Genomic DNA, 69,908 nt, shown 5'->3' with positions numbered 1-69,908 from the left:
AATCAATATCCCACAATCAATTCATAAATCCAGTTGGTGAGAATTACAAATATATAACTTACAGTAATTCATATAAGTTCACTTACTTAGAAAATTCATATCATAAAGTCTCCAAAATAATAGTAAAAAAGATGTAATTTAGGACATTTCTCAACAAAGTCAATGGAAATAAAAAAAAAAAAACTAATTCTTGAATACCAAACAAATGATAATCTTGATAAAGACAAGTAAAACCCAACACAATCTTCCCAATTTTTTAATATCCAATTTGATGTAGCTTCATATCCTCCTAGGTAGCATCTCTCCGCATATTTAAAACTATGCTAACCCTCCATGCATTAGCATCTTCTTGTTGTTGTTCTTGGGTTTGAACAATAGGTTCAAAAGTAACATCTTCATTAACTGGTAATTCTGCAGATGACGATGATGAAGATTCATCTGTTGGTTCAATTGGAAATTCATCTGACCAACACTTTTTGCGAAGAAAGTTATGTAGTGCTACACATACCAACACAAGCTCTGCTTGTGTCTTAAATAAATGATGGCTTCTTAAAATTGTGAACCGCTATTTAAAAATACCAAATATCCTCTCAATCACATTTCACCAGGATGCATGGCAAAGATATAGAACAATTCATTTTCACTTTGAGGGTCATTACCACGACCTGCAAAATCTTGGAGATGATATCGCAAACCTCGAAATGGAGCTAAAAATTGGCGCTGATTAGGAAATCCACAATCCACCAAGAAATATTTACCTAATTATTTATACAATACATAGAAAATTAGTATGAAAAGTACCAAAAAAAAATATATATTTATCATTTAAAAAATAAGTACTTACCTTGGGGCACTTTAAGTCCGTTCCTCCTTGATAAAGCATCACTTAGTAGCTTTGAATCATTTAAAAAATAAGTACTTATCTTGGGGCACTTACAAGCTGCTAATACATTTTGTGATATCTTTCCATGAAGATTACGATAGTTGCTTACATCTCGTCCCCTCACCATTGTCAGAATATGTGTACCATCAATAGCTTTGATGCAATCCTAAAATTATTCATATGTAAATATAACCATATTTTGAAAATTACATATTATAATAATGAAAATTATAATTACAATATTAATATGATTAGATAATCATCACATACCTTGAGAAAAGGGGTAAAATTTTGTGCTTTCCCTTATTTTAGGGGGCACTACAGGTCCTGGTTTAGCCATAATCAGATGCTATTGAATTCAAGATTGCAGGATCATCATTCAATGCTTGATGTATATACTCATATCCAATGCTAATAATTCGTTGTTGAGTTAGTGGATGTTCAATTTGTTCACCATGCATCATAATTAGAAACTGATTTAGCACATGTATTACTGCATAAATTGCCATAACTAAAATATTATAGGCTTCATAAAATTCTTCATCCAATTCTTCATCCAACTCATAAGACAAGTTTCATGTGAAATTACTATATCGCCTATAATGTTCGGAATTGAGAACTATTGACATCTTCATTCAATATGAACAAACAGGACTTGCACCACGATTGCCGTTGCATTACAGAATCAACTGTAAAAACAATATTTTGAGCACTTTATGACCATGAACTGTAGTCTCTGGCATGGTAGCCTAAAGATTTTCCCATTGACACTTGGGATTGACACATATCCCTGAATAGTACAAAGAAAGCTCTGTGTCTGTGATGGTACTTTATGTTCGGCAAAACACGGTCCAAAATAGACAAAAAGCATTGTTGTGAGGAATTAGTTTAAGCTCAAAAGCATTAGATTTACGAAGCAAGTAAAATCCAATCAAATTGTAAATAAACCAAAAGCATACAACTACAAGCATTCAATTAATTTAATCAAATTACAACCAAAATAGTTCAACCAAATTATAACTAAAATAATTCAATCAAAATATAACCAAAATAGCACAAACAAAAATATAGTTACAAAATCCAAGATGATCAAAATACATTATTTTGAAGAGTATCCAAAATGAGCGCTCTTCAGGTGACATATATAGTGCTCGTTAATCTCCTTACACTCAAAAAATCAATAGTTGCACAACTTGTATGTATTTGCAGGCCTAGGCTTTGCCATTTTGTACAGAAGTAATCCCAACAATCCTAAACCGTGTAGAAAACTATCACATAAAGCGTCTCAGTCCTAGTTTAATTTGAAATCTCAATCCGAAATCCATAGTATATCAATATCCAAAATGTTTGCTTTTATCCGTTTGGAAATCAAAGAGGTCAAACCCCACCAATAGTGTTTTTCTTTTAATTGTGAGGTTGAAATTCGAATTTGGAATATTGTGAACATAAGCATCACTAAGCTAATTGCTAGTTGTTAAGACTTTAAACTTTTCCTTCCTTTTGAGTCAAATTGATATTGTTAATTACATGTTGTGATTTCTTTTTAATAGGATTTTGTCTCATGGAATAGCCTCTTTATTTTAGACCAACGTAGGAAACTAGCATTTGTGAAAATTTTAATTGAAAAATTTGCATAAATACTACCTAAACTTTTAGACATGTACGACAATTATAATGGTTGAACAACTAATGAATTGCATGTATCCAAAAGATTGCATTACTTGGTACTTGGTTCTCTATATCCTTGTATAAAAACAGGAGGCACTGAATTTCTATCCTTGTATAAATGATGATTATCCAAAAGTTTGCATTGATCTGTTTTGCGTAAAAAAGCCAATAGTATTAATCGTTAATTAAATATAAATATTCAATTGATATACATGATTGTAACTAAGCAAATTGGTAATTAAGTAGTGTACAATATTTTCCTGATAAGTTAAAAAAAAAAAAAGGTAGTACAATCCTCTCCAAACACTAATACATACAAAAACCTAACAAGACCTACATCCGATTAGAGTTAGAGAGGAATTAGTTGCAACTATTGCGATCCACCGGACATCTCGAAAATCAGGGAACACAGTCATGCTCAGGACTTTTGAAAGTTGGATGGTTGGACAGGTCAGTTCTTGGGTTAGGTTGGATCTCCGGTATGTTTTTACTATGGGATCGGGAGTGTTTTCGTGAGCTTCAATTAAGCAAAATACTGTTGCTTTGTCTACAGGAGAGGCAGAATATATAAGTGTTGCAGAGGCTACTTCTCAAGCAAAGTGGCTGAGATTTGTACTTGAAGATTTTGGAGAAGAACAGATTGAAGGAACACAGATAATGTGTGATAACACATCAGCAATTGCTATGGCAAAGAACCTGTTTTCCACAGTCAAGGCACATTAACAGTTTCATTTCATTAGAAGCAATTCAAGCCAAGGAGATAGAACTTGTCTATGAGCTGAGAGCAAATTGATATTCGACTAAAGCTTTGCCTAAGGGCAGGTTGCATGTAAAGGAATTACTTGGTGTTAAGTCGGCTAAAGGATTAGAAGGGAATGTTGGTGTGTAATCCTTCAGCCGAGTTTTTGGAGCTAAAGGAATTGTGTCTGCTCTGTTTTTTTATTTCCTTTAGTTGTTTATTTTTCTTCAGCTTTATTGTGCACCCTTGGATCACAGTCCAAGTGTTTTAATCTCTAGCATAGGATTAAGTGACATGTGTAAGCATCTAATAGGATGCTAGAACTTGAGCTTATTGTAAATATGGTACAGGGAAGAATATCTCTTTTTTTTCTTCTCTCTGCCTATCGATTTATACCCAAACAGTAAATCTGATATGAAATACGAAGCATTATTCATTTCGCGAGCAGCGTTCTCTCATTTTCTTCATGCTTTTTTCCCTTCTTTGCTCCCAAAATATCCAAAACATGAAATGCTGAAACTAAGAATTCTAACATGGTATCGCGAGCCAGGTTCGATTGCTGTGCTGGGAGTGAATCTGTGGTTGAATCGGAAGGGTTTTGTTTGAGCTAGAACTTGAGCTCATCTGAAGATCGCGATTTCTCAAATCAATGTCTAATATGGCGGATCAGTACCTACGAGGCTCGAACTCCAATTTTCAATGGCGAAATTATGAGTTATAGATATCAGAATAAAACTATTACAAATCTCATGGTTTATGGGATGCAGTGGGAATGGGTTAAGTGACCTAGATCGAAGAAGGAGAAAGAGGGAGGTGTAGACCTTGGAAGTCTATGGTGGTTGGACTACGATGAAGGATGCTCGTGCACTTGGATTGATCCAAAGTCTTTATTTCAGATCGACTATTCCAGGATCGTGAATGAGGAAACTTGAAGGGGCTTGGATATTACATTTGGAATTGAGGAGATAGCAGTACGAAATGTCAAATTGCAAGGGCTGCGTAGGGAATTTGAATATACCCGCATGAAGGATAGTGAATCTTTATCTGTATATCTGGTTAGGTTGTTTGATATAGTAAATCATATGAAGAGTTATGGTGAGGAACTATCTAGAGAGAGTGTCGAAACTATTGTTTAGTTTACCTAAATCTTATGATTCTATCTGCTCTGTAATTGAACACTCTAAGGACCTTGAAACACTTGAGGTTCAAGAGGTTGTTGCTTCACTGAAGAGCTTTGAGCTCAGATTGGATAGACACACTGAGAATTCTACAGAAAAGGCCTTCACTAGTCTGAATGTTGGTAGGAAAAACCTTGACCCTAGTCTGAATGTTGGTAGGAAAAACCTTGAAAATGGAATTGCTTCTGCAGATCAAATATCTCAGAAAAATTGGAAATCCAACGATGGAAACAAAATGGCCTGCAAACATTGTGACAGATTTCATTATGGAAAATGTTGGTATGAAGGAAAACCTAAATGCCATGGTTGTAGGCTTTGGACATATGATCGAGAGATGCTATGGACACAGAATGTGCAGAGTGAATTACCGTCGGGAGGAAGATTGTGGCACTTTGTTTTATGTGTGTAATCTGTAGTGATGTGAAGGTAAATCACTCTTGGTATATTGTGATGGTTGTAACCACATGACAGGAGATGAGGACTTTGGTCAATATTCAAAGGAATTGAGCTCTAAGGTGAAGATGGGAGCGGAGAAGTGGTCGATTCTTTGGAAAGGGACTTTGTGATAAAAACTAAGTTAGGCAAGAAGCACATTCATGAAGTAATGCTTACACTGCCTTGAAGAATTTGCTTAGTGTTGGGCAAATGATGGAACATGGCTATCACCTTGTGTTTGGAGGAAATGTGGTGAGTGTTTATGACAATCAGTCACTAGAAAATCTGATTATAAGGTCACGGATGACAAATAACAGATGCTTTCCATTGACAATGATGCCTGCGAGTGAGTTGGTCCTAAAAGCAAGTGTCACACATTGCTTGCAGACATGGCATAAAAGGCTGGGGCATTTAAATGAAAGAAGTATAATTGCTTGAGAACCAAGGGATGGTTCATGGCTTACCTCACTTGGAGCAGAAGTCAGTTGTATGTGATGGTTGTATGCTTGGAAAACAGCATAGGGATTCTTTCCCTTTGGAATCCACTTGGAGAGCTTCAAACCCTTTGGAATTGGTTCACACAGACATCCGTGGACCAATGAAAACAGAATCATTATCTGGAAACAGGTACTTTCTACTGATTACAGATGATTTTACTAGAATGTCATGGGTGTACTTCATCGGAAATAAGTCAAGTGCATTGGAATGTTTTAGAAAATTCAAAGCTATGAGTGAGCTGCAAAGTGGGTATAAGATAAAAGGCTTGAGAAGTGACAGGGGTGGAGAGTTTCTATCTGGAGAATTCAACAAGTTTTGTGAGGAATCTAGTATTCAAAGGCGGCTAACTATGGCATATTCTCCACGACAAAATGGAGTGGCCGAGAGGAAGAACAGGACAGTAGTGGAATGGCCAAGTCCATGTTGCATGAGAAAGGTGTTCCCTATGAGTTTTGGGCAGAAGCTGTAAATACAGCAGTCTATCTGCTGAATAGATGTCCTACCAAGGCTCTTAACAAGATAACACCATTTGAAGCTTATCTGAAAACAGTGCACATTTAAAAATATTTGGATCTCCTTGTCATGTGCTTATTCCTTCAGCATTGAGGCATAAGCTTGAAGAAAACAGTCACAAGTGTATTTTGTAGGCTATGGTCTGTGAAAGGGATATAGGCTGTTTGATCCAAGTACTAGGAAGATAATTGTCAGGAGATGTGCAATTTGATGAAAATGGCTTATGGAGTGGGAAAATACAAATGAAGAAGAAATGGTAGTCCTTTGCCTCTGAGAATCAAAATTTGTAGACAAGTCAAAGCTTGGATACATCACTTGCAAATGGATGAAGAAGTCACATTACAAGCTGAACCAAGTCAAAGCTTGGATACACAAACTCAAATAGTTGAAGATACCACTCTGCAAGATGAAGGCATAGGTGAAAGTTCTCATTTCTTTGATCACACACCAAAGAAATGGAGAAGTGTAAGTGAAATCATGGCTAAGTGTAATGTGTGTATTGTGGAACCTGAAAATTATGAAGATGCAGCTCAAGATGAGTCATGGAGAAAGGCAATGGAAGCTGAACTGGAAATGATAGAAAAAAATGACACTTGGAAACTTGTCGAGAGACCATTTGCTAAACCTGTGATTGGTGTTAAGTGGGTCTACAAGACTAAACTGAATCTGGATGTCTTGTGCAGAAAAACAAGGCTCGTTTAGTGGCTAAAGGCTACTCACAAAAGCCGGTATTGATTACAATGAGACTTTTGCCCACTGGCAGGGCTAGACACCATTAGGACTTTGATTGCTCTTCTGCACATAAGAATGGAGCTTGTATCAACTAGATGTGAAATCTGCATTTCTTAATGGAGTTTTAAAGAGGAAGTATATGTGGAGCAACCACAAGGATTTGTAAAGAAGGATGAGAAACAAAGGTATACAAGTTACACAAAGCTTTGTATGGTTTGAAGCAAGCACCAAGAGCTTGGTATGTGAGATTGATGCCTATTTCAACAAGGTAGGTTTCAAGAAAAGTCAAGTGAGGCAACTTTATATGTTAAGGCGAGAAGGTTGGATGTTCTTATTGTTTCTCTATATGTTGATGACATAGTGTACAGGTAGCACTCTCAAATGATTGAAGAATTTAGGAGATATGATGGAACACTATGAGATAATGATTTGGGAGTATTACACCATTTTCTTGGAATGGGGTGATTGATCTAAACAAAGTTTTCTTGCATCGGAAAAGTATGGGCCAGAAGTGGTTGAAAAATTTGGTTTGAAAGATTGCAAAATAGTGGCTACACCACTTGCAATGAATGAGAGTTAAGTAGAATGATGGAAGTGAGGCTGAGATGAAGGAGAATATAGGCAGTTGTGGGATTTGCTCTACTTGGCTGCAACTAGGCGACATAATGTTCATAGCTAGCCTCTTGGCAAGATTCATGCACAATCCACCAAAAACACATAGGAAGCTGCTAAAAGGGTATTGAGATACATTCAGGAACAATAGACTTTGGAATTGTATTTGAAAGGAAAAAACTACTCTTATTGGCTATTGTGATAGTGACTGGGCAGGAAGTGAAGATGACATGAGGAGTACCTCAGGGTATGCTTTTACTATGGGATCGGGAGTGTTTTCATGGGCTTCAATTAAGCAAAATACTGTTGCTTTGTCTCATTGAGGCAGAATATATAAGTGTTGCAGAGGCTACTTCTCAAGCAAAGTGGCTGAGATTTGTACTTGAAGATTTTGGAGAAGAACAGATTGAAGGAACACAGATAATGTGTGATAACACATCAGCAATTGCTATGGCAAAGAACCTGTTTTCCACGAGTCAAGGCACATTATGAAAAGTTTCATTTCATTCGAGAAGCAATTCAAGCCAAGGAGATAGAACTTGTCTGCTCAGGCGAGAGCAAATTGCAGATATTACGACTAAAGCTTTGCCTAAGGACAGGTTTGCATACTTAGGAATTACTTGGTGTTAAGTCGCTAAAGGATTAGAAGGAATGTTGGTGTGTAATCCTTGGTGGTTTTTGGAACTAAAGGAATTGTGTACACTCTGTTTTTATTTCCTTTAGTTGTTTATTTTCTTGACTTTATTGTACCCTTGGATCACAGTCCAAGTGTTTTAATCTCTAGCATAGGATTAAGTGACATGTGTAAGCATCTAATAGGATGCTAGAACTTGAGCTTATTGTAAATATGGTACAGGGAAGAATATCTCTTTTTTTTCTTCTCTCTGCCTATCGATTTATACCCAAACAGTAAATCTGATATGAAATACACAGAAGCATTATTCATTTTCTGCAGAGCAACGTTCTCTCATTTTCTTCTGTGCTTTTTTCCCTTCTTTGCTCCCAAAATATCCAAAACATGAAATGCTGAAACTAAGAATTCTAACACTTGTTCCTGCAATCACATCGAAATAGTTGGCGATTCTTGCATCTTCACTATCCAGTTTCTGCAACATGATCAAACATTTTGGATAATTTAGCACTTGATGATATATTGACATAGAATTATTACAGACATTTTAAGTGAGCATATGCACAGGACCCAAAGATTGATATTCTACAGCCTCGGGTTGAATATCAATCTTTAAATGATGAGTTTCCATAGGTTGGGCCACAAGGTATACTATTAGTTACATCCATGAGACTTGAGAGTTTGATATGCGCTATGTGTGTGTGTGTGTGAGAGAGAGAGAGAGAGAGTCTGAATTCTAGAAGAGGGTTTAGAGAAATATATATATAGCTAGAGTTCTTTGGTGAGGTTTCCTTTGACTGAAGTGTTGGAAAACGGGTGCTAAATTGCTATAAAATAAACAAAATAAATACTGCACATAAAACAGATTTTTTACAAAAGGAGAAATGAATTAGAAGAACCTTAATTGAGTCGAGGCAAGTGTTGGACACTCGACCTTAAGGCAATTGCTACTGGTGCTTATGGTTCACTAGCGTTAGCCTCCCGAGGATACAGCGACTCCCTCCTTGTGAAGAAGCAACGCAATTCACAGGAACTTTGAACAAATTATGCAGGAACCTCTCTTTATGAAAACTCTAACGCTTTCTATATGTGAAAGTCTATGTGTAGATAATTAAACTGAATGAATCAAACTGCAGGAGGATTGCTCTATTTATAGATGATGAAATACCCTTTCTAAAAAAGGTATCTCAATCTGAAAAGGCAAACAATGCATCCCTTGGTCTGAAGAGTTGTCACCCCAAACAATGCATCCCTTAGTTTGAAGAGTTGCTACTCCCCATGTGAAGATGTCTTTAACCCAAGGGTCATGTCTTTAACCCAATGAATTTTATTAATTTCCATTCAAATAGGAAAATCAATATTAGTTAATATTAAATTTTCCAACAAGAAGTTCAGGAGGATTTATAGACTCCTACATTTATTTTCCAAGAATCAACCAACAAGTCAATGGATATAAATGTGATTCAAATTTTTGAATCAGTTCTATAGTTTCTTGGATATAGTTGGACAACAAGGAAAATGTTCATTTCTAAATAAACATTAGCATCTTGCTACAGGATATGGTTAACTCCATGAGACTCCTAATTGTAGAATTGTAGGTGAGACTCCATGAGATTTGCAGGTAAAAATGTGAAGCCATATTGGAGGGTAATAAACATGATGCTGGTTAGGCCAATCCCTTAAATCAAATCTCTGTTAAACATGCAGCCAATACTTTAGCTTATTATAAATTTCTTTTTCTTTTTTTTTCTTTTTTTTTGGTGCTGCTACATACAATGAAGGCACATCATGATATAAGATTCCTTGTCAAAGGATTAAATCTTTACGCGTTGTGATTTGATTCATGGGAGATACTTTGTTTAAGTCACTTTTCAACGTTTACACATTGTTTAGGTTGACATATTTGTTTCCACAAGGAACAAACATGTGACGGCTTAGAATCACAAATAAAATGAAAACAGAGCTTGAAATTATTCTGCCATATGGAATGCTAAAATATGAATATGGTTTGAATGTATTAGGTTGAGTTTTATTCTTCTCCATAAGGAGGTATATATAGGAGTTTATATGAGGGTCTTACAAGGAATTAGATACAATAAAGAATTAGGAAAGTATCTCCTAATTGTACAATGATTTATCACTTATATAAAAAAATAGAAAAGTAAATCTCCTCGATTAATTAGGAGACTCATGTCAACACTCCTCAAGTTGGTGCATATATGTCACCAATGCCCAACTTGGTAAGTGAGTCATGAAATACTCTTCCACAAACAGCTTTGGTTAAGATATCTGCCAATTGATCTTCTGATTTTACGAATGGTAGGCGGATGATCTTTTTCTCAATTTTTTCTTTGATAAAATTTCTATCCACCTCAACATGTTTGGTTCGATCATATTGAACTGAATTATGGGCAATATAGATAGCTGACTTGTTGTCACAATGCAACTCAATTGGCTTTTCTGGCTTGAAGCCCAATTCTGTCAAGAGTCTTCTGATCCACAATAATTCACAAACTCCGTGAGCCATTCCTCAATACTCTGCTTCTGCACTAGACCAAGAAACCACATTTTGCTTTTTACTCCGCCAAGTGACTAAGTTACCTCCCACGAATGTAAAGTAACCTGAAGTAGAGCGTCTATCTGTAATAAAACCAGCCCAATCAACATCTGTGTATCCAACAACTTCAAGATCTCCATTTTTGGAGAACATTAATCCTTTCCCAGGAGCTGACTTTAAGTATCTTAAGATCCGATCAACTGCATTCCTATGAGAAACACTGGGTGAATGCATAAACTGACTAACCACACTCACAGCATATGAAATATTTGGTCTTGTCTGTGCCAGGTATATCAACCTTCCAACAAGGTGTTGATATTATTCCTTATTGGTTGATTCTTGGTCCATGTCTTCACACAACTTGTGATTCATCTCAATGGGTGTGTTAGTAGGCTTACATCCAAGCATTCATGTTTCAGTGAGTAGATCCATTACATACTTCCTTTGAGACAGAAATATACCAATTTTTGATCTTGCTACTTCGATTTTGAGAAAGTACTTCAGATCACCTAAATCCTTCATCTCAAATTCTTGAGACAAATACTTTTGTAACTTCAGTTGCTCTTCTGCATCGTTTCCAATTACGATTATGTCCTACATAAACAATTAATGGAGTAAGTTTTCCTTCTTCACGCTTCAATAATAGAGTGTGATCTGAATAACTCTGTGTATATCCAAAATTCTTCATAGATTTAGTGAATATGCCAAACCATGCCCTGGGAGATTGCTTTAACCCATATAATGACTTTCTGAGTTTGCAAACTTGATTTTTCTTGTCATGAGCTAAATTACATCCTGGGGGTAAGTCCATATATACTTCTTCTTCCAAGTCTCTATGTAAGAATGCATTTTTGACATCAAACTCATGGAGTGGCCAATCGAGATTTGCTGCTAGAGACAATAGGACTATAATAGTGTTAATCTTGGCTACTGGGGCAAAGGTCTCTTCGTAGTCTATCCCATATCTTTGTGTGTACCCCTTCGCCACCAATCTAGCTTTATATCTTTCAACGGATCCATCTGCTTTAAGTTTCACAGTATAAATCCACCTGCATCCTACTATCTTCTTTCCATGGGGTAAGGGCACGACACTACTAAAGTGAAAAAGACGACCAGAAAAAAACGACGGTTTAACGAAAAACCGTCGTTGTGTTTGAAAAGGCGACGGTTTTATAAAACCGCCGTGTAAGAATAACTTAAACACCTAAAAAATGGAGAATCCAATGGTTGTTTTTAAAACACGACACACCTATTTTAAAAAGCGAGGTCTTATTGAAAAGGTTTTCTCTGAAATAAACTCGGCCAACAAACAATGGCGAGAAGGTATGAATCCACCGGCGTAGAAAGTAAAGGCGCGGTTTAAAAGCAACCGCCATCTTTTCTCCGAAATAACCATGACCAAGTTTTCGTATCCGGCGTCGCAAAATTTCAAAAGAATCCATGGTGGTATATTACAAAATACCGTCGTCTTAAATACATGTACAACGACGTAAAATATAATTTTATTGACTTATTTCATGTTCCATACTACGCGGTATCTTTAACTCTAACCACGTTGGTTTGTTCAATTAAGGAGGTGTAATAATATTTACTACGTCGTAAAGTTAAAATTACCGTTGTATTTATACACTTTATACGTCTACCCTTATACCTAAACGGTCGTCCTAATTACATTATTTTTTACTATTCATTTCTTGGATTTTGGTATCCTACGATGGGAGACCAACTTAATGACAAGAATTGTAAATAACCAAGACGGTTTATATGGAAAACCGCCGACAGAATAGTTTTTTCTGAGATCCAAAATATACGTCGTGAAGTTAAAATTTCCGTCGTATTTATTAACTTTATACGTTCAACCTTATATCTAAACCGTCGTCTTAATTGTAAATTTTAAAAAAAAATTTAATTTATTTGAATTTTGTCCTCCTACATCTGTGGATCAACATAATGTCAAGAATTGAGAATAACCACCACGGTTTATATAAAAAACAGCAGACATAATTAGATTTGAGATCCCAAGAGTTATGAAATCTTACTAGATGGAACTCTGTTCCTCATCATAATCGGACCACAGAAAGACAATATTTTAGAGGTTGATGATGTATGTGTCTTCGTGTCTTTGAGACACACAAAGGCAGCCACAGATTTGCATTTAGAAAGGCAATTTTTTGGAAGTTGATGATGTGTGTGCATTTGTGTATCTACACAAATGCACACACACATCAACATCCAAGCAATTGCCTCTAAAATTTGATAAAGCCGCCACAGATTTGCATTCAGAGAGACAATATTTTAGAGATTGATGATGTATGTGTATTTGTGTCTCAAATGAGACACAAATGCACACACATCAACATCCAAAAATTTGCCTCTAAAATTTGACCACGTACGACAACAACAGATTTGCATTCAGAGAAATTTTTTTGAATGTTGGTGATGTATGTATGTTTGTGAATCAGATACACAAACATACACACACACCAACATCCAAACAATTACCTCCTAAGAGGTGAGACATAGGGCAAGAAGAAATTGAAACCCTAATTGAAAACTGAAACTAAAAGAAATCGTGGAAACAAACTCAATTTATACAAAAAATTTCATATCCACGTCAGTTACATTTAAAATACCGCCGTTTCATAAAGAATCAACGTCGGTTCTGTAAAAAAGTAGGACGTATTAAAGTAAAAACAACGTCGGTTATTAAAATTAAGTCAGCGGTGTTTGAAAACCACGTCGGTTTAATATAAAAAAACGACATGGTAACTTATAATATTACTTATTTAAAAGTAAACTTTTGACGTGTAGCGCCCAACTAATCACGTCGTTTTCGGAATACAAAAAGTCAAAAGGCTTTTTTACTAACCACGTCGGTTGATGTTATTTTAATGTCATGGTAAGTACATACTAGGGCGGTTTTTATGATTACTGTCGTTGTCGTTATCTTTGGGACACTATATAAACTTTTTGGTCACCTGACCTAAACTTTTATGTTCTCTCTAAAATTTTCAGTTTTCTCTCAGTTTCCCTCTCATTTCTGAAAAGCTGCGTTTTGATTCTCAAAACAAAACAAAAATAAGGTTAGCAACAAATATTTACCTCCATTGAAGCCAAAATTTCAAAACCTTCGATAGATTAACATAGTTCCACCATCAACAAAATTAACACAGTCGAAACCTGCATAACAAAATTAACACAGTTCCGCCATCAACAAATCGTTATTCAAATAAGATACAAGAACATAAATAAAAATCAGAAGATGAGATAGGATGAGGTTGACAGAGATAGGATGAGGTCGACAGAGACAGGACATGAGATGGAGAGAGAGAGAGAGAGAGAGAGAGAGAGATGACGGTGAGGGTGAGGTCGGGAGTTTCGTTCATTGGTTTTTATGCCCAACCCTAATGAGACCTGTGCGCTAGCCAACTGCGCCACCACCCCGATGTTGATAATTACCTTGACCTTTTATTGATTAGTAAAGACACACTATTAGTATATTAATGTAGGCAGTGTACACAGTAATAAAATAATAACTTTTCATAGGGTCTCTGATATTTTACATTATCTTAGAGAAAATGGGAAAGACAATATCCAGATACTAAAACATGGGATTTGTACCCAAAAAGAACATAGGATGGGATGGTGTTACTAACATATACATCTTGGTTGTAAACTTTAAAATCCATCTTTTACCATGTCAATGAAGCTTTTTCATATGAATTTGGATACTCTACTTGCCTTGACAATCCTTAGTTTCTAACCTCAGTCTGTCTATTACAACTCCAACTGTTCTTCAATCTTATTGGAGACCAAGGAGATTGCCAAGACAATGAGAGCATCACCATCCTTTTCATATTTGAGTTGTGTTTACGGAGGAAGGTGCAATTAGCCAACTCCAGCTTCTGCTTTGGGCAGCTTCTCTATTAATTTATCTCAGATTTGAGAACCATGCAGTTATAGTTCCCCATGCAACTGATTTTCTCTTCCCTTTTTTTGTTCCGCGGCGTCACTACGAAAGATGGACACATTTCATTTCTTTATTGGGAAAATGAAGACTATAGTAGATCAAGGATACGTACTTGTTAGTTGCTGGATTGCTCTAGGTAGTGAAGCATCCCATAATGAACATGACCAGCCCATGCCTGAATGCTGTGGATTGGTCATCCGGCAACATCTGCAACAAAATAGCTGCTAATGGAATAGCTGAACAGGAGCTTATCTGCGAAAAAACTATCCTCCCAGCATCGGGCGTTTATAAGATAATCCCCCAATTTTCCTCCAAAGAGACTTCCAAGTTAGCAAGCAATTATAAAAAAAAATTGTCCAAATTAGATAACACTCTATTGAATTATAATCTGGCAAGTCAAATGAATTTACTACCTGCATTTTACTATACAACTTTACAAGTTTGTTCTGCAATATTATAGAGCTTATTTACTTTTGTTCACCCGTTTAGATTTAATTCCTTTGATGATAGGGTAAAATTCCTCATTGACTTGAAAACCATTTGTGGTCAACAAGTCAACTTTCTTTGGTGTGCGAGCATGCCACTGTTAGTTGTCAAGACCCAAACAGACTTATAAAAAATAGATAACTTGCACCCCAAGTGAAGAAATCACCATTAATAATAAATCCTTAATCATAAATTTATTCCTCGTAATTGGTTCACAAAGGTCTGGGTCTCTAAACCCATCTGGGCTGACTTCTTACTTTAATAAAACAAAGCCCAAACTCCTGTTTTTGACATGGGCTAATAGTCAATTGGGCTGGCGCGTGGAATTTAGACCCAAACAACTTTAAACGTTTTTAGTCATATTATCATAGATCAAAAGCTATGAGCTTCATGTTAATCAATACACCTATACGAACCACTTTCGTCTAAGTGTGCAATCATCCCCAAACGTAGAAACCCATTTCACTTTTTTTCCAGATGAAGATAAAAATCAATTCATTCCTCAATAATTGAGGTTACAATAATGAATATGGTGACAAGTAATTTTTTGCCGTGGTTCCGAAAATATATTTAACTCGATGAAAATATTTTAAACTGAATATTAAACAGAAAAACGCAAGTTCTTCATGTGTCGAAATTCCTAACAAAGGGTACATGCATGCATCCTGCCTTTGTGAAAAAGTATCAATTGACCATGCATCCTGCCTTTGTTAAAATGAATCAAAAGGGATCGATCTTCAACCACTAGCGAGGATGTGGTTAAGTAAAAGTCTCATATTCCATTACTATGACAGAGTTACTCTTGGATCGATCTGACCTTGTTGCCCCTGAATTATATTCAGATCGTAATGACATGTCCAATCCAATGCTTCTATGCAAATAAAATGCAGGTTGGGAGGGCACTGGGAGAGTGAAGGAGTAGCTATTCATCATGAGAATAACAGAAGCCATGGTTGGCCTATCAGCTACATTTTCTTGCACACATAATAATCCAATGTGGATGCATCTCATTATTTCATTTCTTGAACAGTCTTCAATGTGGGATCTATTAGATTTGAAGTGTCCCTTCCCTCCAACTTCTCGGGCTGCAATGATTGTAGATTTGATCAGAGATAAGTTTTCTTTCTTTGATTCGTTGCACTAAATTGTATTGAGATACCAAAACTACATTATATTTTCACTTACGAAGCTTAGAAGATCCTCCGCATTTTCTCCATCTTGGAAGCCACTATTTTTGTCCCCATGACTATCTCTAGAACTAACACACCAAAACTATAGACATCAGACTTAACAGAAAAGTACCCACGCATTGCATACTCTGGAGCCATATAACCACTGCATATCAACAAAAAGAATGTCAGCGGTCACCAACACATATGGAAAGGAAATTGTTGACATAACAAACATAAGCCCTGACGGTTAAGTGCATATTCTTACTAGGTCCCAACAATCCGACTAGTATTGCCTTGCGTTTGATCAAGCATGAACAACCTTGCCATGCCAAAATCTGAAATTTTGGGGTTCATTGCATCTATCAAGATGTTACTAGCTTTGAGATCACGATGAATAATTTTAAAGCGAGTCTTCGTGGAGGTAAAGGAGGCCTCGAGGTGCCTACTATGATTTTGTAGCGCCTCACCCAATCTAGTTGTACAGCGCTTTGTTGAGTCTGCAAATATATAAATGCAAAATCAAGACTTCAATTACAATGTTTGCTTGCATACCGTCACACAATTGGAATTTTATAATAAACATTGAAGTTAGCGAAAACAATGCATAATTCGGACATACCAAATATGATGTGATCGAGACTTGCATTAGGGACAAATTCATAGACAAAAGCCTTTCACTTCCTTCTAAGCGAAACCTGAGTCTAACTAAATTCGGTGTTGAAGTTTAGCCACTAACAAGACCTCATTTTTGAATTCTAAATCTCCTTGCCCAGAATTTGTAGAGAGCCTTTTTACAGCTATATCTTTTCCATTGAGAAGCCTACCCTGAAAAAATATATAGGTACGGAATGAAAAAACAGAAATCAGATAAGTGGTATTCAAGAAATATCAAAGTTATAAGTTCTTGTTATTAACTTGTCATTACCCTGTAAACAGATCCAAATCCGCCCTGTCCAAGTTTATTTGCTTCGGAAAAGTCATCTGTGGAAACTCTAATGGTGGCCAAGTCAAATTGCAAGGATTCTGCAGATCCAATTTCATCTGTATCGTCGCTGCCTGAGGAACAATTGAAATTCTAAAAATGCCTATAAAAGTGGTAGTACTTGGCTTCCTTCCTATCAAATGGAATAATATGATTAATTAATGTTCACTAGAGTTGCGTTCTTACCTGAAATTAACTTCCCAGTTTCAAGTTTTTTCTTTGTCCTCCTTACTCTTAAACAAATGCAGAAGAACATAACTATTAGTACCACAGAAACAACAATTGGCACAACGATAATGATGACAGTTCGAGATTTGTCACTCTTCGATCCTGCAAAAATCAGAAATCTCATTTGCATTAATTTGAATACATACATACAGATATATATGCATTAGAAATCTATTCGACCCAAAATTGTTGTAGTGTCAACAGTAGCAATGGTCCCTCAACTTGTACACGAGACAACTACATCAACTAAAAATTGAATTGAGGGACTAAAATGTAACTCGTCTACAAATTCCTGGACAATTGCTCTAGTTAAGCCAACTTTATTTCTTCAAAGCATAATATATTGGGATATAAATATGTATATATGTACCTCCTATACTGGCTGACGGCGGAGCAGGACTAGACAGTGGCGGTGGGGGAGGACTAGACAGAGGCGGAGGAGAAGACGGCAATGGTCGGACAGTTGTAGGGTCAACGATGGGATAGATCTCATACCTAAGATTACAGCTGGGTTTACTAATAACACCACCTTCCTTCCCGGGAAAATATTTTGGGATATCTGCCATAGAACTACCCAAGCAATAACTGCAGTTCTGCTCGGTCAAATCCGGCCTACACTGCGCAAGTCCATAGATTGTCTGGAAGTTGGGAGCGGTTGCGGTCCCTACTGCAAATTTTCGAAGTGAACCGTTCCCTGCAGCTTGACCCCTTAGGTCATCCAGTAGCGTCTTCAGCTCTTGAAAAAACCCGTCGACGTCGGACACGTTCTGTACGTTATACCACGGGAAAGCAGGGTCAGTTTCAATGGCTCCGTAGATGGAGCGGTTGGCGTAGCGAAGCGTGCACCCGTCAAATATGCCGAAAGCTTCCTTTTGATTGGGACAGACCTGTGTGAGCTGTTGTGTGCCTTTGCTGAGGCAGCCACGGCAAATGTCCACCGTGAAATCCCCTTGACATAGCCCGATTGCGTAAACCTGGTCGGGGTTTTCCCCATACGATGAGTTATAGAAGCCGTAGCCATTACCGTTGTTGGAAGGGGAAAAAGAGAAGAGAGAAGGGTGTTGAGGTTTGTCTGGTATGTACTGTTGGTGGTGTAGTTGCCTTTATCGTTGTAACACCAGGGGGTTATAGATTGAGTGCTGCTGATCATGAGGAACAAAACGGGAGAAAGGAAGAACAGAAATCTGAAGGAGAACGTTAATGGCGCCATTCTGTTTTGTACATTATTGTTGGTCAAATCAAAACTGTGTTTATATACTTTTTATTCTCTTGTCGTGTTGATAAACTCTTGTCGTGTTGATAAAAAAGGAAAAAAAAGAGAGCATAATACATAAAAAAGAAAATGTAATTTATTTCTCAAATGATATATGTTTCGCATATAATAATACTCGGACCAAATCCTGCCAATTTCAATTCATCAAAATACTTCTTTTTAATTATAGTGCCACTATGCATCCACTATATCCTTGTCAGTTGTCCAAAAAAACTGATCAACACACACCATTTTTTATTTTTTATTATTTTTATTTAGCTCTTTACTTCTTTTTTTTTCTTCTCGGGATTTAGTTCTTTACTTTGGTTTTTTGATAAGAAAGTTTTTAATTTTAATGTATTATATGAGAGAGAGAGAGAGAGAGAGAGAGGGAGGTGGGTGTGGCCCTAGCGGGTAGGATGGAGCAGTGGGCACATGCATCAGTGCCTATTTTCACCCAGATTTTTGAATTTCAACTGACAAAAGAGAGTAGTGCCTACGTTCACAACTATTCACACGGTATAAGTCCGTGCCTTTAGATCAACTTTCTTTTCTCTCTATTGCTTTTTCTTTCTAGAACCAAAATAAACGTTGGCCACATCCATTTGTATTTGTGTTAACTACCGCGAAATCTGGGTCAAAGGAAAGGAAAATTCCACAAAAGAAAAGGTGACGTAGTTTTGATCGAACTTCTAATACTAACTACTGCGAAGGTAAAAAACACCCCTTTTATTTACAATCCCAATATGAGTGGTTTACAAAACAATCAATACTATCCATCCCGATACTACATATTGTGAGCACCATAAATATTGTTGGCTTTCTATCTTATTAATTGAGTCTCACGATCGACTAAATCAAACTTTTGACTACTGCTTAGGGAGCTCTACATGAGGTCCATCCTGCTGATGATTTATATGGAAGTTTCATTTCCCTAGCCAGAGTTTATATTTGACTAGAATTATGAAGGTAAACATTGACTAGCATGGACGAAGATTTTGGAAATCATTGATATATCATAATATGAGTAAAATAAAAGCCACACACACATATTGACAGAGATGGGACTGGTTCTTCTTGTGATTTTTGATGAGGACTAATTGGAGATTTCAAATAAATAAAACAATTGAATATTGGAAGGGGGACGTCAAGGCAAGGAGATGTTGCAAGGAATTTTCTACCGTGGACGGACTGCTTTTTACTTTACTAACCTTAATTAAGTGGGTCTCCTGGTCAAAGGAATGGAAACTTCTAAAAATGGGAAAAAGATAAAAATGTTCCATAAAGCATATCTAATTCATGAAATTGGAAACATCTAATTTGAAGCTCAACGTCCATTTAGGGATAAGAGGTCAAGTCAAGCATCCAGCTTTTTCTTCTTTTTTGTTTTTGCAAATTATGATTCTAGTCTCTATAACTTGGCAAAATCTGACGTTGGTGTTGGTACATTAAATTTCAATTTTGGTGGAAAATTAAAAATCATTTAGTGCCACATCAAATATTTGACTAGAATTATGAATTATGATTTCATCCGACCATATAATACTGCCCACTAAATTGGCCCTAAAAGAAAGCTACATCACAACAATATGAGTCTAGCCACAACAAAAGTATCAAACTCATTGAGAACATATATCGTCCTCGTTGTCCATGTGAATAAAACTTGAGACCTCCTCTAACTAAAAATACTACTAAAACAAAGGCTAGTTAGTAGCCTAAAGTCCCTTTCAAGTTTAGAAATTGTCATAGCTCTGTTCTGTGAGCAGATCCGAAACATCTTGTAAAATAACATTGATTTCGATTCCCATCACCCATCTAAATTGACAGAGTTTACAAGCTAAATTTACAAAGAAAATTAACTAGGTTATTACTTGTAGACTACTCCGAATCAATTACAATCAATATAACACAAGGAAACTAAAACTAACTTTCCTAATTCTTAACACCCATGTTCTTATGAGAAGTAGGTGCAATTGTCAGTTACAAGAACCGACATACCTTCTACAAAAGGGAATCCAGCAACTAAAGGCTTTAACAACTTATATAATATTATAGCCGGGTTATTAATTGAAATGGTCCCTTAATTTTTGCTCCAATCTCATTTTAGTCCACCAACTAAAATTTTCATTTCAATAGTCCTCCAACTCTCTATTTAGTATCAAAATGGTCCTAATGTCAAAGTCTGTAAATTTTGCCATTAAATTCAGGGGCAAAACTGTCAATATGAATTAAAATAGTAATATATAATTATGTTTTGCCTGATAGGAAGAGGGAGGAAGCCGCGTGCAGCAAGAAGAAAAAGCATTTTGTTTTTTTTAAAACACCATGGGCCAAGCAGCGTCGTTTGGCCACTGATCCCAAAATAAAAATGCCTTCCGTATCCTTCCACTGACCTCTCGACCTAGCCAACCTTCCTATCCCAAAAACCCTTCCCATCTTCCAATTGCCATTATTCTTTTCTCAGATCCAAACCCCAAGCTCCCCAATCACCACCTATTATTGTTATTGTGATATTTCTCATTTCAAGTTATTTTTAAGTCTTAAAATCAAAATCAAAATAAGGATGATGTGTGCTGTTTTTAATTTAATGGAAATCAAATCTGTAATTGCTTGGATGAAATTTATGATTTATATGTATGATGAAGTTTTTGCTTATTTGTTGATTAGGTGGTTGTGGTTTTTTTTGTTCTTTGGTTAATTGGCATAGGTTTGCTTTGAAGTTTTAAAAAATTGAAATCACTCAAAAACATATATAAAAAAATGACAAATTGAAATCATTCAAAGCATATTTTCAAGAAAGAAATAAAATTTGGAAGAGAAAAAAATAGATAAGAAAAATAACCCATTCTTAAATTTTCTTTGGAACATTTACACTATGACCCTACGGGATTCGAATCCTGGGTCCGTCACTGCTCACCCACCATGAGTTTCCCCGATGTTGATAATTACCTTCACTCTTTATATATTAACATAGGCAGTCTACACAGTAATAAAATAATAACTTTTCATATAGGGTCTGATATTTTACATCATCTTAGATACTAACAATGAAAAAAAGGACATAGTAGATCAAGGATATATACTTGTTAGTTGCTGGACTATTCCAGGAAGTGAAGCATCCCATAATGAACAAGACCAGCCCATGCCCCAACCTGAATGATGACTTTTTAGTTGCTGGAATTATGGCAATGGTGCCTGAACCAATGTTTTCAAAGGCGAGGCGTATAGGCGAGGCGTTTTTAGTAGTGTTACGCGAGGCGTAAGCCTTGAAGCGTTGAAGCGTAAGCCTTTTGAACATTAATTTATTTTAATAAGAAAAATGTAGGAATAATACAACTAGTATATTTTTAAATAAAAAAAAATATACGGAACTTGAAATTACAGTTGCAAAGAATTAGAGAGAAATAAAATGACTTACTTACAGTTAAAAGATTAAGAGAATTCTTGAAATTGATGGAGATTATCTAGTAAGGGTAGAAATTATGGTTGTATATGTATTATACAATATATATATTAATTTAGAAAAGGCAAAAAAAAAAAAAAAAGAAAAAGGGGTAAGTAGAAAAGAGCCGGCTGGAGTTGGAAAAGGCAAGAAGAATGCCTTCAGTTTATTACAATAAAGGTAAGGGGGGGTATAAAAAAGTAGAAACTTGCGGTTTTTTTTTTTCCAACACACTCCAAGTGACGTCGTTTCGTTTTTAAATTGTTTTTAAACGCTACAATCAAAACGACGTCGTTTCAATAACCTAAAAAAAAAAAAAAAAAGGGGTCGTCTTCCTCGCGAAGTTCTTCTCCATGAGCCAGTTTGCAGAGCGAGCAAAATTCTTCGGTTGAGGTTTCGAGATCTGCACACCTTGCTCCGCCTCGCTACGCTTCAACCGCCTTACGCGCCTTCCACGCCTTCCCATTCTAAGCGTACAACTCGCGAAACAGCCGACCGCCTCAGGCGTTTCCCCTGCCGCCTCGGCGCGCCTTGGCCTCGCTCCGAAGCCTTGGACATGCCTTTGAAAACACTGGCCTGAACTTGTAGACGAGACGACTACATCAACAAAAACTTGAATTGAGAGAATCAAATGTAACTCGTGTACAAATTCATGGACAATTGCTCTAATTAAGCCAACTTTATTTCTTCAAAGCATATATACCTCCTGTACTGGTTGATGGTGGAAGAGGACTAGACAGTGGCGGCGGGGATGACGGCACCGGCACCACAGTTGTAGGGTCATAGAAGCGATTGACTTCATACCTAACAGTACAGCTGGGGTTTGAAACTCTACAACCTTGCTTCCCTCACAATATGCTGGGATATTTCCCATAGCAGAATCCAAGCATTCACTGCAGGTCTGCTTGGTCAAATCCGGCGTGCACTGAGCAAGTCCATATATTGGTTGCAAATTGGGAGCGGTTGTTTTCCCTACCGCGAACTTCCGAAGAGAACCGTTCGCTGCAGCTTGACCAATTAGGTCTTTCAGCAGCTTCCTCATCTCTTGAAAAAACCCGTCGACGTCGGAGGAGGACAGGTTGTTTATGTTCCACCACAGCGGGAAAACAGGCACAGTTTCCATGGCGCCGTAGATGGAGCGGTTTGCGTAGCGCAGCATGCACTCGTCGTAAAAGCCGATAGCTTCCTTCTGATTGGGACAGACCTGTGTGAGCTTTTGTGTGGAGTTACTGAGGCAGCCACGGCAAGTGTCTGTCCTCAAATCGCCTCGACATAGAGCGATTGCATGGACCTGGTCGGCGTTTTCTCCAAAGGAGGAGTTGTAGAAGCCGTAGCCATTGCCGTTGTTGGAGGGGGAAGAAAGAGAAGAGAGAAGGGTGTTAAGGTTTGTTCGGTAGGTGCTCCTTGTGGTATAGTTGCCTTTCTCGTAGAAACAGCCATGGCTTCGAAACTTAGGCTGAGCAAGGGATTGAGAACTTATTAGTAACAGAATGGGAAAGAGGAAGAAAACAAATCTTGAAGAGGCCATTAATGGCTCCATTCTGTATTGTATATTATTGTTGGTTAAGATCAAAACTGTGTTTATATACTTTTTATTGTAGCAACGGTCAAGAAAACATTTGTAGACCTTTGTGTGTGAAATTTTTCCAAGACGTTGGGCATAAGTCCGTGCCTTTAGAACAGTTTTCTACTAGTGGGACAATGTAAGAATTCCCTGCTTGACCAAATCCTGCCAATTCCAATTCATCAAAATACTTCTTTCACCGTTCCACACTGTTTTAATTAAAATGTAGATGAAGACAGGACTGGTAATGATTTTGACTTTTGAGGATTGATTGAAACAAGAGTGGTTGAGGACCAACTTTCTTTTCTCTCTATTGCTTTTTCTTTCTCAACCAAATTAAACGTTGCCCACATCCATTAGCATTTGTGTTAACTACTGCATAATCTGGGTCAAAGGAAAGGAAAATTCCACAAAAGAAAAAGTGATGTAGTTTTTATCCAACTTCTAAATCTAAAGCAAAATATAGATTAACTATGAACGTATCGAAATTAGTCTCCTCTTGTAAGTCCTCAAAAGACGCCTTGGTCCTCCCCTCCCCCAAACTTTTTCTCATAAAAAAATAATAAAATATTAGTCTCCTCTCCCACTTCCAATTAACAATTTGGGTCAACCCTATACAACACCAATGCATTCCTCAATAATTGAGGTTACAATAATGAATATGGTGACAAGTAATTTTTTTGGCGTGGTTCAGAAAATATATTTAACTCAGAGTGACATCAATATTATTTATAAAATTTGAATTAGAATAAAGTAATTTGAGATAAAAATTTGTTTCTTTCATTGCATTCAATTTCACTAATAGATAAATACTCACAGCTTAAAAGATCCTCCACATTCTCTCCACGACGAAACAACTATTTTTCTACCCACTTACAATCTCTAAAATCAACATGCCAAAACTATAGACATCGGACTTAACTAGAAAACTACTCATGCATTACATACTCTAGAGCCATATATCCGCTGTATACGCCAATAAGAAGGTAAACATTGACTAGCATGGACGAAGATTTTGGAAATCGTTGATATATCATGATATGAGTAAAATAAAAGGAGATTCACTATAATATTCAATATAGGAGCCCAAATTATAAAAACACCATATATGAAATGGACTTTAGAAACACACCCAAAGCCATTTACAACATAACACAAAGATTTTTAACTTCTTTTAAATTACAAAACTATCATTGATTTCTTAAAACAAACTCAACCCAAAAACCTCATAAAAAAGCCCAAAACACTCAATGGGGGCATCAAAGTAATTTAATAATTAAAATTAAATTCAATGGGTCAGCTGTCATTTTTGGTGCTTTTTTTGGGTTTGTTTACAGAAATTAAATGATGTATGATTTATTTATAATTTTAGTGGTAAGAAATAAATCTAAAATAAAAGCCACACACACATATTGACAGAGACGGGACTAGTTCTTCTTGTGATTCTTGATGAGGACTAATTGGAGATTTCAAATAAATAAAACAATTGAATATTGGAAGGGGGAGTGTATGGTTGACGTCAAGGCAAGGAGATGTTGCAAGGAATTTTCTACTGTGGACGGACTACTTTTTACTTTACCAACCTTAATTAAGTGGGTCTCCTGGTCAAAGGAATAGAAACTTCTAAAAATGGAAAAAAGATAAAAATGTTCCATAAAGCATATCTAATTCATGAAACTAGAAACATCTAATTTGAAGCTCAACGTCCATTTAGGGATAAGAGGTCAAGTCAAGCATCTAGCTTTTTCTTCTTTTTTTTTTTGCAAATTATGATTCTGGTCTCTATAATTTGGCAAAATCTGACATTGGTGTTGGTACATTAAATTTCAATTTTGATGGAAACTTAAAAATCATTTAATGCCACATCAAATATTTGACTAGAATTATGAATTATGATCTCATCCGACCATATAATACCGCCCACTAAATTGGCCCTAAAAGGAAGCTACATCACAACAATACGAGTCTAGCCACAACAAAAGTATCAAACTCATTGACAACATATATCATCCTCGTTGTCCATGTGAATTGAACTTGAGACCTCATGTAACTAAAAATACTACTAAAACAAAGGCTAGTTAGTAGTCCAAAGTTCCTTTCAAGTTTAGAAATTGTCATAGTTGTTCTATGAGCAGATCCAGAACATCTTGTAAAATAACATCGATTTCGATTCCCATCACCCATTTAAATTTCCAAAGAAAATTAACTAGGTCAGAGTACTCCAATTCAATTACAATGAATATAAACAAGGAAACTAAAACTAACTTTCCTAATTCTTAACACCCATGTTCTTATGAGAACTAGATTCTATTTTCAGTTACAAGAACAGACATACCTTCTGCAAAAGGGAATCCATCAATTGAAGGCTTTAACAACTTATATAATATTATAGTCGGGTTATTGATTGAAATGGTCCCCTAATTTTTGCTCCAATCTCATTTTAGTCCATCAACTAAAATTTTCATTTCAATAGTCCTCCAACTCTCTATTTAGTATCAAAATGATCTTACTGTCAAAGTCTGTTAATTTTGCCATTAAACTTAGGGGTAAAACTGTCTCTATGAATTAAAATAGTAATATATGATTAATAATTAAAGGAAACTATTATAAAACTTAGAAAATTTTAAAAAATTGAATCTCACCAGCCACATGGTTTTTTTTTCTCGTGAGATTGACCTAAAATTAATAAAAAAATTCTCTATTGTTTAAATTATTTAAAACAAATTTAAAATCAGATAAATACAAAAATAAAATAACAAATTTTTTTAAAAGAGTAAACAAACCCAGATTTATACAAAAACACTGCCTGCATCCCAACTCCATAACCTCCCCCTCTTAGCCTCACCCACCCCTTTTTCTCCCTCACCCTGACCATCCCATCCCCACTGCAACCCACCACCAATCCCAAGCCCGAGATTCTAATTTGGGCAAAAAATTGAGGAAATGATATCGACCAAAACTCAAGAGCGAGGACGCTGAACACACTTCTATTTATTTGATTTGGTTTTCATCCAATCTATCCTCAAAGCACATCAAAACCAACAAGCAAAACATAGCGTATTGCAAATGCTCGACCACTATGACGCCTTTGGGTTAGGATCGAGAATTTGTTCAAGTCGGTCCCCTAGGATGTTGAGAACTCATTTGTAGGCCCCATCAGGTGAGGTTGTGGCTAAAGATGCGCCATACGTGAGGCCGCGTGAGGCGGAGTCATGTTGTGTTGGTTCTGCTTATGTTCTCGTAGAGGAGAAAAAAAAAAGAAAGGGTAGGTGGGGGAAAAGGGGTGGAAGGAGGTAGGGAGAGCAGAGAACTGAGATGAGGTTTATTTATTAATATTTTAGTTTATATGGACAATTTTATCCCTCAATTTAACAATAAAATTGACAGACTTTGACAAATAGGACCAATTTGATACTAATAGGTTTGCTTGGTGATACACAAAGAATCTCCTATATCTTTTAGGTAAGAAACCAATTCCTCGATGGACAACGAAATAAATTCATACAATCAGGAAACTAAATCCAACAACTTGGATTTTGTCTATTAGGTCAATAGAATAAAATCTAAGGAAAATTAGGTATTAGACATAATTAAGTTTACTAATTAGTAAGTGAGATATTAGGTATTTTAGTTTGGGTTTTAATACCTAAGAAAAAATAGCTATTTTAGATTAGTTAGCCAAAGGCTGGCCCAGATTCGTTGGGCCAGCTTAAAAATAACAAATGAAAAGACAATTCTACCCTTTTCTTAAAAGCTCGCCTGGCCATCTGTAAACCTACAAATTAAATGGCGCTTTTGCCTCAGATGTTTAAGCGAGCGAGTTTCTCTTTCTTTTTCGTTGTTTTCTTCTTCGTTTGAAGTTTGTGGTTACGCCATTGGAGCTCAATTTTAGTAGGTTTTTCCTTTATTTTCTTCGTTTTGATCTTCTTTTTCTGCTCGTTTTAGTTCGATTTGCATCTTTGAATGATGTCGATTTGGGTGATTTCGCTTCTCCTTAGTTCGGGTATTTGAGCTCAGTTTTGTGGCTCGATTTTGCGGCGCGATCTTGTGGCGTTCAATGCTAAACCCTATATTCTTCGTTTTGTGATCGATTTGATTTTAATTCTTTATCGCCGCTTTGTTGTGGAGATTTTTGGCAGTCCTAAGTTTTGAGGTATGAGTACTTTAGAACCTGTTTTCGTTTATATCGACTTGTATGTTTATGGAATTTAGTTTTAGTACTTTTATCGTGGTTTCCTTTTGGTTTCTATTCGAATTGTTTTGATTTTCTATCATAAACTACATCTATTTGTTATAGTTTTGGTAGAAACTGCATTGCAGTTTCTTGTTTCATAATTCGATTTCAGACTAATATTTGGAAGTCTATTGGAATTTTACAACTGCTCATGTACATTATTTACTAATTTAAATTGTTTTCTATTTTTGTTTGTTGTTTTGTTTGCATTTTCAAGGCTAATGGAGGTGTGTGTCATTGCCAAGTGCACATATAAGTCGGAAACCATTATGTTTTCAGTTTCATCAGAGTCATACATGGTTTATATTTTGAAGACTTTGTGTCTAAGGTTTAAGGGTTTGCAGTTGGGTTGTTTTACGTTACGGTATTCACGCCCAGCTTATCCGAGTTGTTTTCTAGAAACGGATAGCGATTTGGACATGATGAGGACATTTTTGTTTGTATCAAATGAGAAGAGTGTTGATATTTTAGTGAAGGATTTATGCGGGAGCAGTGAATATGGTGGTGATTTTTGTGTAAATAAGGAGTTTATAGCATGTGAAAAGGCGAGTCGTCGTGTTCCAAAGATCTGTCGAAGACAAAATGAATTTTTGGGCAGGTCGAAGAGAGCAAGTGCTAAGCCTTTGTTGTCGAATGAGTGGGAGACGTACATACATCATGAAGTAGGGCAGAAGTTTCACGGTGGTGCAGAGGAGTTCGTTTGAAATTGTGCAAGTACGCTCTTGAAGTAGGATTTAATTTTTTATATGCCGGCAATGACAAGAAGCGGGTGGTTGCTATTTGTTCGAATAAGAAATTGGAGGGTTGTAGCTGGCATGTTTATGCTTCGTTGTGAAGCCACTGGCTGTTTTGTAATTCGGACATTAAATAATGTGCATACATGTGTGGGTCGGATACGGGAATCAAAGAGTAAGATGATGAAGTCTCGTGTGGTGTCCTCCTCATTGTGGACAAGGGTACAAACCAGTGAAGCGGTTGAGATTATACACGAGTTCAAAGATTATTATGGTATAGACATTTCATACTACCATGCATGGTTTGGAAAAGAGTTAGCTAAATTGAGCGTTCACGGTGATGAGTCGAAGTCCTTCAGCGAGTTAGTGTGGTATCTGACGGACGCCGTAAAGGAAACTAACCTAGTTCTCTCTGCACTCTTGAATGTGACGCTGGAATTAATCGCTTTAGACGGTTTTTTGTGTCGTTACGGTTGCATTGCTGGATTTCAATATTGCATACCCTTGTTGTTCGTTGATGCTACGCTTTTTGAAGAGCAAGTACAAGGCGGCCTTCTCTGTGCTTCCGGAAAGAATGGAAATCAAGGTATGGTTAATGTATTGCAGATTCCATTTGTTGCAATTTTTTAGCAGTAAATCGCATTGCAGTTTCTTGTTACATAATTCGATTTTCTTAATAATTTTTGTATGTCTGTGGGAATGTTGCAACTGCTCATGAACTTAAATGTGTTTTAAACTTAGTTTTAGTACTTGGATCATGGATTTGCCTTTTGGTTTCCTTTCAAATTTGAGCAGATTTGTTTTCAAAAACTGCACTGCAATTTCCCTTTTTTGCTTATACTTGTGCTTTTGGTTTTGTTTTGCAGGGTTTTATCCTCTAGCTTTTGGAGTTGTTGATTCTGAGACGGAGGAGAATTGGACTTGGTTTCTTCAACATTTGGCTTCTATTTTGCTACCGATGGGGAGAGTGGTGACCTTTTTCTCGGATCGCAATCAAGGTTTGTTAAATGCAATGGGGTTTGTGTTTCCTGGATGGCCTCATTCTTACTGTTACTATCACCTCAAACAGAATTTGATATCGAAGTACCCGAAGTCAGGTTATGGGAAATTGCTCCAAGACCGTGTTATCAATTTATTTAGTAGGTGCGCATATGCTGTTACAGAGGAAGAGTTTACGGTAGCAATGGAGGAGTTGGTGATTGTTGGGAGTTCGAAAGTGAAGACATTTATATCTGATTTGTCTAGAGATCACTATGCGAACGCATATTTCAAAGGAATACGGTATGGGGAGATGGCAAATAGTTTAGCGGAGTCATTTAATAATTGGGTTGGTGTGTTTCAAGATTTGCCGGTGCTACCTTTGATAGAAGGGATTCAAAGAAATTGATGGTATTGAATTTCAACGACTGAATTGAAGGCGGAGAAGTGAACAACAATTTTGTGTCCGAGATGGAAACTAGACTGTGGGAAAATGCGGAGGCCGGTAGGACTTGGGTAGTTCGTCGTTCTAGTTTCACTGTTTTTGAAGTATTTGCTGATTATTCTGTGATGGTTGATCTTGAGCAAAGGACTTGTTCTTGTTGGCTTTGGCAAATTGATTTTTCCTTGCACGATGCGGTAGGTGCAATTCTAGCAAAGAAAGGTTCAATTTATGATTACGTGGAGTGTTACTATAGGACTGACTTCTTTCGAAAAGCCTATGAGAGTCCTATTTTTCCTATTCCAGATATTGGGAAAGGCTTGGGCAGCAACGCTGGTTTGCATTTGGAGTTGTGCTTCCGCCAATTACAAAGAGGCCAGCCGGAAGACCACCAACAAAGAGAATCAAAGCTTTTGGTGAATTTAAAAGGCCATTGAAATGCAGTCGGTGTAGTGTTACTGGGCATAATAGGAAGACTTGCAAGGCTGTGATATGAACATTCCTTCTCAGTTGACGATTGCTTACGTTAGATATGGTTTAGTGAATGTATAGTCAGTTTCTGCATTGCACTTTTTGCAAAAACCTGCATTGCAGCTTTTAGTTGCTTTTAATTGGCTACACAGCTTCTAATTGGATATTATGATTCTTTTTGAAGTTAATGAAAATTATACAATTGTTTCATGAGTGGATATTCGTTTTTGACTCGCCATTGAATGCTTGTTTTCAGATTTGAGCAGAGTTTGTTGCGTAGAAATCGACCTGCAAATTCGCTTTATTTGTTGCAGATTTTGACGTAACTTGTCCCATAATTCAATTTCAGAATACTTTTTGCTAGTCTATGGGAATGTTACAACTGCTGACCTACTTAAATGTGTTTTGAACAAAGTACTTTGATTATGGCTTTGGCTCTTGGGTTCTTTTTCACATTTTTTGAGCAGATTATTTATTTATTTATATAAACCGATCATAGCTTTAATTTGTTGCGTATTTGACTACAAAATTCAAAGGCAGTTTGTTGTTTCCCTTTCGTTTTGTTGCATCCTGTTCCAAGATTATATTACAGTTTATATGTATAGGAAATATGTTCTCATATACCATAACTAGAAATATTTACAAACATCCACAAGAATTAAGATACATATTGTCTTGAGTTAACGAAAGGCAAATCACTAGAGACGATTAATTACACAATGTTTGTGGTGTAGGAGTTTTGTGACATATTGTGCTCAATATTCATTCATGAAATTCTTGTCCACACTTTTTGAATGGGCTGTCCTTGTGCTATTTTATCCATGTAGAACATGACTAACATGCCGCAATCCAACCTGCAAATGAATACGAGATTAGCTTTTGGTTTTGAATGATTTCAAATTGTAATGAATGGTTGAGTAGACACAATTCTTACGAAGATGAATTTTGTTGAGCACATTCTGTGTCATCCTCAAATGGAAACTGATATGGATTTTGCAGAATCCAATTTAGAGTGAGTTCTTCATTTGGGACAAATCAACCTGGTGTGTAGGGCCCTTCTTTTGCTTCACAAGTTTTTGTATTTTTTAGTTTCTAAGAACTCTTGTGTGTGTGGTCTAATATATTCTAGCCACCCTTCCACAATATTAACCTGTTTAAAGAAGAAGAAAAAAAAGAGAAAAGAAATGGTAATCGCTGCATTGTATATTATAGTTTTGGTCTCAAATTACAAGAGTTGATAATACAGTAAATGTGACAGCTTGCTTGTGTTTGTTTGCCGAGAAATTAAGACAGCATTCCACTTACAAAATTTTGAGCAATGTCAATACATTTTTTCTTTTTCTAGGTCCCAACGATCTATGGATTGTAGTGTCTCCACTTTTTGTGAAATGAGAAGTGTAAAGTGGAACTCGAACTTGAAATGATCGGGAAGAAGAGAACATTGCATTTCCGAGTTTTCAAGTAAGTGTTCATACAGGCCCTATGCCAATTTGGTTCTAGAAAGGTTTGTATGTAAGCCTCGCTATCATTGAATGGCAATTTGTTAGTATATATTTTTCAAACTCATAAAGGTGCCGTGTCTGCTTAAACAATTTTGAATTTTCAAAATAATTCTTACCCAAGTCCATGTAGACATGTAATCAGGACTATCTGTCTGATGGGCCCTATTTTCTCCTCTCTATTTGGATATAGGCCTCAACAACTGTTTCATTGATTGAGAAAATGGGAATTATTAACGGTAATATAGGTAGCACAAATAAAAATGCAAGCAGTAGTGTGTGTTATAGAATTAGTATTTTATACTTACGCTTGTGACAGCCTCCAGTCCCATACAATATCTTTGATATCATGGTTTGTCACTTTCTCACTATCGAGTCCTGCCCAAAAGTTATCACTGCAGATTCGAATACATGAAATTCACAAGATTAGTTTTAGTTTAATTGTAATTAAAAGATGAAAGAGTTGTTCTTTTGGAATAGAGATATTACCGAGGTTGAGTACTTAAGTAGTATTCTTGAATTCTGTCTGTGTCCTCCTTTGGAATTTTCTGCCAAACCTTCTTTTGACCCCATCCTAGTTTTTTCTTTGTTGGCTTTTTTGGTCCTTCATCTTCATCATTTGATTCTTGCATACCTACAGGTATTGAATCATGAAGGCTCGTTCCTTTTGGGGGATCAGGAATTGGATTTGTGGCATCGGGCTGAGATGCCTCTTGTGTTAACTGCAGATTGAAAGGAAACTAATTAGAAACTCCATTTGATAAAACAGAAACTGCAATGCAGTTTCCGTTTCTGTAAAGCAGATAACACACTGCATTGCAGTTTCTATTTTCTGCAATGCAGAAAACAGAAAGCAACACTTGAACTGCAGTAATTGCATACCACCTTCTGATTTTGAGGATCCTCTTGTGTTGATTGCTCCTCGGAAGAGATAAGCTTGAATTGTGGTAGTTCTTCATCATCCTTTTTTGCCTTCTTTTTTGGTTTCTTATTTTTTTCGTACACATAGCAAGATGCTTGAAGCCTCTTTCTTTCTCTATTCTTCAGCCTTAGTACTCTTGAAGGAACATCAGGTGTTGGAGCATCTTGCTTCTTCTCTTCTTCTTTCTCTTCTTGTTGCTTCTCTTCTTCTTTCTTGTCTTCTTCTTTCTCTTCTTCTTCTTCTTGCTCTTCAACTGGTTGTGTTGGTTGTGTTGTAGGCAGATCCATCTCCATTTCAAAGACTGTTGGGGTCTGACAACAAGCTTTGAATTTCTACCTTGTACTTTTCTTCAATCTCCTTTTTCTTGGCAATCTTCTCCATGTCAATACGAGTTTCCTTGCCTTCCACTTCTGCAATCCTCCTTTTTAGATTTTGTATTTCCTGGAGCTGAATCAGATTCCACTGCATGGTGGCAGTCACATATTCTACATTATCTAATTTCTCTACGTATGTTGCCAACTTCGCTTCCACTCCTTTCGATCTCTTTTCTCCTTGGATAAATATATCCCACAATTCCTTCATTTTCTTCTCACTGTCTTCATTTATTTCACCCTTCCACAGTTGTAATCTTTCTGGGCAAACGAAGCTAGGATCTTGACGTTGGCGATAGTTGATTTGGTCTGTCATGGACTTCACCAAGAGGTCTTGAATTGCAAGAGGTTCATTTCCAGCTTCATTCTCAAACATTTTCTTCTTTCCATCCTCTTTTAATTCTGAGTTTGATCAGCATCATCAGGTTTTCCTTGGTCTTCGCTTCCTCTGCTTCTCTTTGTTGTCCTTCATCATCTTCTTTTTCTTTTTTCTGCATATTGAACGGAAACTAATTAGAAACTGCATTGCATTGGAGGAAACGGAAACCGCAATGCATAATTCTCTGTTTAGAGATTCTTATACCTTGTCAAGAGGGTCTCCCTCTTCTCTGGTAGTTTTTCTCTTTTTATATGCTTTCAAAATACCATGTACAATGAGATTGAATGATTCAAAAACTGCATTGGATAAAATACAAACTGCAATGTAGAAAACACAAACTGCAATGCACTGTATACAGATTTTAATTACCTTGTCAACAGTGTCTTCCTCTTCCCTGGTAGTTTTTCGCTTTTTAGGAGTTTTGAAAATACCCTGTACAATGAGAATGATTTAGCATGGATTCACATTCAAGATACATTAAAGTAGAACATGCGATAAATTGCATACCTCGATGTCATTCAAGTCCTTTATTTGGTTGAATCTTGTGTGCAGTTCCACAAGACTCCATTTAAGAATGGCAGGAGTTTCTTTCTCCTTGCCCAGGATTGGTTGTATTATGTTTGTGCTCTCACACAGTAGAAACTGCACAGTTCAAAAACAAGATATATAATAAATTAGGTTGGAAATCTTAGATAAACAGAAACTGCATTGCACTAAAGGGAAACTGCATTGCCTAAAACTCAAAATGCATTGCATAAGCCACTGTTTACTTACCAATATTAGGATAATGCAACCCGAAACAGCTCTTATAGAGCCTTCTCATCCCTTCTTTGCTTTTGCATTTGCTTTTGCGACTAAGGATTCATTCATGTAGGCTCAAACAATTTTTGCCCAAGAATAGCTTGAAAGTGTGTCTAGATTCACACAAGGCTCAAATAATTTCCAATGCAAAGTAGATGAAGCGTTGGCAAAAAGGAATGTCATGCAGAGGTGAATCAATATTAGGCTGACCACCTCCTTGTCGTAGTCAACTTCTTCTTCTTCTTCTTCAGCTTCTTTCTTTTCTTTTCCTTTGTTCGTTTTCTTCTTTTGCTCTCGCCTTGGCCTTTTCTTTCTTCGGTTGGTTTGCCAAGGAAATTGTCTTTAGTAATTCTGCTTCTACCTGGTTTTTTGATGGTTTTCCATTTTCTCCAAAGTGCCTTATTCTGAAGGTAGCAAGTGTACCTATCATTGACAAGTTTGACAGATTTTCCTTCATTTGGCAGTCCTAGAATCTGAGTCACTGCATTGCCTGTGATCTTGAATGCTTTGGTGCCAAATTTGAAGGACTTTGTATCCGGATCAAATTTCTTGAGCAGCTGCACTAAGTCAAGGTCTGACTTATTCATGTTATTCATGTCAATTCTCTGGTGGTAAAACAGCTCAATCAAGTTCCGTAGGGGCTTTTTGAGAAGCTTCTTCCGCCTTTCGTTGAGCTTGTCTTTTACGTCCGTAATGATGCTGTTGAAAGCATTGACATTGCACCAAAATGGACATAGTCCTGGGTGCTTTGCTTTCCGATCATAGTTTGGCTTTGGCTTTGGCTTTGGTTTACTCTTTTGAGCCATCATTTTGAATCTTCGCTTTGGTTGGTTTTGAGCTTCCTTCTTTTGTGGTGACATTTCTTGTGCCATTTGTGATCTGCAACAAGAAGGGATGAAAATACTATTAGGACAAGTAGAGATAAACTACAAGCAAACATAAACTGCAATGCAGTTTGTCTTTCACTGCAATGCAAAAAACAGAATATACTAGAAAATATGCATCACCTTGACATGAAATTGAAAGATCAGTATAGTCAAAACAAGAACTACAAAACATAACAGAACTACAGAACAACATGACATGAAATGGAAAGAAGTATAAATAATTTAGCAGAAACTACAATGCAGCTGCTTTTCTTCACAGGTAAAATGCTTTGATGCTCTTTTTCTTTCTTTTGTGATTTTTAGAGGTTTTCAAACCAAAACTAAACCCAAAACCTAAATTACATTGCAGAATGAAGAATGAACAGTAAGTAAAATTTCAGAACCCTAAAATCGAAGGCAAATTTGTGTTAAGGGACATTTTCTTACGATTTTTTCCCCAAGAGAGTGCTAAACCCTTCAATCGTCGTCGCTGTCGATCGTTGCTCGTCGCTCGTCCGCCATTTCAGATTTTGGGGGAATAGGTTGGAACTGCTGAAAGAGAGAATGAATAATCGGCTTCGATCGTTGGTGGTCTTCGATGATGGTCGCATGAATGGGTTGGTGGTCTTCGATGATCGTTGGTGGTCTGGAGGTTTCTAGAGGTGAAGTTGAAAGGTCGCGCGAATGGGTTGTGATTCAATTTTGGTTTCGGTTGATGTCGTTTTGGTTTAGTTTTGGTTTGATGTCGTTTTTCAGTTTTGGTTTAAAACTAAATACTGAAAATGGCATATGTTGTAATTTTCATATTTTGTAATGGTATTTTTGTTACATTTTGGTTTTTTTCCTTTTGCTAATTAGACTAAATTGTATTTCTTTCTACTAAATTAGTAAACTATATTATGGTTTAAAACTAAAGCTCCATTTTACCATCAAAGAAAAACACCCTTTTATTTGCAATCCCAATATGAGTGGTTCACAAAACAATCAATACTATCCATCCCAATACTACATATTGTGAGCACCAGAAATATTGTTGGCTTTCTATCTTATTAATTGAGTCTCATGATCGACTAAATCATTTTGACTACTGCTCAAGGAGCTCTACATGAGGTCCATCCTTCTCATGATTTAGAATATCAGCAAGAAGAAGTGATATATATGGAAGTCTCAATTCCCTAGTCAGAGTTTATATATAATGTTTACAAAATCCTTTATCCATAGTGGCATATGCATTCGCCAATAATCCACATTTGACCAAGTGCGATGCTGCATTTTTTTATTTTTTTTATTTTTATGGATACAAGTCAATATACGTACCTCAACATGTCATGCCTAAGCAAACAAGGGAAGTTAGTTTTAGTTTCCTTGTTTATATTGATTGTAATTAATTTGGAGTAGTCTACAAGTAGTAACCTAGTTAATTTTCTTTGTAAATTTAGCTTGTAAACTCTGTATTATATATATATATATATATATATTCAATTACAATAGGACTCAATAAATGGCTAAGTAACCAAAATCCTAACCAAATAAGAACTCGCCATCATTATAAACCAATCAAATGCCTTTTTTTTCTTTTTCTTTGTAGGAATTAAAGTTGAGTAACGAAGAATGAATCTAGATTTTTATATAAATTAAGCATTCATTCATTCTCAAAACTTAAATTTCAAGTTTATATAGCAAATAATTTACGTAATGTTGATAAAGCTACTTACAGTTACGGTGCTCTTTTATCTCATATCCTTAGAGATAGATTTGATACGGGCGATGCTTGATGAGGCATCCCCTTGGAAGAACCCAATTATGAAGGGTCTTGATGCCTTCAAACGCAAGCATGGCCCCCTTTTGGTGGGGACGGTGGCTCCACTGCTCCTGTTATGGCAATCTATTATGATACTATACAAAGCTGTAAAGCATGGATTGTACGACTTCTAATTCTACCACACCATCATTGTATCTATTCTCATGGGTAATTCTCTCTTTTATTCTTCTAAGTTCTATGTACGTTTGTGTGTGTGTACGCTTCTAGTTCCTCATAAATTGTCAATGAAACCCAATGCAAAGCTATGTCCAATACTATCGAAGAGGCAATATCATCAACTGTAGTTTCACGTTGGGCATGGCTCCCGAGCGACCTTTTGTATCTGATAGAGAGGTTCCATCTATATGCAGCCATAACCAAGTCTAAGAGAATATGCCACATGCAAGTCTCACTACAACATTTTAGGATTTGCGCGACGAAATCTTCGTCCAAGAAGATGATTTTAGTCGCACATAATTATGAGCGACAGAAGTTTCGTCGTACAGTCCGCGTGGCAAAGATCGTGAAGAAAGGCTTTGCGCGACGATATATACAGTCGCCGCGCAAAACAGGCGACGATAACAACTTCGTTAAAAACGCCGACGACTCCAAATGTTTGTCGCGACAAACCTTGCGCGACGAAAGGTTGGTCGTCGCGAACAATGCGCGACGGAGGCTTTCGTCGCGCGAGATACATGAACTTTGGCGCGACTAAACAATATTCGCCACGCATTAATAAGTCTTTGCACAACGAAAGAGTCGCCGCAAGATACAAATTTCGCGCGACGAGACAATTCGTCAGCAAGATACATCTTCGCGACGACGAAACAATTCGTCGCGCGCATACACATTTCGCGCAACGCAACTCTTCGTCGCGCATGATTAAAATAAATTTGTCAACGGGTTTTAAATGATTTTGCGTGACGATTTACGTTTCGTCGCGCAAAAGTAATATATATTATATTAAAAAATTTATTATTATTTGTTTTTTAATTTTGTAAAAAAATAAATTTGGTTTTTTTATAATTAAAATGAAATTACAATAAAAAGATTAATCGCAAAGAAAACATTTATTATATAAAATAAAATAAATGTATACAAGAGAAATATTTTAAAAGTAATTATAAAAATAAAAAACTAATCAAATAATGTTCCAAAATCTACTTGGTCATCTGCCACATGCGGCTCGGAGGTCCAGGCTCATGCAGGGCCGTGGTGTCGGGATGCTCGAGGTGGACTGGCTCGGATCGATTGGAATGACGGACGCGCTAGGGACTGCAGAATCACCGACATCCGACCTCGAGCTCGGCAACCTGCGATGTCAAAACAAATACTTGACTGCTTGCTCGCGATGATGACCGCGTCGAGGTTCCTCTCGCTTCGGCATTCCCATCCCCTACAATACGCTCCCGCCTCCTCTCGAGAGTCTGATCCAACGTCTGCGTCAAAATCTGAAATCCAGCATCATGCGGAGGATCCACAGACTGATCGGAGTCTCGAGAGGAAGTTGGGAGGCGGACTTCTTGAAGAACCAACTGGCTCCTCTCCACCATCGTCGTCTGTTTAACATTACATAAAATATAAATTAAAAAATGCATATAAATTGAAAGCGTAACATAAGAATTAAAATTAAATAATTCTTACATGAAGGGACTCGGCCAACTCATTCCCAGGTTGAACATAAATGTCACCAAAGACGTCGATCTCTGGGAATTTCGACCCCCCCTTAATTGAACAAAAGAAGGAAAATATTAGTATGAACAAAATAAATTAATAATAATGACGTATTAAAAATTAAATATAAATTATATTATTCTTACCCGACGCCGTGCATCCATCCTATATGAGAAGGGCCTGGAGCCGGAATGGTGGAGAAGAGTCTTCTTCTTCCTATTGCCCTTATTCACTTGGGCTTTATTCTGTTATACAAAAAATAAAACGTAATAGTTGAAATATAAATAAATTAAATAATAATGAGATATAAAAAATAAAATAAACATTAATAAGAAATATGTAATAATTAAACAAATATTATTAAAAAAATACCACATAATCGGGCGCCTGAAAATGAGCGCAGAGCCACGCCCAACTATCCTCCCGCCCCTCAAGCTCTTCGGCAACCCTCCCAAGAGCGACTTATGCGGATCATCAAACGCCTGAAAATGGTGGTGCAAGTCGCTCTTCCACTGCTTGTATCTCTCACCGAAGAGTCTGACATACGCCAAGGTCTCCTCGTTGAGGTCCTCTAAGTGGTAGTTCGTCTGCAATAAATTCATTACATACTCCAATTTTCGGCTGGTATTTTCTTAACCCATTTCCATGCCTCTTCATCTTGCTCTTTCATCTTGTCCATTTTTGCTTCATACCAGGGAATGGTAGTTGCTCTTGTCGTAGCCTGTAGAATGTTTTTTGTTGCAAGGCCGCATGCTCATCAAGATTCTTGTAGAGATGCCTAACACACATTCTAGCTCAATGTTGGAAGCAATGTCTCAATTGCAGGTATTGGACATTTTGCTTGTCACTCATAAACACCCAAGCTTTCCCATTCTCAATTTTTAAGTCTTCAATCAAAAGTTCAAGGAACCAAAGCCAACTACTTTTTGATTCCACCTCTACAACAACATAAGCAACTGGGTACAGTCCAGTATTCCCATCAACACCAACGGTTGTTAAAACTTGCCCTATGTAAGGTCCCTTTAAATGGCAGCCATCTATACCAATCAGAGGTCTACATCCTGCCAAAAATCTCCTCTTACAAGCTTCCAAACATACATAAATTCTTTCAAACACAGGTACATTACCCTTCATCTTATTCTTTATAATCACAGTGCTGCCCTTGTTAGCCTTCTTCAATTATTCTGCATAGTCCTATAGCCTCGCATATTGCTCCACATAGCTGCCTTCAATGATCACCTGGGACAAGTTCTTTGCTTTATAAATCTGATGCTTTGAAACATTCATATGGTACTTTTCTAAAACCTCAGCCTTGAATGCCCCTACATCCCACTTAGGAGTTTTCCTAATCTTGTCAGCAATCCTTTTGGACAGCCACTTTGAATTAGTATATTTCAGTTTGTCCACTCTAGTACACTCATGCTCTAAGGACAGAGTTTTTATGGCAAATGTCTGCTCATTTATGTCTATCTTGGAAGCAAACATAATAAAAGGGCATTTCGTGTGACCTGCACACTTTGCTTGAATCCTTTATTATCATTCTTCACCAATTTAACATTCCTCCCTTGCACAATTGCATACTCCCTAATAGCTTCCTTGAGTTCATCCTTATTGGCAAATTGCATTCCAATTCTAAACTTTGGATTTCTCAAATCAGTATCTTTCCTAAACTGTTTAAAATTTGTCTTCTTCCATTTCTTCTTGCTTGTCTTTTTTTGACCTTCTTCCTCATCACCAGAGCTATCACCATCAGAAGGAAGTCGATCACTATCTTCATCATCATTTGATATCTCCCCTGTAGCTTCATTAAGAGGCATTTCATTCATCTCTTCAAAACATTGTGCATATTCAACATTTGGTGCATCATTCCTTGGTTGTGCTCTTGATGCAGCCTCTTTATTACCATTTTCTTCTTCTTCACTTAATTCATAATCACTGTCAACAATAACATCCTCTTTTGCCTCCTCTTCCTCTTCATATTCATCTTCATTGCCAACATCTTCACTGTGTTGTTGTTGCCCTTTATCTTCACTCTCTAGCTCATTGTTATGAGTAGAATCATGGTAATACAACACCAATATCTGATCTAATGAAATGCTCCCAACCAACCCTGGAATACAACTATCATTTACAACCTCATTCACAACATGCTAACCACTTTTTGTAGGCCCCTTATAGTAAACTTTTAAGCTTGTAACCCTTTGTGTTATATCAACTTTGTATCCAAGATCTATCCCAATTTTCTTTAAATCCAATAATGACAGATAGTCATGAATACAGTTGTCAACATAGCATACTTTGCCTCCCTTATACACGCCGTTCTCCAACATACCAAAGTGGTGGAGTTCAAGAGTACACAGCTCTTCTTTATCTACCACATTACACAAAGGTATGCTTACAAACAATTTCAATGACAATGAGGACAAAGTAAGTGCAGGCATGTGCAAGTGTGAAATCACTTCCATGAAAAACCGACAGAAATGGGACCACAGACAATAATAAAGACTCCAACTACATTTTTTTCCACCTTCAAGCCAAAACTTCATTGTCAACAACAGGACCACACATTTGCAAACATAATATATTGCAATATAAAATGCAGAAGGAATATTTAGGTTATAGTAACTTACCATACTTGGGGGGTTCTCCAAACCACCGAAAAATTGTCCCCATTTGAAGAAGCCTCCACACACTGTAGACCCGACACTTTTCTCTGGGATTTCCATGAAATTGAAATCCTATATCTGTACTTGATCACTTTTTTAACTCAAAATACTTCGCTACTTAGTCCATTAACGCATAATGCTGACATAATGTTCCAAAATCCCCCAAAAATCAAAGTCCAATGCCTCTCGATTTGAAAACCCTAGGCGCGATTTTCCCCTTTTGCTCGGATCGCCATTTCGGCAATCTGTTGTTCTCATCGATGCAATCGTGCTTCGTGCAGCTGTCTCTAATTAACTAAAAAGTCAGATTTGCCCCTCACGAATCTATGAGAATCTCATAGATGCTTGCCATGTCATCATTTTAAACGGAAAAAACTAACAGACTTGACGGAAGGACTACTGATGCAACGAAACACATAGTTGAGTGACCTCTGCAACTAATAATTGAGTTCAGTGACCCAAATGCAACTACGAGTATAGTTGAGGGACCATTGCTGCGAAAACCCCTAAAAGAAAAGAAAAAAGGTAGCCTATGCATTATCCACAAGTATAGCAGTCGAACTTGACAAAAAGGTGTTTTTTTTGGAAACTGAATATTTCATTAGGCAAAAGCCAAGGCAAACAACCAAAGAGAGAAACAGAGCAGAACAAAGTAAGCCAAGACACAACAGCCTACAATAAGCCAAGAACCAAAAGCAACCAAAAAAACATGCCGACCTGCAATTACAAAAAAAAAGAGGAGCTATGACAGAAAACCGACACATTGCAGATGGCAACAATGGTGTCAGCGGTCAAGAAATTCATCACCAAAACAAAGCCTCACGGTGGGCAAGGAAGCCCATCACGAAACAGAACATGAACAAGGAGGATGGGGCCGATCGACCCAAACTTCCGTACCCATCCCTCCAATAGCAATCGCCGCAGATCCGCAACCGCATTGGCTTCTTTTGGGATCCAAGTCCAATGAATAGCAAAAACTTGACTTCAAACTCAGATCCGATATAAAGAAGGATAGATACCCCAGTCCCTCTTGCAATTTTTCCAGCACAATTATCAAGAACCTTCTTTGAATCAGATTCCACAAATACATGAGTGATGCCATTTTCCAGCGCAAAGGAAAGTCCTCAATAATCACTGCGCTTCAAGAATCTCAATGCACCTAGTTGTGGTCTTTAAAATTTTCCATACTTAAATTCACCCTTATGGTTCCTGATGATTATGCCAAGACCTTACACCTAAAGCTTTTTGCCAAGAAGCGTCCACATTCAGTTTCAAAAATGGGTTTGGAGGAGCACACCATGTCAGACCCAACTCTATTGATAATCCTTGGGCAAACCTCATTTTGAAAAAATTCAAACCAGGCCTCCCTAGCTCCATGTAAGACCTCCAAAGGATTTGGACGCAAATGCTCAAACATGGCCTTACAACGAGCTTTCCAAATACTCCACATAACAAAAGACAAGATAGTAATCGATCAGTTAACCTCATCTTTAGGCTGGTTAGGGATGTTGCAGAGGGAGAGAAATCATTGGTGAAGAGAGGTTACTTGTTGCCTATCACCGATATACCCCAGCGGGCGAGCAAACCATACCCCAATAACCCAAGGATAGGTCAGAAGGGCATGTTCAACCGATTCAGGATGATCATCACATATAGGGCATGTTGAGGAGCATGGCACCCTTCTTCCAGCCAAGTTGGCCTTTGTAGCAAGACAGTTGGTCATTGCCTTCCACATAAAGTGACGAATTTTAGGAAGGGTTTTCGCATGCCAAATTAGCTTCCAGAGTTTCTTATCCACCCCCCCTTGACCCAGAGGCTTTATCCACGATGCTCATTCTAGCCTGTTGACGCATGTTGAGGCCTAAAAAATCCACGGTTGGGCCCAAATAAATTCCTAGCCCAAAATGACACATTATTCAGAAAGGGCCCAATTTGTAGCACGCAAAGATTCGCCTTGCACGAATCACACTTCGCGTGCCATGCCAAATAAATAATCTATTGTGCTAGGAATCAAAACTAAGATTGTAAAATGCGTTAGTTCTACAAATCCATGCTAATTATCCCGTCAAGCATCATAATTGAAAGACATGCCAAGCAACATGCCATGCCAAACATTGTTATGTCACACCCAGCCACACTACAAGCCTAACTGGGCCCAAGCCACTCAAATTCCTGGGGCTTGCTTGAGTGGGTTGTGGTATGGATGGTAATAAGTTGTCATAAGCACAAAAAGGGAAAATAACCCAACCAAAGTAACCTAACCAAAAAACCCAAGCAAAATGGCCCACTAAAATTAACCCATATAGCCCAATATTTGATGAGATTAGCCCATTTGTTTGGTAGGTTGAAAGCCCATACAAATTAGAAGTAAGGGGGCAGCAAAGGCTCCAGCATTTGACTGAAAGACAAAGCCTTGGAAGGAGTTGGGAAGACCACGTAGGCTGCTGGGAGGGAAGGAACAAGCTTTCAAGCAAAACATCCAAGGAACCAAAAGATATTGGCATGCAAGGAGCCGCCTTCGAACCAGCAAGTATACTAAAGCTCTTTCCTTTATCAGATCTGACTATGAAGGAGGAAAAGAAAGGGAGAAAAGGAGATATCTGAAAATAGGAATTCATCACTAGGGAGGCTGCTGGAAAAAGGGCCTTGAGCTCCCAAATCTCCTGATTTTGTGCGAAAGAGCAGAGTAGATTTCACCAAAATAGGATGATTAAAGGGATGAGGGGAGAAAGGAAGGGAAAAACTTAGCAAAATGATGGAAGCCATTAGGGTTTCTTGGAAAAAGATGGCTTCCAGAGGCTATAAATAGGGCCTCTTCTACCCAACGAAGGACATCCACATCTAGAAAGCAAGCTTCCTCTCTTACTTGCAAAATCCAGCCATTTTGTGCACTATTCACCCTTCTTCCCCATTTTCCCTTTTTTGGCAGATTGTTCTAACAGTGACAGAGTCATTGTCAAGCTGCCAGAAGAAGCACTCAAGCCACCATTTCCTTTTCTCCCTTCTTTCTCAGCCAAACCTACTTAAATACCCTTCCTCTCTTACCTGGACACCGTTTCTACTCTCCAAGAACACATAATTCTCTCTTTAGTGCTAAACTCATGCCAATTTTGCTCCCATGCCATGATTTCCTCATGCCAAGCTAAGAACTCATCTATAAGCATTAAGAAATCATCTGTAAGTTGCTGTTGTTTTGGTTGGTGAAGGTAACCAAGATGCTTCCTAAGGCTCTACTGCCCTTTCGAAGCATTTTTGGGGCTTGATTTTTGAATTTAGACAAATGGGGACAATTTCATCAAGGCAACATGCCTCATCTAGAGAAGAGGAATGTGCAAGTGAGGAAGCTTTCACCCTCACAGACCTTGTTGCAGCCATCCATGCTATGGGAGAGACTCATAGGGAAATGGCAGAAACGATGAAGGAGCTGAAAAGCTTAATTGCTATGCTAAGAAAACGAGAGACTTCCACAAGAGGAGTCTCCACTGCTTTTAAGGGTCCGAACAAAGGGACCATTTTTTGTCACCCAAGAAGACGTCATTGCAATGCTGAAAAAGAACTAAGTCGAAGCTAGGAGGATTGGAAGTACCTTCCTCAGCCGCCGTATCCATCAAGCTTACTCCATCAGCCATATCATAAACGCTACGAAGCACCAAACTTTGTCCTCTTCAAAGGAAGGAAGGGGAACCCGAAGGAGCATGTCAACCGCTTCATCGATGTTTTGGGACCACATGCCGGTAATTATAATCTCCAACTTAGAGAATTTTCGAAGAGTCTTAGCGATCGTGCTTACACATGGTATACGACGTTGGCATTAGGCTCTATTTACGGGGAAGATCCCGTGGACTTTGTGCGTAGGTTTCGGGACCTGGCCCTAGACTGCTATGATGAGAATGATGAAGAAGCGTTTGTTGAAATTTGTATCAGCAACATCATGGCGATTACAGAGTCTATCCGAGAATATTGGCATCAGCCAATTTTCTCTGCTGAAGCAATGAGGAAAACGAGCATTTCGGCTTAAACTAAATGGGCAGGAAGCTTGGAAGAGTGAAGAGGAAGAACGTCACTCGGGGGCTTCGTTTGGTCAGCAAGATTATCAAGAGATAACTGCTGTAACCTCTCATAAGAGCCGTAAATCACTCTATAATTAATTGGGTTATAAGAAGCATGAAAGTAAAGCAGCAGCTGTAACTCTGTTAAATATTTCTACAGAGCATGGCAGCCTAGTACAACACATGCCAAATACATGCCAACCTAAGCCACAAGCTTTCATGCTATTGCAAGTCATGCATACTCCTTGGATTTTTCATACTTGGGGGCTTGATTTGATTGGAGTATGCATCAATGCAAAATGGCTCAAAGCCTTACTATTGCTGAGTTGCTTTTGCACCTATCCTTTTGTTTTTGGCTTTTTAAATTTATTTCAAAGATGAACTCTTTTTGTGTTTTGACCATATGATTTCACAACTTTTGTAGAATGCACAACCATTATGGCATGCCAAGGTGTAAGATGATATTTCTAATGAGAATGGAGTATTTTGGAAAAAGAAAAAAAGCCTCTAGAATTTTTCCCTTACTTTTTATCTTCTTCTATTTTGCAAAATATGTTCTTTGAAAAAAAAAAAAAAAATAGACAAGCAAACTTTTCTTTACAAAACTAAGCCTCTCAGCAACAACTACACCAAGCAAAGCCACTTAGATGGGATGCCAAGCTGTTAACAAGCACAATGCACAAGCAATATCATGTGTCAATCTTTAAAAAAAAAAAAAAGGGAGGTCATGCTATCAAGGAAAATCTTTCCAGTCCCTGCAATATTTGAAGAAAGTGTACGTGTTGAGGTGTTGTGAAAAGAAAAAAAAATCAGATCACATAAGGAGGGCTTGTGGGAAAAAAAAAAAACGTATAGGCAATGGGGTAAACACTTTTGTGATCCTGTAAAAAAAAATAAAAATTGGCAGCATGTACCTTGCACCTACCACAACCCAACCTATTAAAATCTCAAGCAACTCATGCATTTCAACCAAGCAAAGTGTACAGAACAAGCTGGAAATCATTATCTCAATGCATTCCAAACCTTAAAAATTCATGCATTTCATTATTTCCAACCAAACAAAGCATACAAAACAGGCTAAAGCTTAATATCTCAAGCAATCTACATCAAAAGTTCTGACAGAAAGTATGTAACAAAACTGCGTTTCAAGGTTCCAACAACATGAGCCTTAGGCTCTCCAACAAAAACAAAAAACAAAAAGGGTTACAACTCAAGCCCAAATGCAATCAACTGTGCTAAAGATCGATACACCATGTGGTTTAAAAAAGAAATGCTACTACGCACCGAGCCAACCAACCCCACAACAAAGAAATGCGACCTGCAAAGCAAAATAAGGACAGGTGTTAGAGAAGGATGGTGCTGGAAGATATGGCCTTGCTACAAAAAAATTTATATATTACGGTGCAAAGAAGGAGAATCAGGTATCTCAACTAGATCACGGTACATGACTAAAGCAGAACAGAAGAAGCGTTAAGAGATGATCCTTTCGATGTTTCCACCAAGCGCCATTACTAGTAGCTCATTTGTGAAGGAGAAGGTCTCAGCTTACTAAGGCACTGGCGTTCCAATTTGTATCCCTTAAGGCTCAACGCATTTACAGCAGCTCTTGCTTAAGGGGATCGGGCATGCATCTTTATGCTGCAAGCAGCTCATGCGCTAAAAACTGTGTGTCATATAACTTCTTCTAAGTATTAAGCAGCTCATGCACACTACTCATTTTGTGATGCTGCAGGGGTATTGAAACATGTCTTTCTTCTATACAATAGTTGGAAATGAGAGTAGCTTCCAAAGCTTACTCAGTGCCTATGATCAAGTCTTGGCAAGTGTTTCTAAGCAATGAAGGTAGTCGTCTCTTCTTCAACCCATCGTGCAAGAGGAAATAGGCCATCACTCACCACCAAGGTCATTATGACTTATTACATGAATCTCTGCAAGAATTGCCAACGAAGAATATGCTGTAAAAGTGCAAAGTTAGATCTCTGTGTTAAAGCCAAGCAATCACCACACTAGCATGCAAGCAATATAAACTTCACAAGCCAAGCAAAGCAAGCTATCTCATGCCAAGTGAAATGCATAAACAAAAAAAAAAAAAAATTCAAAACATCATGCAATCTATTACTCGAGCCCATGACAAGCAAAGTTCCCATTCCATTCTCAATCAATCATTCCAGCATACCCTTTTTCAAAAAGCAAGTGTTGCAAACTGAACACTATTTACCTCATAGTAACCTTTTTCACCAAAGAAAAAAAATAAAAACAAAAACAAAATCCCTTTGAGTTACACGGCATTCTTGCAGACCCATCATACACATGTTTATATCCATCCATATAAAGCCAAAAAAAAAAAAAGTTATCCATGTCCAAGCCCTAAGCTCATAAAAAGAAACCAATGGTGTTTTCCTCAAGCTTTCAATAGCCTCTAATCCTATGTATTAATTATGCGGTTACAAGCATACGCTCATGATGCATATAGTTCAACAACAATCAAAAAAGATGGTCGAGAACGTAGCACACGCAAAATATACGCCAAGCATGGCAAGTTAAGCTCACGCGAAAGGAAACGCATAAGCAAATATCCAAGCAGCATGCAATCTATTCATGGCAAGCAAATTCTTCCTCAAAATGCAAAAATATCCAAGCATTGCAGAGCATGCATTCTGTCAATTTCTATTTTCACAACATGGGAGAAAAGTCCAGATTTAATCAAGTGTGTGTTCAGAGGAAAAACAAGCCTGGGCCAAGATATCAGTCTATATCTATTCCTACAGATTTAAAAAGAATGACCTGAGATTACAACAAACGAGCAGAGCTACTTACCAAGAGAGCAAGATAGAAGTCTAAATGCTCAAGTTGCGAAATCGGTACACTCGAAGCTTCCAAAGAATAGGGAATACAACGCAGGCTTCCGGCACCTTCCCCTGCCTATGCCAGAGACGTATACACCTACATAGAAAAAGCGCATCATGCAAAATTCAGCCTTTTCACTAGCTCAAAAAGCCCAACACATGATAAAAAGGGGAAAAAATGGAGAAAAGAAAAGGATGCAATCCATACCAACGATTTCTTCTCACAAAGTTCGCACTCTTCCGGCAGCTTGCAAAATGAAAGAAATCAAAAAAGGGATAACCCCAAAAACTGACAAAACCCTTCCTTGCTAACGATTACTCCAACAAAAGATGGATGGGTCAAAAGGAGTGGGAGCTTGGTTGCCAAAACAAAGAGTAAAACCCATGGGCATGAAGAACCCAATGAACCCTTCAATAGATTCAAGAAATTACTACAGAAAAAGGGCATACCTTGTTAATCCCTTCAAGGGATAGTCTCAGATGCACCAAGAAAGGGGGAAATAAGGGATTCTTAGAAGAAAAGTCTGCACAAAGAGATCTCTTCCAACAACATGTTTGTGCCTAATAAATCACGGTCATAAACTGACCGAAGGGACTTCCTCTCGGCCCTAGCACCTATTCATGAACTGAAACGGCCACGTTTTGTTAGGCATTTTGCCTTCACGAAAACAAAGGAAAGTGCGAAGGCGTAATCCTCTCGGCCTTGCTACAGCGGTATTATAGGCCGAAGCCGAAGGCCGTAAGAGACACGGCCGAAGATACTGTGGTTAAATCGCCACGCGGCCTCGGGTCCCACGCCCCATTTAATGAAGTAATGCCTCTGACTATCGCAGCAAACCCACTAGTCGCAAGAAGCATTTAATGCACGAGGGAAGAAGGGAAGTGACTAAAGTCAGGATTTGGTAATGGAAATCAGAGTGGTTAGGCGCAAACATTCTCACAAGTATTCTTACAACTTGAGGTCAGATCACCAACCACCAGACCAGGGCATTAAATGAGTTCCCACGGCCAAGGGGGCAGAACCCACGATCAGGGCGGTGACCGAGATTTACCGTGATTTATGGGGGTCACACCACCATGCTTCACGATCCCAAATGCCGATTTGACTACCCACTTGCCCCGATCAGGCTCCACCACGCAGATCTTTTCAGCCTCGATTGTCCCTCCAAGACTCCCCCTATAAATACTAAGCTCAAGACTACATTCAAAGGGTTCAAACACCAAACCAAAAGCCTCCCACGGAGCAAATTATATTTTCCTTGTAATGCACTTTCAATACCTTTATTTGCTTTCCTAGGAGTAGTGGTAGATTGTAAGGAAAATCCATTCATCAATATATCATACGACCCTTGATTTTCAAGGCGCCGGAGCACCATCCTGTTATCGTCTCATTCACCCCATATATCATACGACCGTCACTCTCTGAGCAACGCGCCGGAGCACCGCCTAAAACCCGCCACCAACACCACCACTAAACGGCCTTATAGCTCAGGCCGTGAACCTGACGGCCGAGATCAGTTCCTCTCTCGGCCACAATCGTTTGATTAGGAGTCGAACTCAAAACAGGCGCATCATTTAACCATCTTCTACCTAAACCTCATCATCATCTCGACGCACGGTAGACCGTGCTGGCACGCCAGCGCAAAAACTGCACCGCATCCAAAAGAAGGACGTCACGTGTTAACGCACATCCCCTCGGCCCGGAGCACCAGGCCGTGAGATTTGCGCAGCCCAACACAACAAGTGGGTTTTCTTCATACGGGGATGACGGAGTCGGGTTTGGCTTGTGCTCCCTTCCAGCGGCTGTAGACAGGCAGTTCTTCTTGATCTCTCTCTCTCTCTCTCTCGCTTTGAGTTCGTTGGAGGAAGAAAAGGAAAATGAAGATGAAGGTGATGGGGATAATGTTACTCCGATGTGCGTAAAGAGGAAGGAGAAGAAGGAAGAAATAATAAATGAAAAAGAAGAAGGAGGAAGTTGGTATCTGGGAAACCACAAATAGCTGTTGGAGCTTATAAATTTGATTTTTGGGCCGGGTTTAATTATTCGGCCCATTCTAGCACTTATCCATGGCCCTAATAATTAAGGGGGCTAATGTTGAGGCCCAAAAAATCCACGGTTTGGCCCAAATAAATTCCTAGCCCAAAATGGCACATTATTCAGAAAGGGCCCAATTTGGAGCATGCAAAGATTCGCCGTGCACGAATCACACTTCGCGTGCCATGCCAAATAAATAATCTATCGTGCTAGGAATCAAAATTAAGATTGTAAAATGCGTTAGTTCTACAAATTCATGCTAATTATCCCGTCAAGCATCATAATTGAAAGACATGCCAAGCAATATGCCATGCCAAACATTGTTATGTCACACCCAACCACGCTACAAGACTAAATGGGCCCAAGCCACTTAAATGCCCGGGGCTTGCTTGAGTAGGTTGTGGTATGGATGGTAATAAGTTGTCATGAGGCCCATTGATGGGCCGAGAAATTGAGGTTTTGGGTCGCTTGGGAGCCTCGGAACCCAATCCCATTTCTTAGGCCTAAACATATGGGTAAGCACAAAAAGGGAAAATAACCCAACCAAAGTAACCCAACCAAAAAACCCAAGCAAAATGGCCCACTAAAATTAACCCATATAGCCCAATATTTGATGAGATTAGCCCATTTGTTTGGTAGGTTGAAAGCCCATACAAATTAGAAGTAAGGGGGCAGCAAAGGCTCCAGCATTTAACTGAAAGACAAAGCCTTGGAAGGAGCTGGGAAGACCACGTAGGCTGCTGGGAGGGAAGGAACAAGCTTTCAAGCAAAACATCCAAGGAACCAAAAGATATTGGCATGCAAGGAGCCACCCTTCGAATCAGCAAGTATATTAAAGCTCTTTCCTTTATCAGATCTGACTATGAAGGAGGCAAAGAAAGGGAGAAAAGGAGATATCTGAAAATAGGAATTCATCACTAGGGAGGCTGCGGGAAAAAGGGCCTTGAGCTCCCAAATCTCCTGATTTTGTGCGAAAGAGCAGAGTAGATTTCACCAAAATAGGATGATTGAAGGGATGAGGGGAGAAATGAAGGGAAAAACTTGGCAAAATGGGATGGAAGCCATTAGGGTTTCTTGGAAAAAGATGGCTTCCAGCGGCTATAAATAGGGCCTTTTCTACCCAACGAAGGACATCCACATCTAGAAAGCAAGCTTCCTCTCTTACTTGCAAAATCCAGCCATTTCGTGCACTATTCACCCTTCTTCCCCATTTCTAATAGTGACAGAGTCACTGTCAAGCTGCCGGAAGAAGCACTCAAGCCTTCATTTCCTTTTTCTCCCTTCTCTCTCAGCCAAACCTACTTAAAAACCCTTCCTCTCTTACCTGGACACCGTTTCTACTCTCCAAGAACACATAATTCTCTCTTTAGTGCTAAACTCATGCCAATTTTGCTCCCATGCCATGATTTCCTCATGCCAAGCTAAGAACTCATCTGTAAGCATTAAGAAATCATCTGTAAGTTGTTGTTGTTTTGGTTGGTGAAGGTAACCAAGATGCTTCCTAAGGCTCTACTGCCCTTTTGAAGCATTTTTGGGGCCTAATTTTCGAACTCAGACAAAGGGGGACAATTTCATCAATTTGCCTTTTACGGCAGCCCAGCCCATTTACTGAGATGCCGAAAGAAAAAGCCCCGCAATGCAGAAAATAGTACCCCGACCTGACAGAGTATTGCCCTTGTCTATTCAAAGGCCAAATTGGCTTGTCTTTACCGTCACGGAGGCCAAGAGGGGTAACCAAGATGGCAGCTTCCTCCTGGGTAGAGATGCACTGTCTAATTGGCTCCACATTCTAGGATCGGGTAGTTGGATGAATAATAGTTGCGACACGAGTCTCTTGGCCTAAATCAACCGATAGATGGCCGGATAATCGAGCACCTGGAATAGGATGAATCCAACAGTCATGCCATAGCCTAACACTTTCTCCATTAATCACTTGCCATTGCATGCCCTGGTTAATAACATTCAAACCCTCCAAGATACTTGACCAGACCCATGAAGCATTGGCACCCTTTTTAGCATAAAGCACATTGCCATCAGAAAAATATTTTGACAAAGGTGTTTGCTCCCAAGTTATGGCTTGATATTGATGAGTCATTTTATGGGGTTAAAAGAATGCGTTTCCTTCAAGGATAAAAATAGGAATGACAACATTCAAGGTTATAACAGTACATTCCCATGGATGACAACCAACATAAATAAAAGCAAATATTCAAAGGTAGAAGTCAATGAAATAAGCTAGAAAAAAAAAAAAACTAGTCTATAATACCAAACAAATGATAATCTTGATAAAGACAAGTAAAACCCAACACAATCTTCTCAATTTTTAAATATCCAATTTGATGTAGCTTCATATCCTCCTAGGTAGCATCTCTCCGCATATTTAAAACTATGCTAGCCCTCGATGCATTAGCATCTTCTCGTTGTTGTTCTTGGGTTTGAACAATAGGTTCAAAAGTATCATCTTCATTAATTGGTAATTCTGCAGATGAAGATGATGAAGATTCGTCTGTTGGTTCAATCGGAATCCACCTCCACTACCACCACCACCGCCACCTCCACCACCACCTCCACCACCACCACCATCACCACTACCACTACCTCCTCCAAAACCTCCACATCCACCACCACCACCATGCTACCACTACCACCACCACCACCACCACCACCTCCACAACCGCCATCCCCACACCACAACTACCATAATCACCAACTCCGCCTTCATCTCCACCACCAACTCCACTCCATCACTACCACTACCACCACATGATTAGTGCATAACACTTTTAACATCATGTCTATTTTAGTTATTATTCACAGTTACAACAATTTTATATTAAAATTTACCAAACGGTTTTAACACTGCTTTTTATACTAACAGCACTTTAAAAATAGTGTTTACCAAACATAGAGCTGCTTTACTTTACAGCTAATTATTTTTAAAGCACAATGAAACAACTTTTTTTAAAAGTGACAACAATCCCAAACTAGGCCTAAGGCCCCGTTTGGGATTGCTTTAAAAACCTGCTTAACTTTAAAGTTAAGCAGTTTAAGGTGTTTGGTAAAATTAAAATATCCCGATTATTTTAAAGCGTTTGACAGCAGCTTTTTAAAAGTCACTGGTTGCTTTTCAAAGTTGCTTTCAAAAGAAGCAGAGATAAACATTTAATGAATTTTTTTAATACAAATTTATAAATAAACCCAATCCTAGACATATATTTATAAAAAAACCCAAGCACTATTTAAACATAGAAACACACCCAAAATCAACCCCAAAGTCAACTTTTTGGGTGTGTTTATAAATAGGTTTTGAGTGTGTGTAATGATGGACTTTGGGTGTGTTTATATGTTTAAATAGTGCTTGGGTTTTTTTATAATTTCAACCCCCATTTTGGGTGTTTTAGTGAAACTCCCTTTTTTTAATTCTCAAAATATCGTCATTCATTTTAAAAAAATGACACCACCTCCACTTTTACATCCAACTCCACCACTTGCACCACCACATTTACTACCTCCACAACCACCGCCACCACCACCACCACCACAACCACCACATCCTCCTCCTCCTCATCCTCCGCCACCACCACCTCCAACATCACCTCCTCCTCATTCACCACCACCGCCACCACCACCACCACCACCACCACCATCACCACCTCCTCCAAAACCTCCACATCCACCACCACCACCATGTTGCCACTACCATCACCACCTCCACAACTGCCATCCCCACCACCACAACCATCAACTTCGCCTTCATCTCCACCCTCAACTCCACTCCGTCACTATCACTACCACTACCACCACATGATTAGTGCATAACACTTTTAACATCATGTCTATTTTAGTCATTATTCACAGTTACAACAATTTTATATTAAAATTTACCAAACAGTTTTAACACTGCTTTTTGTACTAACAGCACTTTAAAAATAGTGTTTACCAAACATGGAGCTGCTTTATTTTACAACTAATTATTTTTAAAGCACAGCAGAAGCAACTTTTTTTAAAAGTGACAGCAATCCCAAACTAGGCCTAAGTCCGTTCCTCCTTGATAAAGCATCACTTAGTAGCTTTGAATCATTTAAAAAATAAGTACTTATCTTGGGGCACTTACAATCTGCTAATACATTTTGTGATATCTTTCCATGACGATTACAATAGCTGCTTACATCTCGTCCCCTCACCATTGTCAGAATATGTGTACCATCAATAGCTCTGATGCAATCCTAAAATTATTCATATGTAAATATAACCATATTTTTAAAATTACATATTATAATAATGAAAATTATAATTACAATATTAATATAATTAGATAATCATCACATACCTTGAGAAAAGGGTAAAATTTTGTGCTTTCCCTTATTTTAGGGGGCACAATCGGTCCTGGTTTGGCCATAATCAGATGCTATTGAATTCAAGATTGCAGGATCATCATTCAATGCTTGATGTATATACTCATATCTAATGCTAATAATTCGTCGTTGAGTTAGTGGAGGCTCAATTTGTTCTCCATCCATCATAATCAGAAACTGATTTAGCACATGTATTACTGCGTAAATTGCCATAACTAAAATATTATTGGTTTCATAAAATCCTTCATCCAATTCTTCTTCATCTATTTTGTCTTCATCTATTTCTTTGTCATCAACTTTTTCTTCTCCTATGTCATTACCTTCATACATGCTTGATTGTGACATTACCTGCCAGTCAACCAAAACTCATAAGACAAGTTTCAATTAATTTAATCAAATTACAACCAAAATAGTTCAACCAAATTATAACTAAAATAGTTCAATCAAAATATAACCAAAATAGCACAAACAAAAATATAGTTACAAAATCCAAGATGATCAAAATACATTAACGATCCTAACTTGAAGAGTATCCAAAATGAGTGCTCTTCAGGTGACATCTTCATAGATTGGTATCAACTTATCTAGTATAAAATCTAGAACGTCGCTTGGGAGCCATGCCCAACTGGAATCAAAGGTTGATGATAATGCCTCCGCCATATATAGTGCTCGTTAATTTCCTTACACTCAAAAAATCAATAGTTGCACAACTTGTATGTATTTGCAGGCCTAGGCTTTGCCATTTTGTACAGAAGTAATCCCAACAATCCTAAACCGCGTAGAAAACTATCACATAAAGCGTCTCAGTCCTAGTTTAATTTGAAATCTCAATCCGAAAACCGTAGTATATCAATATCCAAAAGGTTTGCTTTTATCCGTTTGGAAATCAAAGAGTTCAAACCCCCACCAATAGTGTTTTTTCTTTTAATTGACGGGGGTTGAGATTCGAATTTGGAATATTGTGAAGATAAGCATCACTAAACTAATTGGTAGTTGTTAAGACTTTAAACTTTTCCTTCCTTTTCTAAGTCAAATTGATATTGTTAATTACATGTTGTGATTTCTTTTTAATAGGATTTTGTCTCATGGAATGGCCTCTTTATTTTAGACCAACGTAGGAAACTAGCATTTGTGAAAATTTTAATTGGAAAATTTGCATAATTACTACCTAAACTTTTAGACATGTACGCCAATTATAATGGTTGAACAACTAATGAATGGCATGTATCCAAAAGATTGCATTGAATTCTATCTCCCATGATGCAACTAAGCCCCTATATAAATGATCAGCATCCAAAAGTTTGCATTGATCTGTTTTGTGTAAAAAAGCCACTAGTATTAATCGTTAATTAAATACAAATATTCAATTGATATACATGATTGTAACTAAGCAAATTGGTAATTAAGTAGTGTACAATATTTTCCTGATAAGTAAAAAAAAAAAAGTAGTACAATCCTCTCCAAACACTAATACATACAAAAACCTAACAAGACCTACATCCGATTAGAGTTAGAGGGTCACTTCAATATGCAGGGTTTGGTTCGTATATTTTTGAATGCATCCCTTCCTAGTTGTAAAGTTGCTTTATTTCATAATCCAACTTGCCTCATTTGTGGAAAAGAAGGCCATTCACTTTGTGACGAATTTGTGACGAATTTCATCAACAGAAATGGATTGGTATTGAAATTTGCCAACTAAAATTGGTCAAGCCCTGTTAAGACTTATGGGGAATTTCCGAATGACAAGTTGCTTAGGAAAGTGACCAGCGTGCCCTATTTCACAGGGCACCTGAACCACTTGTCCAGACGACATGTTGAATGGCCCAAAAGCAACCAGATCACTATATCTCACAAAAGTCACAACTTATAATCTTAGTACCATACTCACTCAACAAGATGGAGAAAAACAAAAACTCAGTAAGACTGCTGAGGTTGCAATGCATACATGTCGAAGAGTTATGAATCGAAGAATCACTTATTTTCTACCTAACCACCCAAGAAAAGCACACATGATTTAAACAGAGTAATTAACAAATAACAAACAGTAAAAGTAACATTAAGCTGATGATCAAAAAGAAAATTAAGCTAAGAAGTGATATGATGGGTTAAATTCAAAGTAAAAGGGGCAACCTCATAGCTGGAAAAGATAATTGGCTGGTGCTGCTTTATGTCAAATGCGGGAATGACAACGTTAGTTACTGTCTGGTCTGGTGTAGTTTTTTATCACCAAGTTTCTGCCCAACCAAGTCATCATGTAGGCACGTTCCATTGTATTCTGGTCCGGCTCAAGAGCTTTGATAATCTTTGTAGTATGAAAAAATACCGGACAGGTGTTGTTTAAAAAATTAATAATGCTTATATCAGAATCTATTTTTACAACAACGTTCTGCTTCAATATTTAACAAAAAGTTGACATTTAAATTGTAAACATTACTGTTTCTTGGGGAAGATTTTGGGGCAGTGAGTAAGCAGGACCAGCAGTGCTTGTTCCTGCAATCACATCGAAATAGTTGGCGATTCTTGCATCTTCACTATCCAGTTTCTGCAACATGATCAAACATTTTGGATAATTTAGCACTTGATGATATATTGACATAGAATTATTACAGACATTTTAAGTGAGCATATGCACAGGACCCAAAGATTGATATTCTACCTGAGCCTCAGGTTGAATATCAATCTTTAGGTGATGAGGTTTCCATAGGTTGGGCCCTGCAAAGGTATACTATTGGTTCTGTCCATGAGACTTGAGAGTTTGATATGCGCTATATGTGTGTGTGTGTGTGTGTGTGAGAGAGAGAGAGAGAGAGTCTGAATTCTAGAAGAGGGTTTAGAGAAATATATATATAGCTAGAGTTCTTTGGTGAGGTTTCCTTTGACAGAAGTTCAGGAGGATTTATAGACTCCTACATTTATTTTCCAAGAATCAACCAACAAGTTAATGGATATAAATGTGATTCAAATTTTTGAAACAGTTCTCAAAAAGCTGGCAGCCTAGCATACAACATAGTACATTCAGTAGCAAAGTGGCACTATGCTATCTCAAAAAGTCATATGTCAAATGTCAGAAGTGTTGTTTTCTCTGTAGTGGTAAGCCAAAATAAAGAACCCCACAGCTAACATTGTTTAGCAGCAACCCAGTTAGCCAATTTCTCTGTCAATGTGGCCATCCACCACTTTCCTGCAACCCAGTTAGCCAATTTCTCTGTCAATATGGCCATCCACCACTTTCCTACATATCATTCAAATTGCTTTCTTTCTTTACTATTATAAATAGTGAGTATGGTTTTCCCAACAGATATATAGTGGTCTATATTCGAATATAAAGACTTGGTGAAAATTAGACTACTGCCATATAAACTTTGCGTCTCTTGTACTTCAATTCACATTAAACTTCCATTATCCATCTCAAGAGCTGTTCATTATAATTTATATTAGTTCAATGTCCTTATTCAGAGTTGGAAGCTCAATGTCCTTATAAGAGATGTTTGGAGCTTACATTCAGAATGACAAACAAATGAAAATAGAGCTTGAAAGAACAAAACTGGAACCATCTTTTCACACCATAGAGGGCAAGATCCAAATTGCTGGTGGCATGTGCTTCTGCGAACGATCCAAGCAGTAATGTGTTCCCATGCTTTTGTTTTCCAAGTTGAAGATACCCATGTCATGAGGCCCTTTAGGTTTATGGCATTCTACATCCACACAATCATCAGTGAAGTATATGGAATTTGGCTGACAACCTGGAAATTCCAGCGCAGAGACACACATGGATTGATTGGTACCCAAAAACAGAGCTTCATTTCCAATACTTTCAATCTCAACCCATTGGGGTCTCTCCCCATGAGCACAGAACAGCTTGAAAACCTTGAAGCTCAGAGTCTCCGTAAAACGATCATAACCATTTACTTGTTCAAAATTTAACCTTTCAAACTTGAAAAACTTGAAGTTGAGAGACTTCATAAACCGCTTACAATAATTTACTCGTTTGAACTTCCTAACCAGCAAAAGATCTCCCTTGGATGATTGCACAAGGTATGTTTTATTGTCAGTGCCTGGATCCATTGGCACAAGTAAGGTTACATGGGGTTTAGTAGTTTGATCCCTGCTAACATTCATCGAAAAAACACTACCACCCAAACTAACACCTAGAAACTGGCCTTTATAATAAATTACATCATCGAATCCGATCGTTTGATCTATGCTAGTCCAAGCATCATCCCCTGATTTAAAATGGGCTATATGTTTCCCATAGCCATCATAGATGACCAATACTTCATAGTCATTAGGAAGAAAAGAAGGGTCTGCAGACAATACAACTTTATTAATGTAGTAATCACATCTATAAGCTACCGTCGATCTCCAAGTGGATTTGGGGACTGGTGGAAGGCTAATGGTACACCCGGTAAAAGGGTTTAAGAGGGTTACTACCAGATTCTCATCCACACAAGCCAACCAACCATGGGAAGAACCACAGAACCTCTTACTGTAATACACATTCAACTCAAAGCTACAAGTCTTACCTTGTGTCACACTATACAAGCCACGCCTTTCGCTGCTACCGTCTATGGTGGGAATTATGAGCATAGGAATCTGCTTGTGACATGATTTGATGGGCTGCTTCTTGCGATGTAAAGCGACTGATTGCCAATGCTTGCAAACCGCACTAAATCGGATATAGTCAGAAATTGGGATAAACTTTTCTAGAATCAAATCCAGAATGTTGCTTGGAAGCCATGCCCAGCCTGAAACTAAGGTTGGAGCATCTTCCATTGTGCTACATTGGACTTATTTAGGTGGCTAGCTTGGAATTGGTTTTCATTGACAATTTATGAGGAATCAAGAGGCTTTCCTTAGGCTACAGTTACTCAGGCATGAACATTGGTGAGCTGTGCTCCCCAGTTACAGCATTGGAATATTCCCCCTTTCCTGCAAAACCGATGAAATTGTGATTGTTTTTCCTTGTATATATGGTTCAACATGGCCATGTCTAATTTAGAATTTTAGAAGGTTCCAAAAGTAGCAAGCTGGCCTGTGACATAATAATAAATTAACCAATAACTAGCTTCACTGCATAAGGTTGGAGACGGCATCATAAGCCGATGGAAAAGATCCCTCTACCCCGTCTGTGTAGAGTTCCATCAAAGACAAGAAGAATCAACTAACCGACTGGCCAAATCTTTTATCCCCAACTCTCCATCCATTCACCCCACGCCTAATCACACCAATCCCAACCCTACACGTGTCAGACAAGCCCAAATCTTGCATACCAGGTCCCACATTCAACGTGGGTCATCATTTCCAAAGTAACCCTTCGGTTGCCATCCAGCCTTTAGTCAACGAAAACTTCTTCCCCTTCTTCTGTCCCTAAACATAAAACCTCTGATTTGTCTTTCTCCACTTGGTCTGATAACCGAGCAGAGTGCTCTGTTTTCACTCCAAACAGACATTGGAAAATGAAAGCAGAGGTTGTGAAATTGTTGTTGGTGAACCTAGCAGGTATTACGCAGAGAGCTGACGAGTCGTTGTTGCCAGGGGTGTACAAAGAGATGGGGGCCAGTCTGCACACGGACCCAACTGGGTTGGGCTCACTCACTCTGTTCAAATCCATTGCCCAGTCTCCCTTGCTATGCGGACTGGTCAGTTTGGGCATCTTTGAGGTGGGTGCTTTCTTTTCAAAAATGAAATATAGCGTAATATGGAATAATTATTTTGGTCATCTTTGAGGATCTAAGAGAACCCATGATTTGGATTGGTTAGTTTAGTTAGGCAAGTGATATTGTTAGTGTTTTATGTTGAGTTGTTTCTCAAATGGGCAAATACAAAACGCTGTTTCATGTCTTGTCCAATTATGATTTTGCTATGAGAGACCCCTGAGCGCTAGCCAACTGCGCCACCACCCCGATATTGATAATTTACCTTGACTTTTTACTGATTAGTAAAGACACACTATTAGTACATTCACGTAGACAGTGTACACTGTAATAAAATAATAACTTTTTATAGGGTCTCTGATATTTTACATTATCTTAGAGAAAATGGGAAAGACAATATCCAGATACTAAAACATGGGATTTGTCCACAAAAAAAACATGGGATGGGATGGTGTTACTAACATATACATCTTGGTTGTAAACATTAAAATCCAGCTTTTACCATGTCGATGAAGCTTTTTCATATGAATTTGGATACTCTACTTGCCTTGACAATCCTTAGTTTCTAACCTCAGTCTGTCTATTACAACTCCAACTGTTCTCCAATCTTATTGGAGACCAAGGAGATTGCCAAGACAATGAGAGCATCACCATCCTTTTCATATTTGAGTTGTGTTTACGGAGGAAGGTGCAATTAGCCAAGTCCAGCTTCTGCTTTGGGAAGCTTCTCTATTAATTTCTCTCAGATTTGAGAACCATGTAGTTATAATTCCCCATGCAACTGATTTTCTCTTCCCTTTTTTTGTTCCGCGGCGTCACTACGAAAGATGGACACATTTCAATTTCTTTATTGGGAAAATGAAGACTATAGTAGATCAAGGATACGTACTTGTTAGTTGCTGGACTGCTCCAGGAAGTGAAGCATCCCATAATGAACAAGACCAGCCCATGCCTGAATGCTGTTGATTGGTCATCTGACAACATCTGCAACAAAATAGCTGCTAATGGAATAGCTGAACCAGAGCTTATCTGCGAAAAAACTATCCTCCTAGCATCGGGAAAGCGTTTCGCAAGATAATCCCCCATTTTTCCCTCCAAAGAGACTTCCAAGTTAGCAAGCAATTATAAATAATAAAAAATTGTCCAAATTAGATAACACTTTGTTGAATTATAATCTGGCAAGTCAAATGAAAGGTAAATTACTCAAATGGTCCACAAACTTGTACTCGATTTATATTTTGGTCTCTCAATTAAATTATTATTCCAAATGGTCCATTAACTATATATTAATCGCTCCATTGGTCCTACCGTCTAATTTTCTATTAAATTTAACCAAATTTTAGAGTAAATACGACTTTTCATAATTAACAAATAAAATAGGGTTAAAATAAATACAAAATTTGAAAATAATTGAAGAAAAAGAGAAAAAAAATAATGAGACCTAAACCCCCTCCCTTGGATTTCTTCTCCCCCATTCCCCACAGACCTCTCCATTGAGGTCCACCACTTGCTGCTCCAAATGTGTGAACTTGGCAAGTGGATTGGAAGAAGGAGAAGGCTCTTGAACGTAGGATGATGGTTCTAAAAGCTTCTGGATGAACTTTTGGTGGAGGGAGGGATTATTGGGTGATGTGTGTATAGAGCTGTGGGTATAGAGATGTGGGTGGGGGGAAAGAGTTTGGGTAGTTTGGGAGATGAGGAGGTGAGGTGGGAGGAGAGGAGAGTGCACTTGGAGGGTGAGAAATTGACAATGGCTGTGATTTTGGGAGGTGAGGTTGGCCGGTGATGAGGTGGGGAGGAGGGTGATGGGTGGTTGTCTCTCAATAACAAAGGGAAATCAAAAGGGAGGGGCTGGGTTATGGGTTCATGGGGGCTGGGGTGGAGGGTAGTTGTTGGATGGGTTTGGGTGGAGAGTGGTTGTGGGATGGGTTTGGGGGTTGGAGTTTAAGGGTGGTAGCCATGGGGAGAGAGAGAGAGAGAGAGAGAGAGAGAGAGAGAGAGAGAGAGAGAGAGTTTTTTTTTTTTTAACGTACTGAAATGACCAATTTGCCCTCATATTTAACAGCAACATTGACAGAATGTAACGATAGGACTAATGGAGAGATTAATATATAGTTAATGGACCATTTGGACTAATAATTTAATTGAGGACCATTTGAGTAATTTACCCGTGAAATGAATTTACTACCTACATTTTACTATACCACTTTACAAGTTTGTTCTGCAATGTTATAGAGCTTATTTACTTTTGTTCACCCGTTTAGATTTAATTCTTGTGATGATAAGGTAAAATTCCCCATTGACTTGAAAACTATTTGTGGTCAACAAGTTAACTTTCTTTGATGTGCCAACGTGCTACTGTTAGCTGTCAAGACCCTAACAAACTTATGAAAAATAGATAACTTGCACCCTAAGTTATTGACTTTAAACAAGTGATTGTGAATTTGGGTGAAGAATATCTCTCAAGTAAGTTCTTTTCTTGTCTCAGACTGGTGAAGACTTCACAATTTCTCACAGTAAAAACTAGTAGTTCTGGCCTAAATGAATATTAAAAATAAATAAAACTGTTTTAAAGAGAATTTCCTATTACACAATTTAAAACAAAAGGGAACTCCCACGTTTGAAAGGACAACAGAATATTGGGCATCTATTTCTGCTTGGATTGTTGCCTATGACTCAGGCTGGACTGGATGTATCTGTCTGGATTCAAACGTCAGCACCTTCAATTGATGAGCTTCAGTTGGAAATCGATATCAATGTTGAGATTGACAAACCTTTAATCTATTTTAGCCATAAAGAGCCTTGTTGGATGGGCAGAATTGGGATTTCTTGATCGGATTGGATTAGATTGGATTGGAAGTGGTGGATTGACAATTTCTGATGCAGCGCACTTCACACTGCCTTAATTGTGGATCACCTGCGATCATTACGATGATTCTCGGGCATCAAGGCATCTCTAAATTTGTTAAGGTTTTATATTATGAAAAGCACAAAGCTGAACTACGCTTGATTGGCCTATCTTGAACCAAATTTGTGAGAAAAATCTCGTTTTCTTTGTGAACCGCTTCTTTAAGTTAAATTGAAGTCGAAACCTGAGGTGCTTGTTCTATCAGAGACTGGATGTCTTTTATAAATCAAAGAGCTTGATTACTTTAGAGTCTGAAGGCTTTTGAGATCGTATGATCTTGTTTTGAATTTATCAGTATGACTTGAGAGTTTTTGTTTTGATTGAATTTTTGGCTATCCTCAATCCTGTTCACCCCTCTCATATTTATAGAGAATCTGAATGAGGGTTTAATCCTTAATATCTAGAGGATATATCTGTTGAGAGGATTCCTTGTTCCAGCGTGAAAAAAGGGATAGTAGTTTAGTCTGACAAAAGAAAACCCTCATCAAAAGTCAGTTTTTATGATGATCAGTTTTGATCTTCAGTCAACCAACTCTCTTACTCTTGTTTAGCTCTCATAAACCCCACTTGCCCTGATGCAAAGCCCTCATGAGCATAGGAAAGAAACTTGGCATTAAATGGTTATGGGGAGTTATTTTCGAATTAAACCTTCTACCAACTCCCTATCACGTCATCTGCCCTATTGAAATCTTGACTTTAGAGTCACGTGGGCTCTTGTAGAGAGAGAGAGAGATCTTCCCAAAAATCTGCTGACTTGATTTATGAAATTGTGATCAACAGTGATGATCAAATTTTGATCCTTCGGAGAGATTAGAAGCTGGGCTTACTTTTTAAACCAATTAGAAACTGATTTGTCCAGATTAAATCACCATTAATGGCAATTAATCTTTGTTGAGGCCCAAAAAATTCAAGGCTGAGCCCAAATATATTTCTAGCCTAGTACGACACCTAACTTAGGAAAAAACACAACTTGGGTACGTAAGAGTTTGTCATATGCGCTTGCACACGTGCCACGCATGCAAATAAGCAACACGCCACGCTACAAGCTTAAGTGAGCCCAAGCCACGTGAATGCAGGGCTTGTTGAGTAAGTTATGGTATGGATGGTTACAAGCATTCATTAAACCCATTGATGGGCTAAGAAATGGAAGTTTTGGGCTGATTGGGAGCCCCAAAACTCGAGCCCATTTATTTAGCCCAAATATGTGGATAAGCATGAAAGAGAGAAAAAGGTAGCCCATTACCTTAGAAAATTGGCCCATCACCTTAGTAAAAAATAGTCCATCACTCTAAAAGGTTGGCCAATCCCCTCCGTAAACTAGCCCATTACCTTAGGGAATGGCCCAAGTGACTTAGAAAAATCTGAAAGTCTCCAACACATGGCTAGAGACAAAACTACAACAAAAATCCAAGGGATAGAGACTTGCATAGGCTGCTGGGAAGCTCTAGCACATGACCAAAGGCAAACCTCAAGACAAACCATTCAAAAGACCAAAGGGTATTAGCGTGCGCAAGTTGCTAGGAGAAAAGGCATCCTTCAGACCAACGCTGCTATCTATTTCCTTTATTTACCAGCTCTTACCATGAAATAAGGGAGGAAAGAAAGAGAAGTGATAACCAGAGATGGGAGGTTACCACTGGAATGATTGTGGGAAGACTTTTGAGCTCCCAAAAATCTTGTCTCTGTGTGTTTGGACAGATGAGGATTTCACAAATTAGGATGAATTAGAGGAAGGGAAGAGAAATGAAAGGGAAGACTTTGCAAAATTGGAGAGAACCCATTAGGGTTTCTTGGGAAGAAGCTCCTTTAAAAGGGGGGTATCCTCTACCCATTATCTCAAGACACGTCCAGAGAGAGTAAGCATCACCTCTCATCCTTGGAACCCTTCAATTTCGAGCCATATTCCTCCATCTTTTCCCATCTTCTCTTCTAGCAAGCCATTCCAGAGCCTGACGAAGCTTTCGTCAAGCTATCGAAAAATTACCCAAAGCACCCATTCTTTCACCCTAATTTCTGTCTCTCTCTCTCCTCAGCAAATTCTCATGAAATCCTTTGCTTTAAACCTCGGTTTCTTGTAGAAAATCTAGTCTTTCTCTCTGTCTCATGCTAAACTCATGAATGCTTAGCTTCCATGCCATAAGCCTCTCAAGCCAAGCCAAAAATTTATCTGTAAGCAACCGTTGGTTTCATTGGTGAAGAAGACCAAGGTGTTTCCTAAAGCTCAGCTACCCTTTCGAAGCACTCTTGGGGTTCGATTTTTGAACTCAGACCCATGGGCAATTTCACACATTTGGCTCTTTACAACAGCCTAGGCTCATCAGTAGCTGTCGGAATGAAAAAGCCCCTACAATCCTTAATTTGTAAATTTATTCCTTGTAACTAGTTCACAAAGGTCTGGGCCTCTAAACGCATTTGGCTGACTTCTGACTTTAATAAAACAAAGTGCAAACTCTTGTTTTTGACATGGGCTGGCGCTTGGAATTTAGGCCCAAACCACTATAAACGTTTTTAGTCATATTATCACAGATCAAAAGCTATATATGAGCTTCATGTTAATCAATACACCTATCCGAACCACTTTCGTCTAAGTGTGCAATCATCCCCAAAGGTAGAAACCCATTTCACTTTTTTCCAGATGTAGGAGCAGCACTATTAGCAATCATGTTTCATGAAAGATAAAAATCAATTCATTCCTCAATAATTGAGGTTACAATAATGAATATGGTGACAAGTAATTTTTTGACGTAGTGGTTCAGAAAATACATTTAACTCGAAGTGACATCAATATTATTTATAAATTTGAAAATATTTTAAACTGAATATTAAACAGAAAAACGTAAGTTCTTCATGTGTCGAAATTCCTAACAAAGGGTACATGCATGCATCCTGCCTTTGTGAAAAAGTATTTATTGACCATGTTTCTTGTAGTCAGAATTGACTGCTTTTTTTTCCTTCTGAGAAATGAAATGTATAGGAACCTAGCTAAAACAATGAAGAAACCACACATTTAAAGGAAATGTGAACCAAAGGGATATCCTAAATTACATCAATATGATTTCGTTTTCTGGTGCTTTGTTACTAACAATGAAAAAAAGGACATAGTAGATCAAGGATATGTACTTGTTAGTTGCTGGACTGTTCCAGGAAGTGAAGCATCCCATAACGAACAAGACCAGCCCATGCCCCAGCCTGAATGATGACTTTTTAGTTGCTGGAATGTTCCAGGAAGTGAAGCATGCCACAATGAACAAGACCAGCCTATGCCTCAGCCTGGGTGATGACTCATCAGGCAACACCAGCAACAGCTGCTAAAGGAATGGTTGAACCGGAGCTCATCAGCAATGTTATTTTATATGCATGAATCACCGCAAAAACAGGATATTCATTATACAGAGCTGTCATAAAAATATAATAAATTATCCAGATCCTGAAAATCAACAAATCCATCAGAAGTAATGCTTTGCTATATAGCACTTCCTCTGTTATTGTGTCAAGAATGTGAAGCCTTATTCAGAACCCTACTTGAACAATTAATGAATGAACCACACCATAGGGATCGATCCTCAACCACTAGCGAGGATGTGGTTCAGTAAAAGTCTCATATTCCATTACTATGACAGAGTTACTCTTGGATCGATCTGACCTTGTTGGCCCGGAATTATATTCAGATCGTAAGGACATGTCCGATGCAATGCTTCTATGCAAATAAAATGCAGGTTGGGAGGGCAATGGGAGAGTGAAGGAGTAGCTATTCATCATGAGAATAACAGAAGCCATGGTTGGCCTATCTGCTACATTTTCTTCCCCACATAATAATCCAATGTGGATGCATCTCATTATTTCATTTCTTGAACCAGTCTTCAATGTGGGATCTATTAGATTTGAAGCTGTCCCTTCCCTCCAACTTCTCCAGGCCTGCAATGATTTGTGAATTTGATCAGAGATAAGTTTTCTTTCTTTTCGTTGCACTAAATTGTATTGAGATACCAAAACTATATTATATTTTCACTTACAAAGCTTAGAAGATCCTCCGCATTTTCTCCATGCCTGAAGCCACTATTTTTTTGTCCACTGACTATCTCTAGAACTAACACACCAAAACTGTAGACATCGGACTTAACAGAAAAGTGCCCACGCATTGCATACTCTGGAGCCATATACCCACTGCATATCAACAAAAAGAATGTCCACGTTCACCAACACATATGGAAAGGAAATTGTTGAGATAACAGACATAAGCCCACAGGCAGTTAAGTGCATATTCTTACAAGGTCCCAACAATCCGACTAGTATTGCCTTGCGTTTGATCAGGCACGAACAACCTTGCCATGCCAAAATCTGAAATTTTGGGGTTCATTTCTGCATCTATCAAGATGTTACTAGCTTTGAGATCACGATGAATAATTTTAAGGCGAGAGTCTTCGTGGAGGTAAAGGAGGCCTCGAGCAGTGCCTACTATGATTTTGTAGCGCCTCACCCAATCTAGTTGTGCACGCTTTGTTGGGTCTGCAAATATATTAATGCAAAATCAAGACTTCAATTACAATGTTTGCTTGCATACACGTCACACAATTGGAATTTTATAATAGACATTCGAAGTTAAACGAAAACAATGCATAATTCCAGACATACCAAATATGATGTGATCGAGACTTGCATTAGGGACAAATTCATAGACAAGAAGCCTTTCACTTCCTTCTAAGCAGAAACCTAAGAGTCTAACTAAATTCCGGTGTTGAAGTTTAGCCACTAATAAGACCTCATTTTTGAATTCTAAATCTCCTTGCCCAGAATTTGTAGAGAGCCTTTTTACAGCTATATCTTTTCCATTGAGAAGCCTACCCTGAAAAAATATATAGGTACGGAATGAAAAAACAGAAATGAGATAAGTGGTATTCAAGAAATATCAAAGTTATAAGTTCTTGTTATTAACTTGTCATTACCCTGTAAACAGATCCAAAGCCGCCCTCTCCAAGTTTATTTGCTTCAGAAAATTCATCTGTGGAAACTCTAATGGTGGCCAAGTCAAATTGCAAGGATTCTGCAGATCCAATTTCATCTGTATCGTCGCTGCCTGAGGAACAATTGAAATTCTAAAAATGCCTATAAAAGTGGTAGTACTTGGCTTCCTCCTTATCAAATGGAATAATATGATTAATTAATGTTCACTAGAGTTGCGTCCTTACCTGGAATTAACTTCCCAGTTTCAAGTTTTTTCTTTGTCCTCCTTACTCTTAAACAAATGCAGAAGAATATAACTATTAGTACCACAGAAACAACAATTGGCACAACAATAATGATGACAATTTGAGATCTGTTACTCTTCCATCCTGCAAAAATCAGAAATCTCATTTGCATTAATTTGAATACATACATACATCTGTATATGAACCTAACAAAATATGCATTAGAAATCTATTCGACCCAAAATTGTTGTAGTGTCAATGGTAGCAATGGTCCCTAAACTTGTACACGAGACAACTACATCAACTAAAAATTGAATTGAAGGACTAAAATGTAACTCGTCTTCAAATTCCTGGACAATTGCTCTAGTTAAGCCAACTTTATTTCTTCAAAGCATAATATACTGGGATGTAAATATATATATATATATATATGTACCTCCTGTACTGGTTGACGGGGGAGGAGGACTAGACAGTGGCGGTGGGGGAGGACTAGACAGAGGCAGAGGAGAAGACGGCAATGGTCGGACAGTTGTAGGGTCAACGATGGGATAGATCTCATACCTAAGATTACAGCTGGGTTTACTAATAACACCACCTTCCTTCCCGGGAAAATATTTTGGGATATCTGCCATAGAACTACCCAAGCAATAACTGCAGTTCTGCTCGGTCAAATCCGGCCTACACTGCGCAAGTCCATAGATTGTTTGGAAGTTGGGAGCGGTTGTGGTCCCTACCGCAAATTTTCGAAGTGAACCGTTCCCTGCAGCTTGACCCCTTAGGTCATCCAGTAGCGTCTTCAGCTCTTGAAAAAACCCGTCGACGTCGGACACGTTCTGTACGTTATACCACCGGAAAGCAGGGTCAGTTTCAATGGCTCCGTAGATGGAGCGGTTGGCGTAGCGAAGCGTGCACCCGTCAAATATGCCGAAAGCTTCCTTTTGATTGGGACAGACCTGTGTGAGCTGTTGTGTGCCTTTGCTGAGGCAGCCACGGCAAATGTCCACCGTGAAATCCCCTTGACATAGCCCGATTGCGTAAACCTGGTCGGGGTTTTCCCCATACGATGAGTTATAGAAGCCGTAGCCATTACCGTTGGTGTAGTTGCCTTTATCGTTGTAACACCAGGGGGTTATAGATTGAGTGCTGCTGATCATGAGGAACAAAACGGGAGAAAGGAAGAACAGAAATCTGAAGGAGAACGTTAATGGCGCCATTCTGTTTTGTACATTATTGTTGGTCAAATCAAAACTGTGTTTATATACTTTTATTCTCTTGTAGTACGGCAAAATGTTGGACTTTCAAAGAAAGGCTCTATAGTTTGTTCAACCCGGCTACAAGCAAATTCAAATTGAATAGGACGTTTTATTTAGTCCTTGTGTTATTAAAAAGACTAGAGACTGGACAAGGTAAGAATTCCGCAACCAAATTAAACGTTGGTTGACCACATTCATTTGCATTTGTGTTAACTACCTCTAACGTATAATCTGGGTTATTT

The 69,908-nt window shown here is 38.1% G+C and overlaps 4 protein-coding genes, 1 long non-coding RNA gene and 4 pseudogenes across 7 annotated transcripts; 1 reads left to right on the top strand and 8 right to left on the bottom strand.

Annotated features, from left to right (window-relative positions):
- Positions 1 to 328: 328 nt before the first annotated feature.
- On the bottom strand, positions 329 to 1,223 carry LOC103331902 (uncharacterized; annotated as a pseudogene).
- Positions 1,224 to 15,482: 14,259 nt separating this feature from the next.
- Positions 15,483 to 18,494, bottom strand: LOC148916539 (cysteine-rich receptor-like protein kinase 15; annotated as a pseudogene).
- Positions 18,495 to 22,539: 4,045 nt separating this feature from the next.
- LOC148916538 (antimicrobial ginkbilobin-2-like protein) lies at positions 22,540 to 23,599 on the bottom strand (annotated as a pseudogene).
- Positions 23,600 to 28,531: 4,932 nt separating this feature from the next.
- LOC148916537 (uncharacterized) lies at positions 28,532 to 29,897 on the top strand. Its single transcript, XM_089055157.1, has 2 exons — positions 28,532 to 29,096; positions 29,377 to 29,897. The coding sequence occupies exons 1-2, from the start codon at positions 28,532 to 28,534 to the stop codon at positions 29,895 to 29,897; spliced, it is 1,086 nt and encodes a 361-aa protein (XP_088911283.1).
- A 2,307-nt stretch (positions 29,898 to 32,204) lies between these two features.
- Positions 32,205 to 33,268, bottom strand: LOC148916536 (uncharacterized). The gene is made up of 3 exons (XM_089055156.1): positions 32,783 to 33,268; positions 32,390 to 32,622; positions 32,205 to 32,295 (listed from the first exon to the last, which is right to left on the bottom strand). The coding sequence occupies exons 1-3, from the start codon at positions 33,113 to 33,115 to the stop codon at positions 32,205 to 32,207; spliced, it is 657 nt and encodes a 218-aa protein (XP_088911282.1). The 5' UTR covers positions 33,116 to 33,268.
- Positions 33,269 to 33,403: 135 nt separating this feature from the next.
- LOC103326733 (uncharacterized) lies at positions 33,404 to 34,168 on the bottom strand. 2 transcript variants are annotated; one of them, XR_016128154.1, is made up of 3 exons: positions 34,080 to 34,168; positions 33,777 to 34,004; positions 33,404 to 33,684 (listed from the first exon to the last, which is right to left on the bottom strand). It is a non-coding gene; the product is annotated as an uncharacterized LOC103326733 (long non-coding RNA). The 2 variants fall into 2 exon arrangements; XR_016128153.1 differs by having other exon boundaries at positions 33,942 to 34,004.
- Positions 34,169 to 34,620: 452 nt separating this feature from the next.
- LOC148916535 (uncharacterized) lies at positions 34,621 to 35,291 on the bottom strand (annotated as a pseudogene).
- Positions 35,292 to 58,223: 22,932 nt separating this feature from the next.
- Positions 58,224 to 59,438, bottom strand: LOC148916534 (F-box protein At2g26160-like). Its single transcript, XM_089055200.1, has 2 exons — positions 58,609 to 59,438; positions 58,224 to 58,539 (listed from the first exon to the last, which is right to left on the bottom strand). Exons 1-2 carry the CDS (start codon positions 59,436 to 59,438, stop codon positions 58,224 to 58,226), a joined length of 1,146 nt encoding a protein of 381 aa, XP_088911326.1.
- Positions 59,439 to 66,797: 7,359 nt separating this feature from the next.
- Positions 66,798 to 69,627, bottom strand: LOC103343643 (cysteine-rich receptor-like protein kinase 10). 2 transcript variants are annotated; one of them, XM_089055198.1, is made up of 7 exons: positions 68,850 to 69,627; positions 68,414 to 68,557; positions 68,171 to 68,301; positions 67,860 to 68,070; positions 67,496 to 67,733; positions 67,241 to 67,391; positions 66,798 to 67,142 (listed from the first exon to the last, which is right to left on the bottom strand). In XM_089055198.1, the coding sequence occupies exons 1-7, from the start codon at positions 69,625 to 69,627 to the stop codon at positions 66,798 to 66,800; spliced, it is 1,998 nt and encodes a 665-aa protein (XP_088911324.1). The 2 variants fall into 2 exon arrangements, with proteins under 2 accessions (XP_088911324.1, XP_088911325.1); XM_089055199.1 differs by having other exon boundaries at positions 68,171 to 68,297; positions 68,425 to 68,557.
- Between the last annotated feature and the right edge of the window lie 281 nt (positions 69,628 to 69,908).

This window comes from Prunus mume, linkage group LG6 (genome assembly GCF_029339155.1).
Source record: "Prunus mume cultivar Tortuosa linkage group LG6, ASM2933915v1, whole genome shotgun sequence".
NCBI lineage: Eukaryota > Viridiplantae > Streptophyta > Magnoliopsida > Rosales > Rosaceae > Prunus > Prunus mume.
Note: the sequence above shows the minus strand (reverse complement) of the source record. Positions and strands in the feature narration are given on the sequence as shown.

Bases quoted from the DNA above. Each gene is read 5' to 3' on its own strand.
- LOC148916537 (XM_089055157.1), top strand. From the start codon at position 28,532: ATGACAAGAAGCGGGTGGTTGCTATTTGTTCGAATAAGAAATTGGAGG. The intron at 29,097-29,376 runs GTATGGTTAATG...TTTGTTTTGCAG, and splicing joins CGGAAAGAATGGAAATCAAG to GGTTTTATCCTCTAGCTTTT.
- LOC148916536 (XM_089055156.1), bottom strand. From the start codon at position 33,115: ATGGAGATGGATCTGCCTACAACACAACCAACACAACCAGTTGAAGAG. The intron at 32,623-32,782 runs GTATGCAATTAC...TTCAATCTGCAG, and splicing joins ATCCTCAAAATCAGAAGGTG to TTAACACAAGAGGCATCTCA. The intron at 32,296-32,389 runs GTAATATCTCTA...TCGAATCTGCAG, and splicing joins TACTTAAGTACTCAACCTCG to TGATAACTTTTGGGCAGGAC.
- LOC148916534 (XM_089055200.1), bottom strand. From the start codon at position 59,438: ATGGAAGATGCTCCAACCTTAGTTTCAGGCTGGGCATGGCTTCCAAGC. The intron at 58,540-58,608 runs GTTTTTCAAGTT...GGAGACTCTGAG, and splicing joins ATGAAGTCTCTCAACTTCAA to CTTCAAGGTTTTCAAGCTGT.
- LOC103343643 (XM_089055198.1), bottom strand. From the start codon at position 69,627: ATGGCGCCATTAACGTTCTCCTTCAGATTTCTGTTCTTCCTTTCTCCC. The intron at 68,302-68,413 runs GTAAGGACGCAA...ATTGTTCCTCAG, and splicing joins AACTGGGAAGTTAATTCCAG to GCAGCGACGATACAGATGAA. The intron at 68,071-68,170 runs GTAATGACAAGT...ATATTTTTTCAG, and splicing joins GCTTTGGATCTGTTTACAGG to GGTAGGCTTCTCAATGGAAA.